This window comes from Lutjanus erythropterus, chromosome 5 (assembly GCF_056507025.1).
Source record: "Lutjanus erythropterus isolate fLutEry1 chromosome 5, fLutEry1.hap2, whole genome shotgun sequence".
NCBI lineage: Eukaryota > Metazoa > Chordata > Actinopteri > Lutjaniformes > Lutjanidae > Lutjanus > Lutjanus erythropterus.
This window is the reverse complement of record NC_139321.1, coordinates 6,111,084-6,183,172: the sequence shown is the minus strand read 5'-3', so window position 1 is coordinate 6,183,172 and position 72,089 is coordinate 6,111,084. Positions and strand designations below refer to the sequence as shown.

At 40.7% G+C, this 72,089-nt stretch overlaps 2 protein-coding genes across 3 annotated transcripts; both read right to left on the bottom strand.

Moving 5' to 3' along the window:
• Positions 1 to 23,475: 23,475 nt before the first annotated feature.
• Positions 23,476 to 43,053, bottom strand: tspan17 (tetraspanin 17). Its single transcript, XM_084718607.1, has 8 exons — positions 42,449 to 43,053; positions 33,041 to 33,091; positions 30,587 to 30,733; positions 28,671 to 28,841; positions 28,032 to 28,157; positions 27,130 to 27,177; positions 25,415 to 25,531; positions 23,476 to 25,141 (listed from the first exon to the last, which is right to left on the bottom strand). The coding sequence occupies exons 1-8, from the start codon at positions 42,533 to 42,535 to the stop codon at positions 25,076 to 25,078; spliced, it is 813 nt and encodes a 270-aa protein (XP_084574733.1). The 5' UTR covers positions 42,536 to 43,053; the 3' UTR covers positions 23,476 to 25,075.
• Positions 43,054 to 48,407: 5,354 nt separating this feature from the next.
• synpo (synaptopodin) lies at positions 48,408 to 69,664 on the bottom strand. Of its 2 annotated transcripts, XM_084718606.1 has the most exons (5): positions 69,604 to 69,664; positions 61,723 to 63,073; positions 53,848 to 55,895; positions 50,572 to 51,141; positions 48,408 to 50,451 (listed from the first exon to the last, which is right to left on the bottom strand). In XM_084718606.1, exons 2-5 carry the CDS (start codon positions 61,889 to 61,891, stop codon positions 49,825 to 49,827), a joined length of 3,414 nt encoding a protein of 1,137 aa, XP_084574732.1. In that variant the 5' UTR covers positions 61,892 to 63,073; positions 69,604 to 69,664; the 3' UTR covers positions 48,408 to 49,824. The 2 variants fall into 2 exon arrangements, with proteins under 2 accessions (XP_084574732.1, XP_084574731.1); XM_084718605.1 differs by having other exon boundaries at positions 48,408 to 51,141.
• Between the last annotated feature and the right edge of the window lie 2,425 nt (positions 69,665 to 72,089).

Sequence of the window (72,089 nt, the reverse complement as noted above, 5' to 3'; positions counted from 1 at the left end):
TAAATGCTGCTTGACCGAAGCTAACTGTTATTATTATCCCCGCCTGGAGGGGACCATGCGATTGCTTCTCTGTGTGTGTGTGTGTGTGTGTGTGTGTGTGTGTGTGTGTGTGTGTGTGTGTGTGTGTGTGTGTTTCTGGAGCTAATCTCCCACGCTACAGAACCAATCAGCCCAAAACTTTGCATGCACATTCATCAGAGTTTGCTGAAGGACCTCTCCGATTCAGAATTCTTGAAAAACCTTGAAACGGGTGACAGCTGTGGCCACGGTCATTTTCAGGTCATAAAATCTAGTGAATGCGGTTTTTCAAGGACATCTTGAGGAAATTTCTTCAAAAACATCCGCTTGGGTTCAAAAAGCTAAAAAAAACAAACAAATTAAAATTACACTTAAACATCTAATAGGATAAACTGAGCTAATTACACGTCAGCTTCACTGTGACATCATAATGTTCAGTTCAGTTTATTCACTGGAATCACTTATGCATAAGGAGAACTTGAGAGTTTGCCAAAAAATACATTTATACATTTACTGTTTTATTATACCAGCTGACGTCTCACTCTTCTTAATCTCGAGTGAGCTTTCGCCAACGCAATATTACAGTCCCATAAACATCCCGATTTCTTCATGACTTTTAGTGCAGCGTAAGAAAACTGCTAACAGTAACTTACTTACTTACTGAAGGAAGTATTTACTGAGCGTATTCAAACTGAGAAACACAAAAACAAAATGGCAAATGAAAATTTAGGAGTGAACAGAAGCAGGAGTTTAAGTGACTAGAATATGACACATCCAACAATATAATGTACTGCCGTGTGTGTTAGAACAGAGCCTTCAGGAAACTCCACAGCACAATTCATGAGAAAAGTTAAGTTGTGTCTTCTCTGTATTTTTCTTAATCAAAGTTAATCCATCCATCCATCCACTGACTAAAGTCAACCACAAACCAACCAGAACAACTAATAGCTAACTGATACATCACATATCTGCCCCCATAAACACACACTGGCACAGCTACCGAGCTACTGAAAATGATTTGTCTCATATCCTGAAGGTGTTGGAAGGATCCTCCTTGATTTGTCACACTGCATCAAAGCCTCCACACCAGAATATCTCCACCTGCTTTTAAACACAGCAGCTAACATGCACTTATTGATGCCACTGAATCTGGTTACTTTCTCTGATTAAGTGGTTCTCAGTCTCAATGAGCGCCGTCTGGCCCCCCAGTCATCGAGCAGCCCTGTGTGGGATGGTAATGTGGGGTGAAATAACTGAGATTGAATATTGATCATGTGCCTGTGTACAGCCCCGAGGCACCTCAATATAATCACTTCCACACTTGTTCTGTCTCCTTCTGAGCGCGGCTGATGGAGTGATGACAGAGGATGCAACCGCGCCACGCGAGGTGCGATTCCTCATAATTCGATGGACACAAACACGCGCACACGCCGACTCAGAGAAACCAGTTACGAGAGCAAGATTAGGTTACACTCGGGCGCTGATCTAGCGGCATCATAACTTAATTGTTTTGATCATCTGTTTTAAGGAAGGTGTGAGATGTAGATTAAATAGTGGGGGAAATGCTTGAGTGTACTGAAATTGAAATGAGTTGGTACCAGTTCCATTCACTGAATCCAGCTTTTCTTTTTTTTTTGCAGCACAAGTTTAATTGAACTGTGTCAGCAGCAGTGTTAAAAAAAAAAAAAAAGTGGTGCTCGGCCTGCAAAAGAGAGTGTCTGAGAGGCATATTGATTAGCTGCTCCTGGAGGAAAGGATCCTCCTCATCACACTTCCTTGCAACACCTCCCACAGGGCATCCATCTTAATGTGATATGACAACCCTCAGCCATATCAAAACTAAATCTGGACATCGATTTCGACATTCAATTTCAGCGCTGAAAAACACTTTTACGCTTTCATACGCACAGCTAGACGCTGGGGTGTTTGTCTTGCTGAGAGGGACTCCCGCTGAGGCCATACACGGTGCGCGCTGGAGGTACTCGGGTCTTTACTGCCAATAAATGCATGTTTCTCAAAGTTTCTTGCTGTTGTTTGTGTGGTATTTTCTGTCACACTTTATTTTACAGTACACCGATAAGATGTAACAAGCTGTACTCTGTATCAAATCAGACCAAAACTGAAAATATGTTATTTATGAGACAGTATTAGACCTGTCATTAGACCCTCATTAAACTTTATTAGAGAATAATTTGGAACATATTATAACAGAACTGTACTGAAAACTAAAATGTATTATTTTCCACTGTTAGACCCTTATTAGACTTCATTAGAGGGTAATGAGGGACATGTTACTATTATGGCAATCAACCATAGACAATATATTCCACTACCTCTATGATTTCACCCTTTACTTGGTAGACTAGGTTCACATATTGCTTTTAAATGGAGAAGCAGCAGATGTGCGATTTTATTTTACAAGATAGTTGTAGTGTCCCTAATTACCCCTGATAAAGTTTAATCAGGGTCTAACAGTAGGAAATAAGATGCTTTAGTTTACAGAACAGTTCAAAGTAAAGCATCCCAAATTAAAATTTAAGAAGGTTTAATAAGGGTCTAACAGGAAACAACACACTTCAGTTTATGGTAAAGTTCTGTTGTAATTTGTCCTTCGGTGGCATCAGCTCCGGGCCCCAAGGCAAGATTATCAGACTGAGCCCTGCACATCACAATCAGAAGAAATTTAACTCAATGTCAGTAGTGAATGGAAGAAGTGAAAGGATGCAGCTTTAAAATGACAAGCAACATCGACAGGCGCCACACAGCTGATGCCGAAATGAAATGATCACTAGAAAAACAGATCAACGTGAAATAAATGAGGGGTCAGCGAGGCCAGGACAGTGATACTGAAATACAGTACAACAGGTGACAGCGCACCTTTACACAAATAAAAAAAACAACAACTGGTGACAACATATTAACACGGGTGAAAATACAGGATGGGATATAACAGGTTTAAGTCTGATAAGGGTCTAACAATACAAAACAATTCACTTTAGTTTCCAGTACAGCTCTGTTGTATCCTTAATTGCCCTACAAGATAGTCAGAAATTTATAATACTGTCTAATAAAGAACATATTATGTCTACTTTTTGTTTAATTTAAGTCCTAAGTGTTGTGTAAAATAAAATGTGAGCCTATTTTCTATTAAATTCTATCTAACCTGTCCACCATACATATACAAACTGTTTGTCCTCAGCAGGCCTAGCAGCTGAAGACGCGTGATCATCATTTTTTTTTTTTTTCATTTCTAATCTTAATAATGTTGACTTAAGACAGCGCATTAATCCGCAGGAAGAGTCAAGAATCATGGCGGTGTCTGCAGTGTAGTTGATTGCCAGAGAACATACTGTTTGGGTCGGGATGCTGAAAAGGGAGAATATGGTTTAAGCTATTGGCTCGGAGCTCAGGAGGCATAAAAGTTCAGAGGACGACAGTTGGCAGCAAAAACCTGTAGACCAGTTTAATAGGTGCAGACGCACAAATCTGCTCTGAGGTTTAAAGAATAAATACGGCCGGCGGTAATGACACGGCCAGGGCTGGTGTGCTCACGGGGAGGGAGTACAGTACATCATTTAGTGTACAGATTGTTAACCACACATCATTCAAACTGTCTTGGTGCGCGGGTGGTCCGCGTGGTTTCAGCTGTGTCGAATATATGCTTGTTTTAATTCAATTTAGGTGTCTGTAGGTGCATTAGTCTTATGATGAGTCTGTGACTGAGAGGAATGAACTTAATATATCTGCGAAAAGTCAATATTTTAAGGAAATACTATAAAACATCCTTGTTTGTAGGCTGGCTGGTGCATTTTTAATGTTATGGATTGGGTTTTAACAAGGTTCAACAAGTTCAGCCAGAGTTTTCTCAGTCAGCCAGAGTCTTCTCAGTCTGCAGAGGAGGTTAAAAAAAAAAACACCAAAACTTGTTGTCATAAGGTTCACACATGACAGTCAGCATAGGTAAAAGGTTCAGGATTATTTGGAGAACACTGTTTTTTGTTTTTTGTTTTTTTTTTTACTGTATACATATTTAATGTTTTGTTTTTGTGCAGTTTGTGGCGTCTGCTTGAGAAGGATGCCATATAAGTCTGGCTGTAATAAAAATGAGAGACACTTAACTAAATAGCAAAGTAATTTATTTACTCCAAAAAACACACAAAGAAGTAGATAGGAGAAATCTGAGTCAGTGGTGTAGGGAGTGGGTGAGTGAAAATGTGCTGCATGGAAGTCGTGCTGTGAAAGCAAAGAAAAAGAAGGAGAAGCAAAGGTGTTGTGAGGAGAAGCTCTGCCACCAGGACTGGCTGCTGCTCCGGCTTTGTATGCGCAGGACGCACCAGGCCCAGGTGTGTCCCACGCTGCTGATTGAGCTCTTAATTAGGTCTGCAGCCCTCAGAACAGAGAGCACAGCGACAGCAGTGAAACCAGCCAGCAGAGAAACAAGCAGACGAATTTTAAGGATTCGCAGATTCAAAGGTTTTATTTGTCACATATACAAAGAATACGTGCAGGTATACTCAAATGACTGTGCTTGAAGACAAGCGTGCAATGAATGATAAACACTGGGATACAAATTAAATAGGAATTAGACAAATTAAGGCTAAAATAATGTACCACTTTACATAGGATTATGCTCATAAATGATTTATAAATGTTTATAATTAGGTTGTAAAGACTATAAAACATTAATAAGCTACAACACATTTGACAAAAAGGCCTTTCTTATCTGTACTGTTAAGCCTCAAATCATATTGCTTAAATGTCTTGTCCATCATCAGACATACATGTCAGATTCATCAGATCTTTGTTAATTTAACCATCGCTGACATATCTTAAGACTCAAAAAGTTTAATTCGGCATAAAATTAGCACATCATCTTGCCAGATTCATAGGCTTTGGTAATATATTTACCGTTTTACGCTTTACAATAAGGTTCTTTTTTGATAGTTATTAATAGCAGTAAGTCATCAAAAAATAGTTGTGTACTTTCACAGCCATTTCCAAATTTAAGAATGCCACGGACCGCTGCGACATTTAAAAATCTAATGTGACCCACCCAAACCTTTAAACACAACTCTGATCAACATTTGTTCAGATTATCTTTTTAAAATCAGTCATCAATATTTTATGGTAATTTCAAATACGCAAATTGAATCAAATTTTATTTTTTGTTAAGTAGTTTTTAGTACGTAGTAAGCAGTAACTGGATCATGTGGGTTAAGTGTTTACAACCTAATTATTAACCTAATTATAAACCATTTATAAATCATAAGAGCGGTCTTTTTTATAATGGGGTACCATTTAGTAGCTGTTCTGATGCTTTCAATCATATCACATGATCTTCATCTGCAGATAGAGTTTCCCTCGTTGACATGATGATGCAGACAGAATATCCATTTTGTTGCTGTGCAGTTTAAAAAACCCTCGTCCATGTTGGCTTAAAAGCCATGAAAACTGGGCGTGCTCAGTCTGCTGATGACAATGTGCGATATGATCAAAATCTCCTTGTGATGACACCATTTTGTCAGATGATGAATGATACTTTAACTGTTCCCAGAACTTTGCAGATAAGTGGTCTAAATTTTGGTGAATTTTCTCCAGCCCCAGTGTGAAGCGAAGCTCAGGGCCGTTGTTGTTGTCTGGATGAGTAGCAGTGCGTCTGCGTGTGTTCATGTGAATGTCTTTGTGCGGTGCTACATGTGCTTCTACATCCCCCTCTCCCATTCCTGATAACTACAAAGGTCCCTTTCAACAAGGTTGCCACAGTGTTTGGGCGTCCTTCCCACACACAAAAAACAGTGACTCAGTTTATGTTGCTCTCAGCTACAGTAGCTATCAGCCCATGACTTCACAAAAAAACCAAACTCAAAAGGAGTGTGATTAAATTTTTTGTAGTAACATATATTAATGTGGGAGATAAACAAATCTGCGGCACTAAAGAGGGTTAGGAAGACGTCGGGGATATTGAAGAACCTGTTCCTCACTAATATGATTAAGTAGGACTTGTTGGCAGCTGCGTATGTTACGTAAGCTTGCCTTGATGATATATAGAGGAATGATGTGATTATGAGCATACGGCTGTGTAGATAGCATTCCATATTTCATGCTAAATAAAGCTTAAACTCTTTGGTACATGAAGTGTGTAAAGAACTCTTATTGCACTTCACTCTTTGCCGTTCTCAGGCTGCCATTAGCTGATCCCTTCATGGTGGAGTTTGACATGATTAATATCCCGGAAAGGCGGCCATTAACTTGTTAATTAACACGATTCAGGGCCTTTAAAAAGCTTTACTTCCACACTTCAATTCTTCAGTGTTTCTGACGAGAAATAAGACTTTTTTTTTTTTTTGGCACTTGGAGAGAACATCTTAATTTGTGTGTTTTTGGAGAATAAGGGCACACTCTGTAGGCCCTGCAGAGACCTACACTAAGAGCTCTGAATGATGAAAGACCGTCTACTATGCAATTATGACTCATTGCATATAGTTATAAATAAGGTGATATTATGTGGCTCTAAAAACTGAGTGGATGACCTGAAGTGACTGACTGAGTAACAGAAACATAAAATGATCTTAATATTGTTTGGATGTGAGTGATACCCAACCTGCTACAAAGGTTAGTATCTTCTGTTATTTTTAAAGGAATAATAATAATAATTTGACTTTTGGGGAAATACATTTACTTGTTTTCTTGCAGAGGGTTATATGAGAAGATTAATGCTACTTTCATGTCTGTAATAGGGATTAATATAATAGTATAATAAAATTAGACATTTTCCATTCCAGGAACAGAAGCAGACTGTCCCGGGAATCCTGTTAACTGCATTTGTTATTAAGGTATGACTTCAGCTACAGCCAAAACACACTGGTCATATTTCAAGCAACACCAAATGCACGAAGGAGGAATATGCATAAAACTATTGGTTCCAAGCCCGACCACTTTATCATATTATTTGGCGGTATTAATAGTTATTAATCTAAAAGAACAGCATTTATGTTGCTGCTGCTGTAACTGTGAGGATGAAATGCGTTCAAAGTTCATTGCCTGTCTGCTGAGATCAGCCTTGTGGAAGTGATATTTGACAATTCTTCAGTGTATAAACAAACAAAATTAAATAAAGAAGCAATTTGGCCCTTTATAAGTTGTTCCATCAAGCTGAGATGGATTTCATATTCTGTCAGCGTTCAGACACTGCTGTTGTAAGACTTCTGTAAGAGCCAAACAATGTTTGATGTAGTAATAAAGGGTGACTCAAAGTTAAAAAGCAAAGCTCTCAAAAAGCTCCCACTCACAGGGTGTGAGATTTCGGATTGACTGGGAGGCAACAGCTGTCTCTTCTCAGTGCTGCTCAAAGATTTTGCCAAACTCCTGAACATAAATCCATCATACTGACACATTCATGTTATGTTTTTTTTTTTCAGTTTAAACTTTCAGGGACAGTTCGCACATATAAACATTTCTGTAAATGTGCCAGTTTAGCACACTTGGCTAATTTTCAAGCTGTCGTCCGTGGGCAGGTGTAATGACAGCTGACGTCTCTGCCAACATTTCGCCCAGAGTTGTTTTGGATGAAGTATGAATCCAGTGTTCTCGTCCACTTCGGTGGCTTCCACTTGAGATTTCAAAGCAAACCGCTTGTTGAACCTCCGGCACATTTGATCACTTGTTCACAGATCTTCATTGTTTAGTCTTTTGAAGTATTTTCTCACAACGCTGGTGGCAGACATCGTGTTAGCCTAATTTAGATGGTAGACCAGAAACTACAACGGATAAATTTGGCCAAAAGGAAGTCACTGTTCTAACTGCACTGGCACAATCCCATGAGGTCAGAAGTGTCTGGTGAAGTATACAAGGTGCTTTGTGATTATTAATTACAATAAAATTTCAGTGAGTTCCACTGTTGCACACACACAGTTGTTGTTTTTGCTTTAAGAAGCTAAAGCTAAAGCTTTTCTAAAATACATCTCAATTTGTTTAAACATTAAAAATTAGTATTTCTTAGGAAATGTTTTGAATGGGTATTACTGGGAATCCCGTTCCCGGGCATGAAACCTGATTCAGTAAATAAGAGGATAGACTCATTATACAGTTAGCTTAGCTTAGCATAAAGACTGGAACAGAGGAAACAGCCTGGCTCTGTTAAAAGTTAAAACAAAGTTAAACAACACTAACTCTGCAGACACGCTTGCAGCTCTTTGAGGCCAGTTAGGCACAGCATTTATAATGTTTACTGTGTTCACTGTCTTCATTTAGCATGTTGGCAAGCTAAAATTTGCAACTGAGGAGAAAGTAGGCAACAACACGCAAAAATACTGATAGAAATATCGCTAGTTTTAAACCAAAGTGAACCTGTTGGATCAATCTTACATGTTGGTGATTCTGTGTGACACATCAGGAGAGAAAGTTTACCCTGATGGGAACATGTTTGCACAAGATTTCATGGCAGTAGTTTTTGAGATATTTCAAACTGGTCTAAAGTGGTGGAATGACAGACAGACTAATATTGCCAACCACAGAGCTGTGCCACCAGTGTAGCTAAGATCAACCTTAACCTTCACCTCTAAAGCTCACTAATTAACATGTGATTTCTAAGTTGTTTCATTCATACATAAAAGTGCAAAAAGTACAAATTGTGGCATGTGGAATTATGTACCAAAACATCTACAGTACACTGTAGGACCTATGTTGAAGAAATACTGACTGATTTTATATAATATATAGTCAGTAATCAGTACGTAATACAGATGAGCAACATGTGTATAGTCAGTAGAACATGAGTGAAACCTGTCAGCAGCAACTTATTTTAAGTTCAAGGAAGAAAAAAGCAAAACAGCCGAGTGCAATTTATGTATTCATTACATTTATTTAAAATTCATTTTGAGTGTTTGGATGGTGCTAACTGGAAAAAAAAGTTCAGTAGTTTAAATAAAAAAGCAGCAGTGTTGCATAACTGAGTCTCATTGTGGGCTGTGTATGAATATTAGTTTCAAAGTTTGAGAGTTGTGTTTTTTAGATGGTTATGTCAAGCAATATAGTAGCCATACAAATGTGTTATAACAACTTTAAGAGAGGAAAAAAAAGACATTGCAGTGGTGTTGGTGACCAGTCCCCAAACCTTAACCAAGCTCTAATGAAAACAGATGCCAGTTTAAATTGTAATAAATGACACTGCAGTGTAACCAATTTGGGAACAAAGATTTGTCCCTGGTTAGACACAAAAACCCTTGTTAACTTGTTAAAGTTCAGGCTCTCTCTCTCTCTCTCTCTCTCTCTCTCTCTCTCTCTCTCTCTCTCTCTCTCTCTCTCACACACACACACACACACACACACACACACACACACACACACACACACACACACACACACACCCCCTGCTCTTCTTGTCGAGCACCTTGAAAGCACTATAAATATATAGCACAGATAAATATTCCAGCTAAAAATGGGTGACATGCAATTAGCTCTTGTGTGATTCTGTCTTTAAAAGCGGAGCCACTCGGGTGAATTATGGCCGGCCTCAGAAGCTCTTTCCTTCACTTGAGCCACACGCTCCTGTGACTGAGGTGCGGGCAGATTAAGAGCAGGGCCGTGAGTTTTGTGCTTCGGCCATAATCCCTCTTACCATTAATTAAATTGCGGTCTGATTCAATCACTGTTTTGCAGGTAATTACAGAAACTCATTCGATTACACCATCAACCAATCAGGTCTGTTGGACCACAACAGGCGGCGCAAAGCTCATCATCATGACATCATCTGATGTGTGCGTCTATCTGTCTTGTCCAAGAGGAGGACGGTGCCTGCTAATGTGGAGTGGTGGGAGCACAAACTCGAGGATAAGAGATAAAAAATCATATAATTCTCTTTTTCAGACAAGATGAGGAGACGAGCAAGACGCACCTCTTCTCATTTAATAACAAACAGGAAGGAGCAGCACTTCAAAGATCAAGCGCATTCATGTTTTTCCAAATGCCTCAAAGATTTATATTTCTAGGAACATCTGTACGTGTCAATAACTCCCTCGTAGCTCTCCATCTCTGCCCTAGTTGCTCTCAAAGAGTGCCTTTAACACACCACATGAAAAGATGAGGAGCTGAGTGCCGTCATGTGATGTCCAAGTTATCCAAGTTAGCTGACGCAGATGTGACGTCATCTGCTACTGAAAGGGCGCCTTTGACAGTTTGGTAGGGATAGTTCACAACGCAGAGTACATCAATAAAATCAATTGCAGTCCACGCCAGCGGGACTAAAAGCCCTGTCTGCAGGCCGACACGGTCCTTCCCCTCGTGAAGAACCACAGGAACTTTTCTCACTGCTGCTTAACGATTTGGTGTTCCTGGATGACTGCTGCTTCTTTAGTTCAATCAGTACTGGGTTTTTATCACGGTGTCATGGATAGGAAGTAGTTTACATGCTTGCTAAGACACCGTAACCATATTTGTGTTTTGATTTGTCTGATCAATTTGTGTTTTGCTTAGAAACGGAAGGGGAGGGGTTTAACACCAGAGGCCAAGGTGGTCAAGCTTTAATTAAATGTTTAATAACCTTGTTGAATTAAAATACTATTCTGCTTGTGCAGGTCTTTCCCTTAAAGTGTCTGTCTTTTCATTTAAAATGATTTTTAATATAAATTACACAAAAGGCAAAGAAAATGCAATTGTTTTTACCTATTTTGGCCACAGCTGATCATATTGATAGTACTTCTGGATTAAACTAAAGTTTAAATTAGATCATTGATGGTTATCATCCTGCTGAAACATACTTCTGTGAACCCATATAATCATTGCAGTTTACTACACACGACTGACATGCATATTGATAAATATATAAATACATTTTTCAATACTTACATTTTGGTGTCATTTCATTTTAGAAAAGATAAACTAACAAATGCATTAATCCGTTGGTCTGGTATTTACAATGAGAGATAATAAAGTTCGGAAGTCAAATGTCAAAATTATCACTTATGGCCGTTGTAGTAGTAGTTGAATTCTGGTACTTGTAGTGTTAAACGCTGCACATGAGATTATTTCTGCCATGGACTGTTATTACAGGACATAAACTTTAATTATGATGCTCAACCTGTACTATAAAAATTACAAAAATGTCATTCGTCCTCTCAATTTGAACTCAGAATTCAGTGTTTTGAAACTGATAATGATTGAATTTATCTCGACTATTCACACTTCAAACATCAGTGAATCCAGGCTGAGCTCACAGTGACACCCCTTCAGGAACAAGAGGCTTTTCTTCTCCGAGTGTCAAACGAAGGCCAGGCGTCTCCTCTGCCATTCTCTTTAACAGGCTAATTACAAACTGCGTGGATCTAACTCAGCTGCTCAGGAAGAGATTAAAACAACTTGGTGAAATCCTGAATGTATGGGCTCCAGGGCAGCTGACTGAGTCACACACTGCAGGGCTGCATGGATATACAGCTGAGGCCTATCCCCTGCTGTCATTCACATGATCATATCCATAGTGCAATGAAGTGCATGAAATCAACTCTGCAGAGTGGAAAAACTCAACAGACTTTATGAATGTTGAAAGGTCTGAGCACTCCTTGGCAGAGCAACATAAACTCTGCAGGTTAGTAAAAGCCCAGACTCACAAGAAGAAGAAGAAGAAGGGTCATAATTCTATCAGACAGCAAATTAAAGTCTGCTTCTATTTCACTCATCAGTGTCTAATATTAATACAGAAGCTGACATTTAAAATGCAAAGCATAGGGTTGTAACTCATTCAATTATTCACATTCAAAAGGCTGAAGATTCTCCACCAGAGGGAGCGTAAAGAAAGTAAAACCTGCAGACGTGGGGCTCTGTTCCTTCCCATGAGCTGCTCTTTTTTTTCCAAAATAATCACTCAGATAAAGCTGAGATTTAGCTCTGATTCAAACTTAGACATCCCACCGATATAATTCCATGTTGCATGTGTGGACAAGGTCTCGCAGCAGTAAATTACTTGCGTTGTTTGACTACTTACAGTGATAACATCAGCCCACGTCCTCCTCCTCAACCCCCCACAGAACAAATGCAGACGCAGTGGTGTCTAACAAGTTTGACTGGAGGTTACTGCAGCTAGTAAGCTAGCGTTAGTTAGCCGGACATGCTAATATTTGAGTATTGCTCCTATCTGAGCCTCCTGCACACCTTCATCATGTAGAGAAACACGGATGGACAGTTGCTGTTGGAGGTGGGGCTTAGTGAATGGTCAATTATCTGATCCACCTTCTCAGTACATAGTCTATGACGTGGTTGTTGTTTGCCGCTCTGTAATGTACGTGCAAAGCCTGATTCGGTGACATTACCAGGTCAGCAGCTCTGAATTATGGTTTGCAGACCTCTGATTTTAGGCTATTTTGATTTACTTCAGCCTGACTTGTAGCTGCTAACTAGCTTTTCACAACCCCAGCGCCTCATTGTGTAAATTCAGTATTAAAAGTAAAATAACATAAAATTGTATACGTGCTCCTTTCAAATGCCTGTTGAATTTATTTGTCTATGATGATTTGTCAACTATATTTTTTTCCTGCTTTTAGAGGGGCACAGACCCCCGAGATAGATGCACCAGTGCCTACACATATTAATGTCTCCACATAATGTACAGGCAAAGAAAGCAACAGCTGCTCCGTTTATGACCTTTGTACCACCTGCAGGTAATGTCTGTCACAGTCTGTCTTTTTTATAGCCCTTATTTTTTGTTTTTCTGCAGTGTGCCACATGTTTGCTAAAATGGAGCCAGTCATAAAATGTGGATTAAAAAAAAAAAAAAAATCAATAACTGTAAAGCAAAGCAAAAAGTATTATTTATTTCCCTATGAACCAGGCTTGCTTTATAACTACGCATTCATATACACACCCCTACGCATCCAAACGCTGCCTCACAATAACCTGTGTAAATTTGAACATGTTCCCAGTAAGTGAGAATTTTTTTCATCATTCTTTCCTCAAACTTGATTGGTTCAAAACAAAGCGGACTGATTCAGGAAATAAAATGAAATTCCGATTGAGTCATGTCACACTTTTTGATTAACTTTTCAATATTTGGTCCTGGGGGAAGGCATCAATTATTTGTAATTCAAAAGGCTCACGTTCAAGTGAAGTCACGAGTCACTGAAGTTGAACTGCAGCCTTTTGATTTTGTCAAGTCGAGTTTAAAGTCATTAAATTGGTGACTTGAGTGTGACTTGAATCCAAGTCATGTGTGTCCTCACCTCTGTTTTAGTGCCACAGAGAAAACCAGGAGAGGACACACAAAGACACCTCAAACTGAGGAAAAAAAAAAAAAAAAAAACAAGCAAAGAAAAAAAAAAAACTTATTCTTCCCATCATTGAGCAGAAGCTGTGTACCAATTTGCAAAACTTATTTGGGTAGCTTAAGATTGAAACTGTTACACAGAAACAGCGGCTTTAAAAAGAAAACTACTGCTTCTTTTACTTTCTTTCTCTGTTGGTGGTCCAGGTTGGACGACTACAAAAGATCCTGAAGTGCAGGTGAAAGCAGCTATGAAATTGGATTATACTGGCTGGTACTGATTTTCGGTGCTTTGTACTGCGTAAATGAATGTGCATGTGTATGTGTGTGTGTGTGTGTGTGTGTGTGTGTGTGTGTGTGTGTGTGTGTGTGTGTGTGTGTGTGTCCTTTTTTCAAACATAAAAATGAAGAATGATTCACTACCACCTAGCCTCCAGTTAGAAGCAGCTGAGAAGACCATTTCTTAATATATGCAATTTTCTCATCCACTAACACAAAACAAAGAACGATTTACAATCTTTCCACTAAATGGAGAAAAGTCTTGATCACTGCCGCAGGAGATCAGCCAGGACATGGCGTCACGTGGTTTGGGGGGCTTGGCAATAAAATATGACCTATATCTATATAGATTCCTGCTTTTATTTCATTCTAATTTTAAGATTCTTAGAAAAGACAGAGCCTTGTCTCACAGCATCTCGTGGGAACACTTACCCCAACGGTGGAGATCAGACGGAGGAAAATATTTGAGTAGTATTTTGTTCTGAAGAAGCACAAGGAGGTGTCTGCCTTCTAGTTGACAATAAAGGAATGAAAACCTGCAGTTTTGGAGTAATGGGAGGTATTTGTATTACACATACAGCATTTTTCCATGACATATCTTTAGCTATTATTTTATATTTTAGTATAGTACATAACAAATACAGTGTTTCCCAAACATTTTACAGTCCTATACCCCTTCAGACATTCAACACCCAGTTACACACCTCCATGTTTGTGAGCTCCCTCCACACATACACACACACAGACACACACACAGCCTATATACTGTACATATAATCCACAACACAGGTTAATGACAGTTGAAGGTTTCACAGGAACATAGTGTTACAGACTCTCCCAGACAGTGTAAGTGAACGGTGACCATGGTGATGTCGTTTGCACACCGCCGCACCACAATCACTGAGTTCAGACAGTTCAGACAGCGTGGCTCAGATCTACATGAAGATGATGTTAAACAATGGATTTTTTTTAGTCAACTTGGCATGTCGGGGCTCTATTGAACAGTGCGGAGGCATTTTATGTTTTTATTTTGTTGTTTTTTTTCACGTCTGAAAACTGGTCAACATTCACTTCCATTGTTTGTTCCATTGGACTAAAAAACTAAACCCGACCGAAGTGAGGATGAGTAGATAACTTTTCATTTTTGAGTTAACCTTCCCTTTAATACTATAAATGTTTTCTACACAAAAGTCCTCTTGACCACTTTTCATACTCTGTTACGCTCAAAGGTTTTCAGGTTTGGACCCAAATGCAGACAACAGAGACAGAACAGAGCAGTTCTGTGAAATTTTATGAGAAACCAAAAGATACAAAAGCTTACATCAATGTAAGGCAGCAAATTTCAAACAAGGCAGGGAAAAAACAAACACAAAAAAACTTACTGAGGAAGCAGGTAAATAAAGGCAACTAAAATACCAGGAGATGCAAGAATCAAAGTCCAGGGAAGAAAAAACACGTGCAACCAGAATACAACAAGAAACACTGACAAAAGACAAGTACGAACCAACAACTAAGGAGGACAAGACACAGGATTAAATACACTAAGGAGGGGGAGGATAACAAGACACAGGTGAGGGCAGTCGATGACAGGTGAAAATGATTACTGATCAAAAAGAGCAGGAAAACAGACAAAGACAGGAAGTAAAAACGAAACACACGAAGGAGAACCAAGACAACAAAATAAAACAGAAGTGACCAACAAAATTTCCAAACCGTAACATTATCTCAACTTTGCTTTACCTCCATGATTAGTTATTTGACAAGTTAGATCTTTTGCTTGTTTTCTTGCTGCATTGCAGGCATTTATTCTGACTCATCTCTTATAAAATGTATCTGTTTGTCCAGCGGGGTTGGGGTCAGGGGTTGGGGTCAGGGGTTGGGGTCATGTGGATGGGCATCGGACGGAGGAGGATAACAAGAACACTGTACTGTATGGTTTATGTATTATTGATCCTTTGCGCTATTTATGTTGAATAGTCTCAAGAGAAAGATAGAAATTTTAAAAAGGAGAGAGCAGAATCGACTAGTTTAAATTTACACATAAATTTATTGCGCTCAAGATCAATAGTTTTAAAGGCAAATGTCTAAAAATACATATTTTTCCTCTCACCCACAGTGCTGTTTATCCATCTAGATGGTGTTGGTTTGAGCTCGGCCATAGAGATGTCTGCCTTCACTCAAATATAATGGAACTAGATGACACTTGGTTTGTAGTGCTCAAAGTGGCAAAAACATTTTAAAAAATTCAACAGCAGTGTCTCTTTCCAGAAATCATGACTGGGTTCCTCAAGATAATCCACAGACCTTGTTGTGAGCAGTTTCATGCAAGGACTATTTTCTTTCTGCAGTAGAATTTACTGGAACTACTTTCTTTCTACAGGAAAATAATCTATATTTTTGATTTTGCAGTGAACTGCACCTTTATAGAAAAACGCAGTCAGCTTGGTTCATACATCAGTGCGTCCAGTCCACCACAGTGTAGATCATCAACTGATGACATTAAACCATGATTTAACTGAGATTACACCCTCAAGAGAGAAATTTTCTCATTCCACTCAAATCTGTCTCTGACTTCACCGCAGTCTCATAGATCAACAAACCTCAGACACGTGGAGGCTTGAATTATAACTCTGACTGCGAGTAAACAAGGTACCAGTGTAACATGTGGAACGATGTCTGCAGCGTCTACTGTTGGTGTGATGTGCTGAGTTTTGGAGTTAAACCAACGGCTTCAGCACACGGGGAGCGCGCTCTGCCGGCTGAGCTGCCGGAGGGCCCTGCAAGTGAGAATTTAAAACTGATTTGCCTGCATGCGTGTCAATCAATCACGCGTCGTTGTCAAGGCCGTTGCCGGCCTATGAGTCATAAGCAAGCTGACATATCCTGTCGGTTAGCTGTCATGCAGAAGAGAAAGTCTGTCTTTTCTAAAGAGCTCCTGGAGGCTTACTCCTTCCTTCATAAGGTCTGGAAACACGATGAATGGTGAAATTCCGGAGGGACGTTGGGTCAAATTTCAAGCTAAAGCATATTCGATGCAGCTAATGTTACAGCATTCAACATTAATTCTTACCATTTGAGTGTAACATAATACAGCGCTACTTTAGAATGAATTTACGCTTTTCCTATTGTATTGTTTTACACTATTGAACATCGTACTTTTAACTAGAGAGTGAATGCTAATGTTAGCTGTTGTGTCTTGAAATATGGTCAGATGTCCCTCCAGATTTTCATCACGATTTGTCAGATTCTCTATGTTTTTATGACTTGCTGTATGACAATTGAGCCTCCCGCGCTGAGTATGACGTCAGACAAAAATTGCTGCCATCCAAATAGCTCACTGACATTACAGCTCAGCTGAGAAGGACGCCATTAATGTTTAAATCCGTCTGTAAAAGCCAAAGTCATCATGTTCTATATTATCATTGTATTGTACTATTGAGGTTAATTGTTCACACATTATTCATGTTTTACTGTTATTCTCTGCATTTGAGCAGACTCGTATTGGGAAAGTGCGCCTCCTACTGTTGCAATTGAGAAGTCAGACAAAAAAGGCTGATTAGTCAGCAGCAGTGAAGGAAGGAGGCTGCCTACGGCTCTTTTGACCATTAATTTGTAATTTTGGATGATCTTTTTTGTGGAATATTGTTTTTTGGACACTTCTGTGGATCCTAGTTTTGTTCTGCAAAAGGATTTTATTTTGCTTTGTAAAAGGAGGATTATTCGTCTGCTTGGAGAGAAAAGTCAACTATTCTTCTGACTCTGTGTGGATTTGTGAAGTGCGAGATGGATGCACAGTGAAATATTCCAAAAACAGAATGTGTCGAGGCAAAAAACAAACTAGATTGGCAGCCAAGTGTCTCAAGTTGAAGTGAAAGAATTCGCCATCAAACCGGCGCTGTCATGAGCACATGTGCACGCTTCCTTCTGCACCGTGATACGGTTGGCAGGAACAGTTCTGTAAAAAGACAATAGTTCCTACATGAAACAGTGTATATTTTGTGGCGCTTTGAGAACCACAAGCCAAGCATCATCTCTTTCCATTATATGCGAGAGAAGGCAGACATCTCGACAGCAGATATCTCCAAAACTCAGCCACTCGCAGCACAGCGTACTAGCTGGATAAATAGCTCTACAGGTAAGAAGGAAAATATATACTTTTGACTTGAGGTGAACTGCCCCTTTAAGGTCAGGAGGTCAGATGCATTATCGTGGTTTGTGCTACAACTTGAAGCAGAATACAATAAGAAAGCAGCAGCAGCTCAGAGTAGAGAGGCAGCAGAGTGTGCTGTGACGTTGTAGATCTGTGATACAATGTAGTGAATAAATTTTTAATCTTCACTTACAAAGGGATGGGACTCTGTATCTGGCAGTGATATCACAGAACTGCGTTCTTTAAATAATATTAAAGAGTCTGCTTTGAATGATGAGTTACTGCGCAGGTGAATGGAAGCTGATTGTCGCTGCCTACTGTACATGATGTTTCCTGTGCAGATAAAAAACGCGAGGCCAGTCATATTTATTGGACAGATAATGCTCATGGTAGCAGCTGCTTTAAATCAAATCAAAAAGGAGGAACCTCGGTTGCAGCATCTGTCCTTGCAGCCATGAAGCCCCATGCTTTATGTAAACAGGTATGACACTAAATTCATAAATTTTCAAGGCTGGCTAGGTTTACAAATGATCATTCGCTGCTGATCCCCTGTGGCCAGAAACTGTAACACAAAGGCCATAAGAGCACTGAGGCTTGTGTCCATTAAGTCATTCGTTCATTGTCGGGGAAACGGGTCCACTTTGTTAACCCTGCCCGAGTGGACTGTTTCATCTTTGAGATGCATAGTAAAAGAAAACGTCAATAGTCTCTGAAGTTGATGGATTAATTTTGCTGAATTATTCTCTTTGATCTCAACATCTTAAGGCAGGGCTGTAATAGCAGGTAACTGAATGGATTTGTATAGCTTCTAGCTGCTCTCCACAAGCCACTAATAGCAGAAATATAAGACATGTACACGCTGTTGCTGTCTGCCTGCTTTGTTGTATCTTTATTTATTTTCCAGCAGTTTTTGCATTGCATTTTTTTTTGCTGCCTTACAGGATTAAAAGATGAAGTGTGTCAGTGTCTGAACACACAGTCACTATTTGTCTCCCTCTATTGGCTGACTCATCCATCATAAATTAACGCATTTATTAATCACAGAAAAAACAGCATCCTAGTGTATTTGGGATAATTATTGTCAGTGTCAAACAGTGCAGAGCTGCTCGACCCCTCGTCTCAGACGTATTCAGATCCTTCGAGTAAAACTCAAAATTAAAGCGTAAAAATAAAGTCCTGCACACAAAATGTAAAAGGACAGAACTATTATCAGCAAAATGTAAAATGTAAAAGTAGTCATTCTGACACATCATTATACATGTAGTAATTGTATTATTATTAATGATGCATTAATATGCACACAGCATTTGCAGGTTGAGATAGTGCTCATTTTAATTACTAGTGCCACTTTACAATAAGACTACCATTATAAAGGAGTTATAAATAATTAGGTTATAACCACTAAGTTAATAATTAATTAATAAGCAAGTTATAGCAGCTGTCAGACATCAATGAGGGCTCCCTATTTGGCAAGATCCAGTAACTAATTAATCCTGCCAAAGTCTTGGTGCATGAATCTGGTAATTTGATGTGATGCCAAATGAAACTTTTTGATGATTAAGATATGCTGACACTGGTTTAATGCTAGTAACTTAAAAAAAAAAATGCTGTTGATGGAGAAGACAAATCAAGCAAATTAAGCGATGAGAGGCTTAACAGTACAGATAAAAGTGGGCTCACTATTTGGCAAACAACAGATCACTGTTGCCCTTTTTATCTAATGTGTTGTAACAGCTTTGTGATGATTTCTAGTCTTCACAACCTAATTTATAAACTATTTATATGTGTAGACTTACCGTGAAGAATATATCTTCATCTAGAGTTCATCAGTACCCTCTGATGTCAAGTACAGTAAATGTAGTGGAGTAAAAAGTACAATATATCCTCTGAAATGTGGTGAAATAGAGCTATAAACTAGTGGAAAATATTCAAGTTAAAACCGAAAAGAAAGCACTTGAGTAAATAAAGAAAACACTCCTCTGTTATCATAAATCCTTTAATATATGAAAGAGGCATATTTTAATACAATATACAGTGTAACAGACCATGTCCCACAGTTTTCATATACAACATTTCTTTACAAGGCTACCCATCTGTGTAGACAGGTCCAAACCAAAAGAACACATAGATAAAATGGTTGGTTTGTTGTATTCTGCTGCTGCGACTGACACACAACTAATGAACCGACAAACTGTAAGTAAAACTAAGAAAAAAAATGCCTGCTGAACACAGAGATATTAATAGTGGTTTCTGTTTGGATGAAAGATCACCAACTTCTGTATCCATGCTCTTCAACTGGCAGCTTATCTTTAAAAACCATCTTCAACTTAAAATGCTTTTTTCGTTCCAGTCTGATCACGCTCGAGTCTTGATCAAATGTCACGATGTGTTTTGGAAATGTCAGTCCTAACAACTGTGATATTGTTGTCAATATGCTAATAAACAAGTCAATTATGCTGCTTTTCTGTGCCCTGATGTGACCAGCGTCTGCACAGGATGAGGCGAGAATTTTGGATGTCTGATGAACTGCTCACCTTTGCTATAATAATCAACAGAGATGCCTTGAGACAATAGCAGACTTCAAAGCAAGAAAAAGTATCACAGGAGAGATTATCAGAGTCACGATGACAGACACTTTGTATTATACACATAGAGGAAAAACGTTCAGTCAAGTCATTCATATATGCATATGTAGCAAAACATGTTTTATATCAATAAAGGATTATCAAAACCTGGTGATTTTAATGATGTTTAAGCTGTGTTTCCACCACATGAACTTTTCCTGGGGACCTGGAACCTTTGGAGGAACTCTGTGTTTCCACCAAAGGGAGCAGGAAATTTCAGCCGCTGAAATTTCTGATTGGTCGAGTTACTTGCGGCGTTTTATTTCAACCACCAGTTTGTTTGTTTTTTTGTTCAATAAGCTTCAACACATCAACATGCATCAACATCAACAGCAGCACAACTTAAATCTCCTCTGTGCTTCCTGTTGAATTCGGTCCGTCACTCTATATACCGTCATCGTTGTTGTATTGTCGCCTGCAAAAATGACGTGTAAAAACAGGCGCCACTTTTTCATATGACAGCAGACTAATTTGCCTAAACGCAGACAATAATAGAACCTGTTGAGCCTAGTTTCCACAGCAGGAACCTTCTGCGGGGACTTTGAAGCTTTGGAGGAATTCAGTGTGTTTCCACCAGAGGGTCCGGGGTCTAAATTACACAAATGACGACGACTGTCTGTCACTTTATATGGCGTCATTGTCGCTGTGTATAGTTGTGTGTAGAATGGCGTGTAAAAACAGCCGTGGCTTTTCTGAAGGAACCTTTTAGTTCCTTTAAAAGTTGTTCCTGGGACTAAAAGATTTGGGTACTTTGGGTGGAAACATGGCTTTAGTTCCTTGATAAGTCATTCAAAGTTATGGGGAATTTTAGAAACGCGGATGTAGAAATCTTCTATCTTGTTTACCGTTGCTGAAGAGAGATAAAGAACCAAGACATTGTTTAACTGGTTGTTTCTGATGATTGCATATAAAAGTTCCCATGTAGGTCTGCACACACACACACACACACACACACACACACACACACACACACACACACACACACACACACACACACACACACACACACACACATGCATGCCTGAAAACAGAAAGAAATGGAATGCTCTTTTGCTTTCATGCTCACCAAAACAAATGTAAAAACCACAATAACGTCTAAAAACAACTCTTCATTTTCACATTTCTGAACTTCACTTGTCTTGTGCATTGAGCTGCATAAAGAGTTTCTAAGTTGAGCGTGGAGCAGTAGGTCCATGCTGGTACAGACTTATACATTCATGGTATGCATATGGCTCCTCCTCTGGAATGATTTAACTGCCCACGGGGAAAGCAGAGAAATTAGGAGGGTGTTTCACGATGAAAGGCCATTATGATAAAGGACAAAGCATAATTAGCATGTTTTTCTCCCTGCCCCCTTTCTCCCCGACATTAAAGGAATACAAAACCAGAATTACCTAAAGCTGTTAAAACAAACACAGTCCAGTGAGTCATCTTTGTAGAGCCTGCACATCAAAGTCCTGCCACGCTGCTACGACCGATTATTATGGCATTACTGTCCTTATTACCAAGGTGACTGTCTGATTATTGGCATATCCATCCCAACACGGCGGTGGCTGCAGAGAGAGGGAGCGGGAGTGCTTTTTGTTTAAGAGCTGCAGCTCTGTACTGCAGCAGAACTGACACCCGTGGCCTCAGTCTGCCTTCAGCCAGCGTCAGCGTCACTCAAAAGGCTGCGGCCCCTCCATTTTTTTTAATCACAGAATCTCCTTGCGTGCATGAGCAGATGTTTTTTTTTTTTTTATATGAGGTGAAGGGTTGTTTAAGACCTTGAGCAAACACTTCCAATTAAGGGTGATTTGAGGGAAAAAAAAAAAAGAAAACACTTCAAAGATTTGTTGAACTAATTAATCTGACATTATCTGTTTCAACCCACTTTTGGAAAAGATTAAACTAGAAAGGTGTGGAGGAGGGTTTCATCCTGATCTTCCAAACTCGAGTGGGACAGATTGATTCACATCAGTTAGTGAAATCAAAGAGACCCACACACATTTAGAATAACAGGATGGAGGAAAAAAAAAAAAAAGAAATCACGTAGCATCAGGCGAACGCTGCAACTTTAGGCGAGAATTTGCAAGAGCTGTGAGCTGTGTTTTATCCCGTAAAATGTCTGTTCTGTGCTCTCAGATTGCTTGAGGCTCTTTACTCACTGATTACACCTAAAGCGATGAAATGAATGAGCTTCTCCTATACAAACTCATCCATTTCGACTGAGAGAAGTTATTAAGACTCCGTCACTCCGGTGCCGATGCGTTGTGCTCTACTGGATCTATTCTGTTCACGACGCTTAAATCAAACGACTGTTGTTTTGTCTGCATTTGGTTCTTTTTCAAACGAGCCCAGTGCTTAAAAATACATCAAAATGACAGGCTGTGAAGCAGGTGCAGTCAGATCAGGTAGTGTTTTGAGGAGGGAGCGTGTGGGTGAAAGCAACATGTGACATGTACGCGCAGCAGGCGATCATAAGGTGCTAGTACTGAATGAGCTCCTATATACGTATATATATTCTACAGACAGGCTCTTTGAAGCAGGAAAAGTTTTGGTGTTGCTCACAGAATATTAATGCTACTCATCTTTCAACTTGTGTGTGCTGCAATTCAAAGCATGTGTGCTGCAATTCAAAGCATTTTTCTTTTTTTGGCTGAGTGTGTGTGTGTGTGGCCGAGCAAATCCCACCCAAATCCTGCCTGTGCTTTGTATCTGAATGATGCTGCTACAACCAGAAACAACTGCAACGGTTAATGCAAACAGAAATATTATCAAGTGAATCCAGTCGGTATCAGAAACTACATTCTGTGAGGATGATGGACAAGATGAACAGCTGCGAGGGCAACTTATAAATGTAAAATTTTATATATATATATATATAATGAACAACAAAGGGCAACATAAGCTGAGTACAAAGTGTAAACTTAAAAAAAAAAGAACAAATAATTTGAATATTCTCTCAGCTTGGAAACAATAACAAAATGGCAAATTATTCAGATGCCATCATGTGAGACTTGTTGTTAGCTCGGTTACTGTTCTACATATTGATAATCTAGTCAAAGTTAAAGCAGCATTCATGTTATATTGAGGCTGTCGCTAATATCAAAGGTAACAGCATGTATTTTACTATTCTATTTTAAAAACCAGTCCAAACAAAAGACACAACATTGAAGTAAAGATAAAAGCGATACTGTGACATGTTTAATTTCTGTTTGATTTCTCATTTCAACTGGCACTTCCCCACATAAAAGGGACAATAAATTCACATTTTGGCTATCTAGAAATGCTGTGTTTGTTATTCTTGGCATTCCTAACAAAAATCAGAATTGTAGCCAGACAAAACCTTGGCAATTAGCTTGTTGTGGCCAGCTGATATGATTTGGTCTCCATTCGGACTGCTAACAACATCAACAACAAGAAGCTATTTCGCTGTCGACTGAAGGGTCAGAGGTAAAACAGGTGCCTGGTGAAGTCAAACAATGAATCCAAAACACAAGTCTAAAGGAGGACAGGACAAGGAGATAAAAGACATCTTTAAACAGACAATTACTCTCATTTTGCTATGCAGAGGACAAAATGTAAGACAAATGCGGTAACATAAGTCAAGTAAAAAAGGCCCCAAACCAGCAATCCCATGTGCCTGAGGGATGCTCAGAGATAAACAACAATCGTAACTATCTTTAAAACCCTTTTCCCTTTATAGCATAGACCTACAATCCTTACTACACCAGGCCGTTTCCGTGTAATACGATATGATATCCTTCGGTAAATCAACAGATAATACAATCACTGTAGGGCAAACGGTGACTTTCGAGGAACTGTCAGTGTTTCTCTGCATTAAGTTAGTTCATTTAATTCAACAGACATGGATGGAAAAAAAATATATATAGATATGCTTTTAAGCGGTGGCAGAAAGCATATATTTTCGGCCAGGCCCTGAGGTATTGTGGGGCGGGGTGCAGAAATTCCACGTTAAGAACAGGGAGGAAACAAAAATATCACTGGAAATTAATGGCACTTTTTTTTTAAACATTTGAATTTAAATCTAAAGTTGCAGACTTGACCAGCCAGTGTTCAGAGTCTTTTCAGTGGTCATAAAAAAAAAAAGAAAAAAAAAAGGTCACGATGGAGAAGGATGACGCACAGAGGAATCCATGTGTTTGTTGTGGCCAGCCACGCTCCCCTGCAGCAGGATGTGGGGATGAGCACGTTAAAAACAGGCTGTTTGTAGGAGGAGACTTCAACCCCTCGCTGAGTGGAAAGAGGCTCTGTGACAATGTAGCGCTTGGCCTAAAAAAGGAGACTTGTTGTCCCCCTCTCCATTGTTTTTTTTTTTTATTGTCTCTGCTTTCATCCATGGCTTCCAATCTCCCAGTTGACAGACGTCCTTGTGCAACTGCGCCTCATAAATACACTTGTCCAAATAACAAAATCAGAGAAACAGAAAAAAAAAAGAGTCCAAGTAGGCAGGACCGTCTTCTGTATATTTGGGTTAAAATCCCAGCTGAGTGGTAAACAAAGTGTTGACTTGTTTGGTTTGTGTGGGATATTTTTCTCTCCCTTCAAGTGTCGCTGATAAACAGGGAAGTAAACTCTCTGAGTCTGCACGTATACATGTGTTGAGAGTGTGTATGTGCTGTTTAGCTTGGTGGCAAGAGTAGACAGAGCTGAATGTTCTCCGCTTTGTCCGCCCTCAGCTGGACGGGACCGTTTGTGTGCTGTGTTGACCTGGCTGGGCCTGAGGGGCGGGGCTCCCTCTGGTCACCTTTCCTGTCACCAGTTGGCTTTGACAGCTTTGACGTCACTCACCAGGTTCTGAGCAAGGCAGATACCAAAAATCTGAAAAGGGAAACCATACAGGTCAGGACATGTTTACTGAAAACAGGCCAGAATGCAGCATGCCACAGTTATGAAAAAAAAAAAAAACTAGAGCAGACTGCTGTACTGCAGAGGCTTGCTCGATGTTACATGTTGCCACCACTAGATGGCAGTGATGACACAAAATCAGAGCCCAGACATATTGTTAGGTTTAGGTAAACATCTAATTCCAAATGCAAGAAGCTTCCTCGTGTAGATGTTTGCAATAAAAATAATCTACAAACAAAGACTTACCTGTAAAAGTGCAATACCAACAAAGATTCCAGCTACAATAATCAAGTTGTCCTGAAGCCACTTCTCAAACTGTCCCACGCAGCCCTTGGTATAGATATATTTCTGCCTGTCCAGCTCCTGTTTCAAAAACAAAACCAGATTAGAAGTAAATTAAATGAAGACTAATTAAACTGCTTTTGAAAAAGATCACATTAAGATGATCAGCTCTCAGAGAAGACGCTGACCTCTTTAAACGAACAGTGAACCCTGATCTATGACTAATGTGGGACAAAACAAACAACACAGATAGCAGTTTGCCTGGTGACTTCTTTGCCGCTGAGGAGGGCATGAGGAGTGAGAGATATCTGAGTCACTCTTGGATTACAACGTGTCAGTGTGTGGATATTATGGTGGATATCAGGGCAGTGTATTGAGAGGAGGGACCCTGAACAAACAGGCAGAGGCTGTTTCCTGACGCCGGACAGACGGCTGTTTGTCTTGTCAGATTCAGAGGATGATGTTCACAGACATTAAAAGGTGTAATTTAGCGCTGCAAAGACATTAGAATGAGGGGTGAGAATGGGTGTGAACGGGACTCTTTACAATGCTCTCTTTGTTGCTCTTCAAAACGAGTCAACCAGACGAACCCTTTGTTCTCTTGTGAAACCTGAAAGCTAGCTTTCAACCAATGGGAGGTAAAGCGAGCCCCTTGGCAGCCAATAAAAAAGCAGGAAACACTATGTTGTTCTGGCTGTGAACTTCCTCTGAAGCTATTTCAGCCCTGTGCCTTTGTTGCCCTGCTGTCCTCCACATGTCTCCTGCTCTTCCTCTTCCCCAGCCTGCGCTCCATAAACAAGCTGCACAGGAAACTTGCTGCACATCACCGATAGTCTCAATGACCGGGGTGTTAGAAGAGGAGCGCGCACGGAAAATGAATTCATACCAACTCAGTGGCAGGTGGTTCACTGTATTGCAGTGCGCCTAGCAACAGCAATCTTTCTGACTGCAGTGCAGTGAGTTGTAACCACCACACCCACACACAGAGGAGAAGGGAACGGACTGGCATAACCCACTGAGTCGCCAATTACAGAGTGTAGTAAGGCTGCTCTCTGGGCTATAACTGGAGCCTAATTATCCCTGTTAGAAGAACAATCTGTTATTAAGGCAAGAAGCACGCAGAGGAGCCTGTGTTCTATTTAACCCTATACATCCACTGTGTCTGCTGTGCTTTGTGTGTTTTTTAAAAAATTTTCTACATCTTTCTTATCAAGAATGCCGAGTAAAGACTCTATAAAATCTAAATTTTATTGGCTTTTCATTTAAAGTCATTTTATTTTAACCATGAATCCATTTTAAGAGAGGTTTGGGACTCAATCAAACCCAGTTCCAGTAAATCTTATTGCAACTCCACCTTCAACAACTGCTTAGATCGTTTCAATCAAACAGGTTTGCAGCTTGTCAATCAACTTGCCCTCAGGAGTAATTCCACTGAGCAGCTTTGCGTCATTTTAACTAGAAAGGCTGGCATCAGCTGCCAATCATGCTTCACTGCTGCCAGTGTCTGCACTGTGAATGAGAACTGTTTCCGTTTACAGCTATCATTTTATTAGACTTTTTAGATTCATTTGGTAAAGTATGATAAAGCATAATATTGGTTTTCAGAGAGCCGTTTCATGAGGACAGTAAAGTGAAACAAATATAGGGTTAAGTGTGCAGACGTGTTTGCAGATACAAACCCCTTGAAGCCGAACATCATAACCACACTGCGTGTTGATGACATCCTCCTGCAAAAACAACACAACGGTGTCAATTCCTCTCCACCTCACAGTGTTTTAAGTGTTAAACGACAGAAGGAGAAATAAATGAAGAGGTGGCTGCTATTGACAGTAACTTTACAGCAAGCTATTGATAGACAAAGGGTCAACTGAGCGTGCCTTCAGAATAATTGTTTCAAGAATAAGTCATTACTATTCATCCTCAGCGCTCCATCTTGTTCATTTTCAGTTACTTTCCTGATCAATTTTCAAATGCTTTCAAAAGTAATTTAAATGCTAAAAGAAACATTGCAATTTCAAAACCAGATTAGGGCTGCAACTAAAAATTATTTTCATTTTCAGTTGATCACTTTGTCTATTAATCATTTTGTGTGTAAAATGTCACAAAAACATGGAAAAATGACTCTCACTTCTATTGATTTTTAATTGTATTTGTCAAACTTTGCATATCTATGTGTTCCCTGTCAAAAACGGCAGGCCAAAGGAAATAAATGAGTGAATCGTGTGATATTATGTTCAACCAGCAGATGGAAAACTTCCCCATACACGCCTCACACCAGACCCAACCCTCCCCCCACCCACAGGTTATACACCCCCAAGTGTATAACCTGTAATAACAACTAGGAATGACCTCGGTAAATAATCTTGTAATAAGCTATACTTTATCTTTGCTTTATGAACCAATTTAGGTCATGATCGCCATGATAAGAAGCAAGCAAATATTTATCATTTTTGTTTATGATTAATAAGTATAATTATCAAAATAGTTGGTGTGAATTTCATGTTAATCAACTAATTGTTATAGCTCTATGCTAGAGAATTATGCATGATTAATGAGGTACTCTTATTGCTGAATGACTTACTGCAGGGTCTTTGACACAGCAGGAGAAGGGCACTCCACAGCGCTCCCTACTGGGGTTGTGGTCAGAGCAGTTGAAGTACATGTTCAGGTTCCAGTCGTCGGGCCCGTGAGCTCCACAGCATGACCACTGAGACAGCAGTGACAACAGGCAGAGATTAGACAGCCAGCTCTGGTTAATGGACGGACTTATTTTCTCTGATCTGGTCTTGAAGCAGCTCTTTAGAGTCGTACTCGGGTCAGCTTGGGTGGTTAGCCAGCTTACGGTGGCGGGTAGTGACTACAGATAGTGAGACACAAATAGCGAGACAACAGCGGATCTAATCGCTTTTACAGAACGTCGTGACAGAGCCTGGCGTTTACACGCGGGAGCCAATTATCTAAACTGTTTCATTCATGTAATTGGATAATCATTTGAGGGAAATAATATCACATTTACTCCACAATTGCTGTGGCTGACTCAGTCTCCTCTCTGCCCAGAACCGAGCTGACTCAAGACTAGTGTTGAAATTCATGTAAACAACTACACTTCCAGGGAAGGGAGTGCCTTCCTCGAGCCAAGAAACATGAACCTTAACAAGGAAAGATTTTTTTTTTTGATTGTAAGTGAGACGTGAGTTTCAGAGAGTAGTTGTAAACTCACATAGTCCTGAGCAAAATCAATGAGATTCTGCAAGTCGATGTCATCGCGGTAGGCCTTGACATTATTGTTGATGAAAAAGTTGAGCTGGTCTTTGATCCAGTCCTTAAAGACAAAGGCAAGGATCCCCGCAGTCAGCTCCAGGAAGAAGATCAAACCCAGGAACACAGAAAACTAGAAAGTAATGACGCACACAGAAGAGAAAACACACAAACAGAAAACAATGTATTAGCCACTTCAATTGGAGAGTCTGGCTGCAAACATGAAATCCTGTTTTGTGAAGCAGCAGAACACCAACAACAGTTTTTTTTCTAGCATATCTTGTAAAAGAATTAAAAAGAACAACCACTCTGATGTAATGTCCCAGTACAGGTTGTCTGGTTGCAGGGCCTTTTCTGATTTGCTGAGTGTGGCAACAAAAACTGCAGTCCCAGAGGTACCGTTATATCATCCCTTTACAGTAAATGTAGGAGGAGAGGAGACAGGGCTAATGATAAATGCACAAAAGCCACATTACCTCCTCACTCTGACGCCTGACTTACTGCTGCTAATGGACATCGGCTGGAGTTAATAGCTACTCAGAATCGCAGCCAGCAACAAGGCAAGTTTGTCTACATCAGTCACATGTTGGTATCAATACAGCCGAGCCTGAATACAGGGTTCCTTTACCTTTTCAAGTCAAACCTTCAAGGTGTATTTTCAAGCTTTTCCAGCACCTCACAGCTGTGGTTAATAATTATTATTTCACCTCTGTATCACATCAAATCAGATGTTATTGTGCTACGAAATAACCAAAAACACAACAAAGTTTCGTGGTTCAAAATGTGCCACTTGTTAGCCAATATCTGACTTATTTTGATTTCTTTATCGAAAAAGTAGGGCTGCAACTAACAACTATTTTATCAATTATTCTGTCGATCATTTTCTTAGTCGATCGATTAGTTGTTTGATCCATAAAATGTCAAGAAAATATTCACATTTGAGAATCTGAAAACAGAGAATTTTGACATTTTTTCTTGAAAAATGACTCAAAACGATTAGTGATTATCAAAATATTTGGCGATAAATTTAATAGTTGACAACTCATCGATTAATCAACTAAACCATGCAACTCTATAAAAACTATATTTACTATTCTGTCAGGTAGCAAGTGATTATGAGAGTGATGCCATTACAATTTCAAGCAGTTTCAAGCACTTTATTCAAAATCAAAGTACTTTTCAAACCTTGAAAGCATCATGTTAAAATTCAAGTGTTTTCAAGGATTTCCAGCACCTGCATGAAGGGCTGCATGATATGGGCAAAAATCTTTTTACTGCAATTACTTTGACAGATACTGTGATGGCGATATTGGAATGATATTTTTTACATTACAATTTACATTTCCACTATAAAAAACAAGACACATTTGTCAGAGTTTGTACCAAATAAATATATTTTCTTATGTCAGGAGAAAAGATTTGCAGGCCAGGGCTACTCTGCAGCACTACAGTGCTTTATTATGATGCTGTTTGTCACTCATCTCCTCTATCAAATTTACTGATTGAGACTTCAATTATAATTCAATTAATTGTGCAGCCCTAGAATAAATGCCAGTTTTTTTATAGATCAGAAGACAAAAGCAAAAAGTGCAGATGAAGAAAATGTTGCTTGACACAGACAAAAAGTTTTTGTGACTAATGAGTCACGATTAAGTGTTTCTGATCATTGCTTTCTGATGAAACAGGACTTGCTTTAAGTGGTGAGATAACACTTATTCTTGCCATGCAGCCGCCCCTAGCATTTGGCTCGGCTGAGTCACCCAAGTCCAACGACACCTGCTACTCTGACAGCCTCGGCTTGGTGTGAACTGCAGCTCTAAGGGGGCGTGAAGTGGTTGAAATGGTGTCTGCGCTCTGAAAAGTCAGGAGCTGGCTTACAAATTTAAGCAGGAAGGTGTTCTCTCTGAGTGCTCCGATGCAGCCAGCAAAGCCCAGGATGAACATGACCCCTCCAACTACGATGAAGAGCCACACGGGGTCGAAGCCCCCGAGGTCTGTGATGGATGACAGGTTGGACAGCACGCCCTGAGGGAAAGGAGCAAGTTGAAAGGATAGTGGTTAAAATTCTGACTGTAATACTTCCTAAATCAGTCCTTAGTAGCTCTATTACAAGGTCCCAGCAAAATTTCTCACTCAACAGAAACTCAGTTAACCTTGAAAAGAGCTTGTGATGTCAAAGAGAAATAGTGAGAACTTATGACACAGCCGAGAGGCCAACTGGGGTTTCCCTGTTCAGGGATGGAGAAATACGGCATAAAAAATCTGTTAAAGGGCAATACTGGTTGTTGCTTTCTAAATAAAACAACAAATCCTGAGATGTTTTTTTATTTGATCCATTTAAATATATTTTCACTATCTCTATCCAGCCGATAAAACAAGTAACTTTTATCAGAAGCAGCACAGTTCAGCAAACAGACATCTGCCCTTCCTGCCACAACAGCCCTGAGGCCAACATGTTTCCTGTCAGCCTCTGGTCTGCATTTCTCAAACAGAAATTACACCTTCACACCAAAAAGTGGGTACAGTGGAACATGACACAGCAGGGAGGACCAGTCTGTGAGTACAAACCTGTTCAAATATAATGTGTGTCTGGTTCATGCATGATCTCTCACCATTTCTCTCTGTTATTCTCACCATCTTGAAATATATCTCACCAGTGTTACCATCTGTAAATGTGGGCAACTGCTGTCAGCTCTGTTTGCTTGTCACATATAGTGCACATGTCAAACACTTGCAGCTAAAGCCCACAATGCTGAAGTCTCACACTGCTTTAGTTAAGCTCCTACTGCACTGAGCTGATGGACAACTACAGGACGGAGGCATAGCTACATTCTTGTGTTTTTATGGCACCCGTGGAGAGTAAAGTACCTTCATTTGAATTTAAGCATGAGGCCCTGAAACAATAAACTAGTCTGGCTGAAGGCAGTGAGCTAGAAACTAATCATCTTAGCCACTGAGACCCAAACTCACCATTACGCCCTTCCAGTACCAGCTATTCATCATTCGGCCTAATCCCTTTAAATTATTCACGCTGTTCCACCAAGGTACTCCGGAGCAGGCCTATTTGCTCAGAGTTCATGACCAGACGTTACTAATCAGTACATGCTTCCACGCTGGTGCAGCATTTACTGAACCGACCGGTACAACTTGGAGATAATTAATGAACAAATTGACTGTTAACTTGATAGGAGGGAGTTTTAAAATGTGGCCATAGTCCACTGCATATGAGAAGTTAAGACACTGAATTCCTGTTGGCTACAAGTCAAATGAGGATTTTGTGTTTGACCCCTTATTGGGTGTTGGTGTGTACATTTCTAGCCTCTGTTAATCTCTGTGACTTTTGGAAGAACAAAACTTTAAACGGATAGTTCAAATTCTTTGAAGTGGGGTTGTATGAGGTACTTACTGATAGTCGGTGTATTGCCTACAGTAGATGGTTGCAGACACATCCCCACTTTGGAGAAAAAAGGGGTACCAGCATGTAGGCTAAACAATGTACTGGTGTGTCAGGAGTCAGCAGCAAAAAATGTATTTTAGCCAATATCAGTTTAAGTTTATGCTATATTTAGAATAATTTCACTGCTTATCCTTGCCGTCAGACAGCCTTTTCCAACAGGAAACAGCTGTTATATGAGCCAAATATCATTCTCTCCGGCTCAACCAGACTCCTTTGGCAAAAAGTAACTTTACCTCACAGAACACAGGAGTTGCCGGTCTACTGCTGCCCCAATCTGTCAGTTTGTGATATTGTGTGATTTTGCTTTTATAACAGTGGCTTCTCACCAGAAAACCGCTGTCTGTCTGTGAAGTAAAGCTGTGAAATTATTCAAAATATATCACACACTTAAACTGATACAGATTTTTTTCAGGTTTTTTTGTAGGGGGTTGACTCTGTCCTCAGCAACACAATGCTTAGCTTCTACACTTGAACTTGTGACTTGGCATCTCAAACGCCTTCTACTGCAGGCAAAACACTATCTGTAACTACCTCATACAGCTCCACTTCAAAAACCCTGAATTATCCCTTTAACAGTCACATATTACACTTAAGCTGTATCAACACACTTCTCAGATGACTAAGGCGTGTTTACCATTGTCAGCTAATCTGCTTCTGAGTGCAACAAAGCATTACTGGAATGGTGCCATTAGTTTCCCACACACTCCGTTTTCATCTGAACTTTTTCCTCCTCATCTTATTCCGCTCCGTTTTCATCTGAACTTTTTCCTCCTCATCTTATTCCTGCCCAAACAGAGAAGAACTTCAGCTATGCTGGTGAGGCAATCCTGTTGTACTTCAACAGTGCCTGTCTGTGTGAATGTGTTTACACTTACCTTCTCCGCCCATGCCCACAGGCCTATGCCCAAGAATGCTGCTCCTAGTAACTGTAAAACAAAGCAAAGAGAAGAGGCTTCACTGACTGAAAGCAACCGTGAAATAATGAAGACATGATACTTTATGTGCATCAATCAAAGTGAAAGAGAGCAAACAACTTTCACAGTGACAAATTAATGAGAAGTTTAACACTCAAAAACATCTTCTATCAGGACTGTGTGGGTGTGGTTTGATTTATGGCGGGGTCTCCTTGGCAACATACAAACAACCCACCAACTGTCTTCAGATTCCTGTGATGTTCAACTCTGATTGATCCACAATAAACCATGACATCACCTTTTCCCGACACAGCCTCACCCACGTCAAATATGTGAGGAGAACACAGTCAAAACACAAATCTCCTACAGGCAGATAATTGTGCATTCATGCAGAAAGAATCTAATTGAGGAAATTAGCTTTTACAGCCTATAAACAAAACCAAATTCTAAGACGATGCCTGTGACTTCTTGTGGACAGAATCATTACATCTGCAGGCTATTGAAGGTTAGAGTCATTGCACTGGGCCACTTAAGAGGCTGGAGGATCTGATATCCAGAGAGTTAAAGAAAATCCCTCGGGTATTAGCCTCTCATCTCACGAAGGATGAATGCAGGGCTCAGAGTTTAAAACATGCCCCCCTCCTAAAAAAGGAGAACTTCGAAAAGCACTGGGTGACTCCTAGAGACAGCCATGGTACTGGACCACCTGATGTAAAGATACAAAATCTTACAAAACAAGAAGATTATACTAATCAGGCTGCATTTCAGGAAAAAAATCACCCATTCTAGGTAGCGTGGTATTACTCCCATAATGTTATTGTCTAATCAACTGCTTAGCTGCCACAAAATGGCATTGCCAAGAGATTTGGGATGGTAATGAACTTAACTGAGACACACTATAACGGCACAGCCTGAAATATAATAGCGCCATTGAAATTGGGATAAATCATATTGTTGGGAGGCTGATTAAATCGGGGAGGCAGCAGGTAAACCGATGGCAATCCATCAGCAGACGTAACGAGACCAACAATGTCACAGTATGCCAGGACAACGACAGCAACTGTGAGACTGCTGCAGGGATGGCCTGGTGGTGGTTACATAAGCGACCGTAGTGAAGGGTGTGGCGGCTTCAGCTGGAACGTGACACGCAGGAAGAGTCGAGGTAAGCAGCCTGAGATCAGGTAGAAGAGATTAGACTGACAGAGGGAGTATTAAACCATTTAGCCTCTGACTCAAAATAATCCACGCAGATAGAAGAGAGAGCACAAACAAACGTGAGAGAGAAAACAACTCTCACCACACGGCACTGAAACTACTTTTACACTAGGGCTTAAAAATCAGTCAAAAATGACACTTTAAATTAAATATTGTCATGCTGCAGAGATGTCCTGGCATACACACCATACTCTACAGACTTAAAACATCTTTTGTTGGTGACGATTACAGCAAAAATCACACCATAATCAATGTAAATAAAAAAAATAATCATTCCTATTAATGGAGCAAATCATATCACAGTTGCAATATCATTAAAAATAATTGCAATTAGACACTTTTTTTCAAAATCATTTAGCCCAATTTTACACATGCACACCAGATAAAGTATACCCTAATGTTAGAGGGGTTAAATAGATATTGTGGATAATAACTAATTGCAAACACTTAATCACTTCTAATTGTAAGAGAAACTCTTTAAATGTTGCCAATATTCTTTGATTCTTAACTGTGAAAATTAGAAATGGGATATTATTTAAGCAGCGCTATCAAGATTAGATTCAGAGAGAAATCATTTTTGCAGTTATCTGTTATCTATGCAGGATAACTAATTCCATTCTCCACTGCGAAAATGTAAATAAAAACTTCAATTTGTAAATGACAGAGACTCATATTAGTATTCTGGTAAGGCTACGGACAAAGATTTTTCAGCATTTGTATTAGAGCTGCAACGATTATTTTCAATGTTAATTAATCTGTCAGTTATTGTCTTGATTAAGTGATTACTTGTTTGGTCTAAAAAAAGTCAGAAAATGTAGTTCAGAGATTCCCAAAGCCCATGATGGGGTCCTCAAATGTCTTATTTTGTTCAGATCCCAATGATATTCAGTTTACTGACATAGAGGAGTAAAAGATACCAGATAATATTCACATTTAAGAGCTAGGATATGAGATTTTTGACTTTTTCCTTGAAACAATAATCCAACTGTTTAATCAAATCTCAAAATTATTTATCTAAAAGTTGACAACTAATGGATTAATCGTTGCAGCACTAATTTGGATTTGAAAAAGCACTTCCTCATGCTGATCTTTGTGGTATTGTTTTGTTTCTGTTGTTGCCACTGCTCAATGCTCACACTGTTGTGTTTACTGAGAGCTAAATTAAGCACAGCTCACACCCCTATAATAGTGTTCTGCAAAATAATTCTAGACATGACATGGTGGTTCAACCTGGAGCACTGCTCTAGAGAATTAAAACCCAATATGCATTTTTTCTGTATGAAAATCCTCTCATACAAGACTTGTCTACAATATACCAGGAAATAAAGGTTCAGCTGGCAGTATTAGGTAGCACACACACAACAATTTTACTTCAATACATGAAAAATGAACTCTGTCAGATGTCATTGGCTGCCAATCCTTGTGGGACAACACAACACCTGTGTGTGTTGTATAACACCGTGCCACATTTTGGCCACAATGTCCGAGTCTTGCTCATTTTCAGTAAAGGTCCTGGAGGTTTCTCAGGACACAGTCCATGAAGGAGTGTCCTAGAGTGAACCTGAAGGCTAAACAGAACTTGTGCCTTCCTTCAAAACGAGACAAGCAGCTGCACAGAGCCCAAAATAAATGTTGCATTGAAGAAATAGTGTTTACATCCCCAGGAGGCATCACCAGGACACTGCCCTCAACCAGCCAACAAAGTAGCTTGAATTTGAAACACTTGGTGCCAAGTAATCACTCAAGATGACTGTTATGACCTGCATAATAATTACCATTCCCAACATCACTAAATGCTAAAATGGATGTTCTACACTGACACTAATGTTGCTTAGTGTAGCCTAAAAGGGGGGAAAAAACTTAAGAACAGATCTATTTTACCAATAAATTATTTTGTATCTTTTGAAGGTAGACATTTTCTAGGATGTGCTTCCTGTCTCATTTCCTTTGCTCTGTCCTCATCAGGAAACCATGAAGAGTTGATGACACGTGGATGGATAACATCCTGCACAAACCAAAGCTTGTATTTCCTTAACTAGAGTGAATCCATACCATTGCTACACTTGGGAATGATTTACAATTGTCATAATTACCCAAAAAATTATTAAGAATGTCTTGGATTTGAGTGGGAATGTTACTAGAATCTAGTGTTGCCTTCAAGTACTTCAAGAAGCATCCATACATTGTGGAGAAAGCAGGCATGTCTTGTCATGTCAGAGATGCAACCTTCAGTCGACGAAGAGCACAGAATCCATACTGACTGGTGTCATGTAAATTACAGGCACTTAAAATAAAAATACAACTACTTCTGGCTCACAAATCATCAATTACAGGATGCCCTCGTGGTTCAGTACAGACACATTCCCATTCCCGCCCCATCTCTCCTGTTTCCTCTCTGCTGTGAACTATCTAATAAAGCAGAAAGAAAAAAAAAGCCTCTTCACTCTGGTGCTTCTAAAATAAAAACACCAGCCAGACACCAGAAAAGTACTTCTTGCTATATGGCCAATTTTGTTATTATTTCCGGTCAAAAGTACTTCAATGCATGTCAGGTTGCATTTCCCCCCGCCACAGCTTGAGGCTACCTCGAAGTCAGCATTAAGTGAGACAGCTGAGGTATCCATGCCTGCAACCCTGTCATTCTGGCTCATTATTTCTGAATCTCTTTCTCAGTAAGTGGATACTTCCATTAACCTAATTTATAAAATGCAAAAAAAACAAAAACAAAAACAAAACTATAATCAATTATAACTAAAATCAAAATTAAAATCTTTAAGCATGAATTTCTTTCTTCTTGATCACAGAATTTAAAATATTTCACCTACCATTACCACTTCACATAACTTAGCTGTTGTGTGGAGTGTCTGTTACTGTATAAGTGTAAGTAACGCGCAATCCAACATGCAAGCTTGTAAGCATATTCTGTGCCCGTATTATGTGCCTTTTTAAAGCCCTATTTGCAAACCAAACTTCCCCTCATGGGACAATGAGGTTTGGATTGAAGTGAATTTGACTGAATGAGTGCAGTGAAACCAAACTGCCTTTGTGCAGTGCTTGCGTTACCTCCTTTTATCTAACTTTTCCCACAGTGTAATATGGGCTGCCAGAGTTAAATTCAGGTCAGTTTGTGGCATTGAAACACACTACCTGTGTCAAACTCTGTCAGTGCCACACTGAGACAAAAATGTTCTCCTGATAATTATTGCTCTTTACCAAGCAGATGACAGAAAGTGAACATTAAACATAAGATGATAATTTTATAAAGTCAAGAAAAGCACTGTACTGAGTCCTTGTTTGTTCTTGAGTTTATCCCTCATTGCTTCTGTTTGTTTGGTTTTTAAAAGCCCCTCTGGATTTGTCCCTTTAAATCTCACCTGCTCAAGTAAGTAGTTTGTTTCTCTTTCTTCTGTACATTTTTTATCATTCTATCTAATCCCTGTGCTTTTATCTTTGTACTTCTATGTTTTATCACTGTGCAAATAAACAGAGTCTGGAACTACATGTCCTTGTAACCGTCCAGGTTATTTCTCAGTCGAGAGCAGACGTGAGATTTGTGTGTCCCAGAGCGCGGGGTTCCTCTCCATGTGGACAGAGAGATTATCAACACTTGAGAAGATGCCTCCCTAAGCCAGCTGATCCCATTAACCTCAACTAACTAGCAGACAAACCAAGCTCCACGCTGCTTGGACACACACATACACACACAAATGCACAGGGTATAGACTTACTCAAGTGTGACTGACCTTTCACTGACTCCCTAAAAAGCTAAATTTCTAATGTTGCCGCGGCCGGCCGTGTGAACGCAACCACTCTTGATGATATGTTATCAGTGGCACTACTCTGATTCTGCAGCAAGGAAACACTTCTTTATATTTTGCATTCACACTTCTCTTCACTTTATACTGCAAAATCAATGAATCAATTTGGCTCAAACAGTATGTACCTACAACAAGTTTCAGGGCCAAAATGTGTCTGACTGGAATGGACAATGAACTCTTGGAGCTGAGGCTGTAATCAAGAGAAGGTTAGGTCCTGTTCAACACCGTTATCTTGTATCCAGATATATCAGGATATTGTGTAGCAGAACCAACTGAGACAGACTGTAGTTGACAGAGTATCAGAACAGAAATCAGAACGAATAAGAAAAGAAGAATCCCCCTGTGAGTAGTCTTTGCCTCTCTGTTCACATTTGATTTTATCTGTGGGAAACAGCAAATACCACCAAAACTGAAAAACATACGTATCTGTCCTCAGACACAAGACTTGAAAACAGGAAAACAGCTGTTATTTCACCTTCACTGTGTTTAGGTGGTTTATCGAGCTGTACACTATCAGTGCAAGTATCAGTTTTTACAGGATGTCTATTTGCACCTGTGTGATAAAAGTCACATGGCAGCTATTTGGTGATTTTACACCCAGTTTAGCAATAAAGAGCGAAGAGCAAAGACAATTGGAGGTTGTGATGAATGACGGGGTTAAATACAAATCCTAAACTTTAGCGAGCATCACAGAAGGGCGAGGGGCAGGCTAATTATGGGTGACAGGGTTACGGTGAATCCGCCCTGAGCGGAGGGAAAGGTGAGCAATGAAGCTGTCATCCTGGAAGAACACGTACGGGACCACGCTATGAATTTACAGTTCAGGTTCGACTTTGTCAGTAAAAAAGGACTGCATCTTCTCAAGACTGAAGTGGAGCTCTGGCGTGTGTGTGTTGTTTCCCAGCTGTGGGAATTGTGCTGCTATGACGATCAGCTCCAGCTATGTTGTGGAGTATAAAGTACAGTGCTGAACAGTCTTTTTAACACGAATACTGCCTAATACCATATACCCTGGTAAAATGTCAGGAAGGTATGAAGGTATGGAAAAATTTATTCGCCCAAGCCTAGCGTGACAGTGGCCAGTTCAAAAATTTTAACATATTGCCCAACCCTAACAGACACCTGGGTATGAATAACCACATTGGTTATTCCATCCCAGGTGCAAATAACATAGATGGTTATTGACACCTGGGTGCTAATAGCATCTGCCTTGTTTTTAGTATTGAATAACCTGACTGTTTTTTTTCTTGATTGATCAGTTTGTCAAGACATTATCTGCAAACTGTGAAAATTTTCCAGAGCCGTTGGTAACACATGCAAATTTCTCTGTTTCAACTCATCATGCTTAAGATATTCAGATAACCATCCTACATGCCAAAGAAAAGTATCAAATGCTCAGATTTTAAAAGCTTGAACCAGGAAACATTTGGCACTTTATCCATTAATCTGTCTATTGACTAATCAACCAATTATTTCAGCTCTACTCTACACTCGTGCTAAAGTCTACTGTGCCTTCTAACAGTATGTGGAGACATGAATCCCTGCGTACATCTAGGCTAAAAGCAGCTTTAGCGATACATTCACGCCTGTTTTTTTACAGCTGTCGACCTGTGATGTAATCGCACATTATTGTGCTAAATGTGAACAGACACTTAGAGCTGTAGCTGGCTAATAACACACAGCCCGCATCCCACCAACTCAGCAACTTGGTTACAGCTTAACAAGCTCTTAATTACAGCATGCAGAGCTTCCAAACATTTCAGCAGCTCAGGCAGAAAATATGATTAATTAAGTGGATGTGAGGAATGTGTCTATTGTTAGGACGAGAGAAGGTGTGTTGTTCTCGGGTGAGAACGTCTGGCTGTCAACAGCGAGCTCGGGCGCTGGAAGAATTCACACAGAAAAGAAGGCACTGGGTTTTTATTGCTCCATTTTGTTCACAATATTTAGGGCCTTACAAGCATTCTGTCTCAATTTAGGCAGCATTTTCAAGCCTGACAAGATCACTATAGGAAAGACAAATGGGTTGATTTGTGGAGAATAAACCCCATCTCTCTCTATTTCGGCAATGCACCGGCTTGTCTGTCAAATCCAGTTTCGCAGCACACAGACAAGAGGAGAACATCTTCTAGTGATTATTAACGGAAACAGCCAGCGAGCTGGAACTTGTTCCACGGTTTCACTAAGAGCTCAGACACAGGACTGTTAGCTTGACCTGAGTGTCAAACAGTCTGAAAGAACACAATATGAATCAGACACAACACTACAGCCCTATGACTCAATATTTCCTGGTTGATTGCGCACTCCCAATGAATAAGAGCACTTTTCATTTGTGAGGCCATTTGTAAAATGTATTTGTACACTGTTCTTTAAAAAATAGCACTCTGACTGTTCAGAAAAACACAAGACATAGAGTAATACTCCTTCATTTTGAAGAGGAGTGTTGAGGAATGAAGAGGTGGTGATGAAAGAAGGAGGGATAGGAAGAGATCCAGTTGCATGTGGATCCCATATGCCTGGTGAGTCTGTCAGAAAGAGCATATGAGGGGAGAAAACACAGAATCACACCCGGTCCTCCTCCCCCTAGTCTTTGTTATTACCATCGCTCTTTGTGCGTTTGTGGGTGTGTGAGGGAGAGAAACAATGCTGTCCCGCAGAGCCCGAGCACTATAGTAGTGGTGGGGGAGAATAGGGTGCTTGAAAAGAGGAGGACTGGGTGGTATTCAGGCCCGTGTGGCCTTTTCCTTCCAACAGTGTGTGGGAAGACCCTCTGGGGCACACAGACACGCCATTCCTTCACCCACAGACATTATATTACACCAGCCGCTCAGAGGCAACGCAGACGGGCGAGGAGGGAGGGGTGAAGCTGTGTGAACAGAGGAACTTTTCAGACTGAGGGGGGATAAAGATGGAGGGGGGCGGTTGTAAGGGAGATGTGGGCTCACTTGCCACTGGCCTAACAATACAGATGAGACGGCCATTTCTCAAACTCAAACACAATGGTTCCAATCCTTACTGCCAAGGCAGAGCAGGGGGACAAGCTGACATCAGGCGCTTTTGTATCTCCACCAGCTACACGAAGAGACAACCAAACCACCATCAGTGGTCCATTTACTGTTCCCAAAACTAAAGTTAGCCAGTGAAGGAGTTCAAATAAATTGCCGACTTCCTCACCAGTATTAACCAACAGTTCATTTATACACTTAGATGAAAGGAAAAGTCGCAGCTGCCCACAGACCAATAAAGAAAAACACTTAGTAGAAACCCGCTAATGGAAGTGAAATTTAATATTTTATGCCATGACGAGAATAACTTTTTTGCTAATTTTAAAGTCTAATTCAGGGACCAAAATTAGCACCAGCCCCTAGTCAAATGCTGGTAAAATATGCAAGATGAAAAACAATGGCAATCTATTGAGTAACTTGTGAAGTTTTAACATTCACTTGCAATTTGGCTGATGTAGAAAAAAGTGCATTTTGCAGCCTTTTTATACTTCACCTAAAGCCTGTCCTATGCTAAAAATTACTCAACTGGCTGGATATATATTTCAATATACGCAATTTCTCTAATTTAATATATCATCAGGGCTGGATGAGACAAAATCAAATACCTCCATATCGATATGTATCCATATTTTGACAAAGTTACAGGGATGACTATGGTTGCTTTCACAAAGTATTAACACATTGAGATTTTTTCATACATAATCATCAGTACTGTTGACATAATCACAAAGTTTACCCACTTGATCATTATGTCAACATTACTGATGATTAGGCTATATATGAAAAAATCTCAATGTGTATATACTTTGTGAAAGCAACCATATAAGAGCAGGAAGAGGTAAGTTCAGAAAATTACATTGCTGCAGCCTTAAAGAACCAGGAAAAGTCAAGACTTATGCCAGATCAAGATAACAGGATTTCAAAAATCTAAGATCATGTCTAGTCTTATACTGATATAATAAGAATATTTAGCCTAGCACTACTTGTTATTATTATTTAGCCTACTTGTATATAACTTTTAATAGGACAAACAAGTAAACAAGCTAATCTGTTACGTAAGATGCCACATATAAACAACAACAATCAAACCAGAACAACAACAACATATGGCAGGAGTAAAACTAATTTAATACTGTTATATTTAGCTCAACTAACTTGAACGATCATATTACTGAGACGTCTGGGATCATTTAAGTTCACCCAACGTTAATATTCGCCAACAACAACGGTGCTAACGTTAAGCTAACTTCAGAATATTTAATGAGACTTTAAGTTAGCAACATTAGCGCTGTTTTTCTCATGATATCTACAGGAAAACGGCGTGTACTTACCCAGAATAAAATGTTGAATCCAAATAAGAAGTATTTCACGCAGCAGCTGACTTCTGCCCCTTTAAAATGATGGTGTTTTCTGCTCATTCTTCCAATGATAGTAGTGGCTAACTGGCAGGCTAACCTTGGTGACTAACGTTAGTTACTACGGTTGGTACTTGAAAAGCTTAGCCAAAGCTGCTGCAGTTGTTGAACTACTGAAGCCGAGATTAGCTGGCTCCATCAGCCACACAACACCGAGTTTACTCGCCGGACAGCGTTGAGTAAATCAAACATATGCGGCTAATTGTCTTTGCCTCGCTTTAACCATTAGCTTGCTAGGCCAGCTAGCTCCCAACTTCTATGGTTAGCATTAGCAGCTAACAACAACAAATCCAGGGACACTTTAAGGCACAGGCATTCATCTGCAGTTCAGTCGATATATTCAAGTTGCCTGGCGTTGGTTTCGTAGCGCACACCGGGAGGCAGAAGTAAAGCTGGTGGCCTTTCAGCTAAACGTCTCCTCGATTATCTCTGTTGCCGCATCGCCGCTTGAAATCTTCATCCTTGTTGTTTTGTGCTGTATAACAAGCCCCTGCTGTCAAACGAGGAAATCACTGCTGCCTTTCGCCCTTTTCACCTCAAGAGCGGCCTCTTGTGTCTCAAACAAGGTTTTCACTTCACTGGCTGGACGGCAAAAAGACAAAATTAGCTGGAAATGTCCTGAATCCAACGCAGAGACAGCAAGTGCCGTGTTTCAGGTGAGCAGATGCACAAGGTTATAATTTAATTTATGAAAAAACGAGGGAAAGGATCAACAGCAAACAACTCAACTAAATTATTTATGAATGGTTATAAATCATTAATAAAAATTATAAACAAGTTATAACACAGTTTTCATGCATGATGTATACTAATTAATCATTTATAACTGGCAAAAGGGAGCATTACTGTAAAGTGTACAATGGTGCAAGCTGAAAATGTTAAAGGGATAGTTCACCCAAAATGAAAACTGAGGATCGGGTTTATTTTGTTGGTCCACAAAACACTGCTGAAGTTTCACAGGGGGAAAAAAGCCTCCATACTGCTCATCTGGTGTAATTCAAGTCTCCTAAAGTCCCAACATGCTGTCTGCACACCGTCACAACACACACACCCAGTTCAGACAGTGTGCATGTGCTTGTGAACAAGGATGATTACACCAGATGAGCAGTATGGAGGATTTTATGTTTATATCTTCTTGTTTTTTATGATTGACAACTGGTCACCATTCACTTACATTGTTTGGGAGATTCTGCGATGCTGCTTTCATGTGAAACTCCAGCAGTGTTAGTGTATGAATCTGGTGATTTGATGTGTTAATTTGATGCCAAATTAACCATGTTGACTATTAAGATATGCTCATGGTGGGTAATTGCTAGTAAATTATTCACAAATATCTGATGAAGCTGACATGTATAAATACTGCTGATGGAGAAGACAAAGTAAAATCAGTAAACAATGAGATTTGAGGCTTAACAGTACAGATAAATGTGGACTCACTATTTGAAAAGCAGCAAGTCACTGTTGCCTTTTTATCTAATGTGTTGTAACAGCTTTAATGATTATCATAATTAACATAAAGTGTTTACAACCTAATTAATAACTAATTCCAAACATTGAGAAATCATTTATAAAGGTAGACTTATAGTAAAGTGTTACTGTGTTTTATTTACATGGTTGATAGACATAATCTTCCCAGGGCTTAACTGATACTGGATTTTTGGGGCTGATGATGATACCAATATTAGAGAGTTTAAAAAAATCCAGTGTTCTGTTTATCATACATAATATATTAAGAGTTAAGAGGTTTGACAAAAGTATGTCATGGAATAAATAACTAGAAATTTAAAAGAACCCCACACAAATAGAGCAAAATATACACATTAAATCTGAATTAAGAAAAAGGATCAAATATAATAAAATGATGCCTATGAAGCTCATTCATTGTCCATAACCGCTTATCCTTGAAGGGTCGCAGGGGGGCTGGAGCGTCTCCCAGCTGACATTGGGTGAGAGGTGGGGTTCACCCTGGACAAGTCACCAGTTCATCACAGGGCTGACACATCGAGACAGACAACCGTTCACACTCACATTCACACCTATGGACAATTTAGAATGACCAATTAACCTATTATGCTGCATGTCTTTGGACCGTGGGAGGAAGCCGGAGTACCCCGAGAAAAAAAAATATTTCTGTAAAAAATAATAAAATGAGAAGAGTTGTTGAAGTTTGTGAATATGGGCTCCGAAACCTAATGTACACCTGCTTTTTTGAACTGAGTGATTTGTGTGATATCTAATGCGTTAACACCTTTTTTCCTCATGAAAGTGTCAGAATCACATGACCTGTAAGTAATCATGAGAGATAATAAGTAGGCATCCTGAAGTAGGGTGGTACAGGGGTCACTGCACACTGCTCACCGTTTTGTGACCGAAAATGAAAAATTACTGCAAGTATAATTTACGTCATGACACCCACACTGGGAGAGTATTCATCTGTTTCGCACAGCACACGTTTGACTCCCCTGCAGTGCCAGCGAGCAAGCATGCATGCAATAACTGAGTGCAGTCATCATTCATTTTATTAATTACACTTGTGCTTTTCCTGCACTGGCATGTTAAAATGTCTGCAGTGAAAAATGTCTGTGTGGAAAAGCATTCATTCTTACTTTCTTTTACCTACTTTCATTCAGGAGAAAATGCCTCATTTCAATACTGTGGTAAATTATTGAAAACAAAACATGAGAGAATATAGTATATATATATAATACATACATGGAATGTTTATTTTGAGAAATAGTTCCACGGATACTATCAGACTGAACTTGTGTTTCTTCATTTGAACTTCTGTCTGGAGTCCTACAGATGGCAGTCTATGAGCCTGTGATAAATGTGGCCTTGGCTTTCTTTTCACCCTGAGGGGTTGCTGTTGGGGACATTTCAGTCCCCTAACTATCACCACAAATATGAAGTATGTTGCACTGACAGTGAAACATAACACAAGACTGAAAAGCCAAAGAAATAAGTCTAAAAATGTGGTGGTTGATACCCTCACATGTCAGTACTTCGGGTGAATATTCAGAGGGTGAGCAGCATAAAAAACAAGGGCAGAGATACTTTTGTAGGGCGTGCATGTTAATCTAATCAGCTAGTTATTATGTTCTAATTACAGAAATCTTAGTTCTTATTAGCTTTTTGCTAATAAGACTTAATTGACAATCCATAACATTTCATTCCAACAATCAAAATGCATCGACTATACTAACTCAACAGACATACATTTTTAATGTCTGGGCTGCTGAAGCACTTTAAGGGGTTATGTAAGGATCAGATGAAATAAGAATCTTTATTTAGGTGGCACTGTGCAGGATTATTCTCCACACAGTTAATTTTTTATGAACAACAATCAGATATTTCGGTTCACCCGAAAATGGAAATTCAGCCGTTAGGTCAGGTTTAGTTGTTTTTAGTCCACAAAACACTGCTGGAGTTTCACAGGAAATCAGTGTTGCAGAATCTCCCAAAAAACTGAAGTAAATGGCCACCAGTTTTCAATTGTAAAACAGAATAAAAACATAAAATGCCTCCATACTGCTTGTCTGGTGTAATCCAAGTCTTCTAAAGCCCCAACATGCCAAGTTGACTAAAAGAATGTTATTTACACCATGTCTTTAGTTTAAGTCTTTACTGCAGATCCTCAGCTTGGAGCCACGTTCACATGCACACTGTCTGAACTGGGTGTGTGTGTTGTGACGGTGTGCAAACAGCATGGACTTTAGGAGACTTGGATTACACAAGACAAGCAGTATAGAGGCATTTTATGTTGTTTTTCAATTGTTTTTCAGTTTTCAAAACAAGTCAACATTCACTTGCACTGTTTGGGAGATTCTGCAACACTGTTTCCCTGTGAAACTCCAGCAGTGTTTTGCCGATTAACAAAAATAAACCCGACCCTCAATCGATGTGAGGGTGAGTAGATAATGACTAAATTTTCATTTTTGGGTGAACTATCCCTTTAAGATTTGTGTTCTTGTAAACAGAGACGAACCTAGTACAAATCGCAGGAGACAGGAAAGGACAAAGTTGGCCGAGATTTCAAAATGAAGGGTCAAGAACTGGATGTCCAAACATTTCTTACAATGGAATAACGCCAACTCATGTGGTCGTTCAGGACTAACAGCACTGACAGTCTGTCCTCTAGTCTCGGCGTCTCCACCAGTAATGTTAAAAAAGACCTAACCTGGGTTTACTTTTGACTCAGAGTTGTCTTTTGATGCTCAGGTGACTAAAGTGGTGCAGTCCTGCCTCCTTTCCCCTGCAGATGTAGAAAAGGTCATCCACCTTTATACAAACCCAGACTTGACTATTGCTATACTTCTGCCAGGCCTTTAACACATATTAAGAGAAGCAACCAGTTTGCACCAGTCCTTGCTGCCCTTCCTTGGTAACCTGTCAGTTTTAGAATTGATTCTACGACTTCACTGCTCCTAAGCCTTGAATGGTCAGGCCCCTGGCTGTATCTGTGATCCGCTAACTCCCTCTAAGCCTGATCGCTGCTCAATTTCCTCTGGCAGGGCTCTGTTAATGGTTCCAAAATCTCAACTTGTCACTGAAGGTGATCCGGCCTTTGCCTGAAATCCTCTACCAAACTCAGTGCTGTCTTTTTAATCTCTTAAACTCACTTTTATCTTTTGGCATTTTCTTAACTGATGGTATTTGTTGTAATTGTTGAAATTACTTCATCTTGTTCCGTATTTTGAATGTCAAACTTACTTATTCTTCGCTTTTACTGAACTGTAAAGCATTTTATTTTAAAAGGTGCTATATAAATTCATTTATTCTTCTTATTAGTATTGTAATCCTAAACTTGTCAAATAGTTTTACCTCCGAGACCTTTTTCACAGCAGCCATTTTGACATGAAATAGTGGGGTAAACACAGGTGTTACTAATGATACTAATCAAATTCAAGTTGTTCCATTCAGACAGAGTCAGGGTGATGCTGTCGGGGCACGTTGGCTCACTGGAACGGCTCTGCAGTTTCATTGGTCGCACCTGTGTTTACCCTGCTATTTCCTATCAATGTGGCTGCTGTGAAAAAGTCTAAAAGACTAATTCATTAAATAAAGAAAAGACCAATTCAAAAGCATAAATGTGTGGATAAATCTGTTGTATATTAATCCATGCAGATCCCATGACTCACCCACTTAATATTCCATTTTGGTATATTAAAAAAAAGGAAAATAATTACTGCAGCTTACCTTATTTTCCCGTTATACTACTATTTTCAGATCAGGGTGTTATGAGGAATTATAATAAAACAGGTGACAAACCACATTATTTAAATTGGTGTGACATCACTTTTTTATTTTGAATTTTCAGACATCATACAATTATGAAAAATTAGTTGTATGGTAAAAAAAATGCAGGCATGCAATCACAGAACCACCTTAAAAATGTAAATGTGCTTGCAAAAGTCAAAATTGCAATGATTATTATTCTTATTATTGTTCTGTGTTTGAGGATGTCAACAGTGTTTGGTTTGTCCAGAGGTGACCCAGGTTGAAACCAATCCATGACAGGTTTAGTCCTGCTGAAGGAGCCGGGTCACCATGCAGCAGGCGTCCCCGTCACTCAAAAGACACACAGAAGTCAGTATTTAGAAATGTGCTGATGCTTTTGGCCTACATGTCAGGTAGTGAAGGAATGATCTGTTGTGTGTGTGCTGGTACAGGAGCGGGGAAGATGGGAATGGCGTAAAACGGCTTTCAGTGACCCAAACACATGAAACAGAAAGCCAGTGGTGTTTGAAGGCAGCAGTGAAGGTTTACGGCTAATTGCCTAAAATTGAGCAGGAATGTTTTGATTTTTACAGTACAATATTTATTTGCTGGCTTGGTTGCAAATTACAGAAAATCAAGTTTTAAACTATGTCAACTGAAATGGAATGAACAGAAGTGCAAATCAAGTATAAAAAGAAACTTTAGAAGTTAAAGAGAATGTACATTAGAGTTATGTATGTATTTAAAATACAATCCATTCCTCTGATCCTTTTCTCACAAACACTTTCACAACATACAACATTCGTCTAACCTTTTTCCCCATGAAAGTTTGACAACATTTCGTTGTACCTTCTCTACTTGTGTCACATACACATTTGCTTCTAAACCTCATTCAAACAGCCACTTTGTGCAATAAACACAGGCACACAATCTGTTAATGTGCTCCTCATGAAAGACATTACTGATATAAAACAGATGTTTGTGGTTAGCAAAAGCGACAAAACTTAGGCATACACACATCCATCGCCAATGTGAATATTACAATCAATGTGCCATTACATTTGCATGTTAACAGCTAATATTTGTCAATTAAATTGCTCATCATTAAACGTTTTGAAACCTTTGAAATCTGTTTTTCCTGAAACGTTGAATCAGTGTTTGATTGAACGGGTGCATCAATGCTCCATCGACCCTCCGCAGAACTCTTCGTACTCAACACTCCCTTTTTCTCTGCCGTTCTCTGTCAGTCTGTCTGTAAAGCTTACATTCATTTTAGCAAATGCAGTACACGAAGCAACATATATACACTGTGATTATTGCACTGCGATAATTATGCATATGATTTATTTTCCATTGATTAAAATGCATAATAAACTGTGGTGAATACTTTGACCAAGTATGATAATGTGAATAGCATGTGTAGCATTTACCTCTGTGTTTTTCTCACGGAAAAATGATGGAAACTCATTTTACCCAGTATAATGTAAATCAGTTTTCACTGTATGGTTCCTTTACTAATACAGTACAATGAGAATATTTTAACCAAAGTACTATACAGTCCAAAGAGCTAAATATTTACACACTACTCATTCCATGTGTCCCTTCTGTGCCTTAAAATGTTTAAATCTCTTCCCATATTGACTTGCATCAGACCAGCAAACATAATGACAATTCATTAATAACACTTAAAAATAATGATACCCCTTTACTTAAACACTACTTAACTAAAAGAGTGGCTGTGAAGGTACGTTTGTTGTGAAGGTGTAAAAAGTATAAGTAACATTCATTGAAGTGAATTCTTTGGTTATTTTGAGTCTTTGCACTTTTTGGTATGTAAGAAGCGTACAAGCCACAGCAACTGCGTTATGTAAAAAGCTTGTTCTTGTCAGTCCATACTATGCAGTGAATCATATAAAATACTAATACTACCTTAATACAGCATTTATTACTGTCCAGGGTCTGTATTCAAAGTCACAGAAAGGTAACATATCTAATATTAGTCTGATGAAATGCCATCAGAAACTTTTTTACTGATTCATTCAATGCCACAAAAGTCTATCTGTCCAGCGACAGCCTCACAGGTCAGTGGAGACGCTGGTTCTCTTCACCCTCAGGCTGCCGCCCCAGCCGCGGGGACAGGTGTTGTAGGAGTGCAGACCAGGCGATCGAAGGCCCGAGTCTTCAGACTCAACAGAGGCATCAGAGTCGGTGAGGGAGCGAGTGTTGTAGAGCCTCACAGGGGAGCAGATCCTCTGTGTTGGGGTGGGAGGAGGGCTGGTGAAGGTAGGGGACTGAGCTCCCAATGCCCGTGACTGGAAAGGGCTCATGGGTGGTTTGTGACAGTCGTAGCCATGGTGGGAATTCCCCACAGGTGTGATGGGGAGGCTGTGACCGCTCAGTGCTCCAGGGGAGGGGCTGTTTTTACGTTTGGCTGCATTTATGATGTTCTTGGCCAGGAGGCGATGGTTGGTCTTAGAGTCTAGGTTATTAGCAATGGGGGACATGCAGCGACTGTCTCTGGATGGGGGAGAGGTGGCAGAGGATGTGTACACAGGCTTAGTGTTGGATAAACTGGTCTGAGAGAGTGCAGGAGACTGGGAACGTGACCCCCAAGGAGGAGAGACTGGAGATGTGACTGTCGATGGATGAGTTGGTTTGGGAGTGGAAACAACAGTGGAAGTACTCTGGCTCACCATTGGGGACTGGCATCTTGATCCCCACGGAGGAGAGCGTGGCGTTGTGGCTGTGGAGGTTTGGGCAGGTCTGGGTGTGCACGTGGAGGTGACAGTGGAAGATTGGGTCTGCTGACCTACCATTGGGGATTGGCATCTTGACCCCCAAGGAGATGGTACAGGGGATGTAACTGAGCGGCTAGAGATGGTGGTAGAGGGGCGATTAGTCCAGGTTCCAGTGGCGGGGCCTTCTGGGCTGCTGAAACGTCTGGTTAGGCTGGGTGTCCTGGTTGTCGTGGGAGTCCCACTGGGGGTAGTCATAGAAGTAGTTGTAGAGGTTTGGGTAGGTCTGAAACCAGTGGTGGACGAGGTTCCAGAGGACTGAGTATTCTGGCTGACCATTGGGGACTGACATCTTGAACCCCAGGGAGGAGAGAACGGAGAGGTGGCTGTAGATGTTTGGGAGGGTCTAGATGTTGTAGTGGAGGTAACAGTGGAAAATGGGACATTCTGAGTCGCCATCGGGGACTGACATCTCGTACCCATGGGAGAGGATACAGGGGATGTAACTGAGCGGCTAGAGATGGTGGAGGGGCGATTAGGAGTCCAGGTTCCAGTGGCGGGGCCTTCTGGGCTGCTGAAACGTCTGGTGAGGCTGGGCGTCCTGGTTGGCGTGGGCGTCTGACAGGGTGTTTCAACTGGGGAGGAGTCCTTTGGTGTCTGTTGGACCATGACAAACAATGTTTTTTAGACTCTTGGAAACATACATACAAAAACACAACTAGGGTTAGGCTCTGAAAAACAATTCCAAATAAGAATCCATTCAAAAATCACGATTCCAAAAGAATTGTTAAGAAAATGTAATTTTGATTTTGCTCATCAATTCTAGCTAATGTCACTAGCGCTAGTTTCAAGTTATAGGAGGGAAAGGTGATTCTAGAGGAAGATAGTATTGTTGAGTTTCATTCACAGGCAGTCTCAGTGTCTTCCTGAGCAACTCAGCAAAACAATGTGACTCAAAAATCAACTTAATTCAAAGGACCAGTATTTTACTATGTGGGAGTGAGACTCAACAATCAACTAACTTTCTCCAGAATAGCCTTGAACTGCCTTTAAACCCTGTACTGCAAACACCTACCGTATCTCAACCTGACTATCTGTCTGCGCCTGTAGAGTTGACTTCATACATGTCTTCCCATCTTCTAGAACATTCGTCATGAGTCTAGCATTATTCCCAATTAACCTACTCAGCTTTTCCTAACTTGCTTGACTAGCAATCACTTAAATTGAGCAAAAACTCTGCTACAAAACACTTCACAAGGATGTTGTTGTTACAGCATAGTAACAGCATAGTAGCTGAACCCCGAAATATTCAAGAAACCAGAAAAGAGACCACCGGCATTTCAGTTATCTAGCTTAAGGTTAGCTTAGGTCAGAGTTTAAGCTTGTAACATTTATCAGTGCAGGAGGGCAGTCAAAGAACTGGAACTGAGAATCTTTAAGAACAGAAATTGATAAGCAGTATCAGAAAAACTGAAACTATGCCCAACTCTTAATATAACATAAAAGATGGTGGTATAATTATTCTACAACTTTTGGAAAAATTAAATGTCTTTATAATCTTAGTTTTACCCGATTGATTTGACCATGACCACAAGGTGTTTTGTTTTCTATAAACTGACAAAAGACCAGTATTATACTGTGAAAGAAGAAGAATTTTAATTTAACTATGCAAATCTGTTTTGATAATATAGTATTTATATGTTCAGTCTGAGCGAAGTGGCATTCAGGTCATCTCTGTGTATTTATTTTCTTCTGCTGTGTGTGTGTTTCTTCAATAAGCCTAGGCACCAGTACACATAGGCCCGGTCTTTAGTGTCTCTCTCAGGTTTCTGTCATCTGGCTCTCCTGAGGTGGTTAACCTTTACAGGGATATGAAGTTACTCGACTGAAGCAAGGGTAGCATTCCACCTTATGCACACACTAATTAAGAACAAACTACCTCCACTCTATAGACTCAGCTGCTATGATCAGTGTCCTGAGAAGTTATGGTCTTCTGAGATTAATCTTACTGGTCATATTTCCAAAGTTCAGGGCATCTGTGAAAAAAACAAGGCCCAGGTCAAGGGTCATATTCCATCTGTCTGCATGTCTGAACCCCTGAAGGCCAACAGGACCAAGGGTCGGGTCTTAACACGATCACACATAACTCAAATTCTTAAGTGTAAAATATCTTGCAATGGCAAGCTGTAATAATTACTTCTGGGCTTTAAATGTCACCTACGGTGTTCCAAATTAGATATGTCTCCTGTGGCAAATTATCTGTGTACTTAACAGAGGCATGCCTTTGCAAAGGAAGCAGGAAAGTGAAATAACAAACGCTTAACAGTGAAATTAATGGTTGAAAGGAGCCGGTGAAGTGAGGAAGTGAGAAAAAGGAGAAAGAGGTCACAGGAGAGTGTTAGCATAAAGCTTTAATCAGAGAAGGAAAGATTCACTTTAACACACCCCAGAAAATCAATCATAAGAGACAGGATAACAGCAGAAAAAAGCAGTGAATCAAAGGTTATGAAATGAAACATACATAAACCCTGTAGTCCAAAACAACAGTGACTGATGGTGTCCTGTGAAAAATACTCTTGGAATTACTGCTTTAAGTCACAAAAACAATGTATATGTAGGTCCGTGATGCAAATTAGTATGCAGCCTGCAGATCTGAAACATCAAAGCATCCAAGTACACACCATATATTTTAGGTAGAAAATGCTGGAAAGCAGAGTAAATTACCCTGAAGACATAAAGACATAAAAGGAGTTCTCTCGCTCTCGTCAGTGAGCAGCATTAAATTGCAAATCATAGATCATAAAGCAGATGCCAGACCATCTGTTAAAGTGCTTTGTGAAGCAGCATCACCCCGGTGCCCACAGAATTGGGAAACAAAGTGGAAAAAGTGTGAGGTTGTTTCTCATCGTATTTTAAAACGTCCTGAAAATTGAAGTTTTTTGGTGCTGACGTGCTTTTGAGGCTTTGGGTATGGAACTTATCTGATTACATCAAGGCACATTTTATTTTAACTGATGGTAATTACTGCTGTTTGTTGCAGTGGAAAAAATACAATTATGTATTCACTTAACAATTAAGATGTATTCACTTAGATAGTTTCATTAAATAGAGGAGAGGTCTAGCTGTAACTGCACGTATTATTGTGCTCCTGTGAGGTTTAAAACATTTCACACGTAAAAAGATTCCACTCTGTTATGTAACTACAATGCAAGATAGTGTTAGAAGAAGGCACAAATCTGTCAAAAAAAGTGCAGTCAATTGTAGATATTAGCACTACTAAAATCAGTTTCAGTTTTCCAACCACACAAGACCCCCCTGAGGTGAACAAATTCTCTAATAATAGTACAGAGAAGGTCTCCACACCTGTGGGGCAATTCCTGCCTTCTTGGCAGAAAACGTGGGCCTTGGTGCCTGGACCCCTGACCGAGGAGAGGCCACTCGCTCTGGAGAAAAGGCAGGAGAGCTGATCCTCGGCTGTCCAGAGGCTGGATTTGATGGATATTCTGCTGCTGCTCTTGTGGGGCTGAGAGGCAGCTGTGGAGACATACACTGGGCACTGAAGTGAGGAGGAGGGTTATTAGGTAAGGAAGTCTGTCTGGAGAAAGGCTGGGTAGACATCTTGGACTGTGGTGCTCCTCTGGGTAGGGTACTAAGGGGGTCCTTGGTTGGGTTAAAGATAAAGAGGGAAGAGTTAAGCTGGTAAGGCCGGTGCCTTGACAGGTCCATCTCTATCTTGGAGCAACCGTTTTCTAAAGGAGGCGGCTCTGGAATTGGCTCCGGCGCTGGAGCTTTTGGCCTCGGTTTTTGCTTGACCACTTGTTGGGCCTTTAGGTTTTGTGAAAGCTGAGCGCTCATGTCAGAGTTTTTAGCGATGGCCTTGACCCTGCCGGGCATGTTTGACGGGTACACCCAAGATGGAGGCAGAGACATTGTGGGGGAAGGAGACCTAGTTTGTCCTGTGTTTTGATTCTCAATGACATATTTCTCCATCCTGGACTGACGCTTGGCGAACAGTTCAGCCCCCTTTCCTGACACGTTGGTGAGGGTCTGCTCCGGCCTGTGCTCTGCCCTCGGTCGGGTCCTGGAGCTCTTGAGGCAGGAAGCCCACTCCGGAGCTCTTGCCTCCTCGACCCTGACGTCTTCCTTGGCGAGGAAGTTGGAGGCTTCTGCACCCAGTGCCAGCAACTCTTCCTCGGGCGCTGGCTCAGGCACAGACCTATGCCCCTGTTTCTTCTTTTCATCGGCCCCCTGCACCAGAGAGAGCAGCTCAGGGTTCGGCGCAACCACTGGCTTCTCTTTGAACGTGAACATTGACTTCCTATTTGCCCTTCTAGCTGCGCCCTCCTCAAGTATTCCTGTTTTGATTGGTGTTATTGCCTTCCTCTCTCCGGCAGTCTGAGGAACAAAGGCAGAGGGCTTTGGGGCAGTAGGAGGGCCATAATGGGGCATTGGTGGAAACTGAGATACAGAGGAAATAGGGAACTGGGCTGGTGGAGGAGAGGAGGGGGACATGACAGGAGACATTGGAGGTGGACTAGAGTAGTAGCTCTGCGGGGGTTGGTTTGTAAAGGCCGGTAGAGGTGGAGTGGGATATGCTGGAGGTGGTGGAGGTGAGAACGCCACAGGTTGAGGAGCAGTGAAAGCAGGAAGAGGAGGAGTGGCGTAAGAAGGAGCAGGGGGAATGTCCATGATGGGGCTGCCAGTGTCTGAAGACTGCACCGTCAGAGGCGAGAAAAAGGGCCTGGCAGTTCGATTGAGGATGGTGCTCGTCTGCTTGGATGAGGGCGCAGACACCCTCTCAGGTCCGGATGTGCTGTGGCAGCCATTAAGAAGCTTTCCAGGGGGAGCTGGCCCTGTGTGGCCCCCATTTATTTCCGCTTCCCCTTCAGCAATCAGAACTGGATCAGTATTATTACTTCCAGGCATAATCTCATCCTTGACTTTGTCCTCGAGGTCCTGGATTGTATCTCTTGCCTCTTCCTCTTCCTCCTGCTCTTCCTTGACAGGGAGGAAATGTCTCTCTTGTGTAACGCAGTCCTCCATTTCCCCTTCCTTACCTGGGTCCTCCACGATATCACCTACCGAATGTACCCTCCCAGGTGGCGACAAGAGTGGCTTGGTAGTGCTATTTTTAAAGTTCAGGTCTCTATCCTTCTCCTCACTGCTTCTCTCTGCCCATGTTAGCTTGTTAGATGAGAGGTCGGTTTTCACATTCTCAGCTCTGCCCTCCTCTGACCCCTCTCCACAGCTTTCAAGCGTGAAGGCGTTGACCCTCTGCTTGCGCCGGTTGAAGAGCTGCACACCTCTGGAGCTTGAGTTGGATGGGACGGTGAGCTGAGCAGCAATGATCTGACTTCTGACACGAGCCTCCTTTAGCTCCTTCTCTGATAGACTGGCGCTGCGGGTTAGATCTGGAGTGAAAAACACAGGGAGAGAAAACGGACAGCCTGATCAATAAGAGAAACAAGGGATTTTGTCTTTCCAGAGATGTTTGATTAACGATGAAAGGGACCAAACTTTAGGAGACTTGTGTACTACATCGACTGTTCAAACAGACAACTCCCTCAACATCTAATTAAAGCTCACCACACTGCTTTCATGTACAAATAGAGAGAACCAGCACGGACAAATTTTTAACAAGTCTGGGATTTAATATTCTCTTTAAAACCCACATAATTGTTTCTGCGCCATATGGTTTTGATTATTCTGTGCAGGACTTTTTATTCCAACCAAGCTTTGCGGACACTTGACTCAGCATATTGCAGCTGTAGACAAAGAACTAACAGACGCAGGCGGAGAAACGTTTCAAATAAACTTTTTAATAAGGAAGGCATAAAAGCTGGTTGACTAAAGTTAATAAAAAGGTCTGGGTCAGTGTCTCCTACAGAGTCAAAAGGAAGGGTTGTCAATCAGCTGTTGCAGTTTCGCTGATTACCTTGAAATCATGAGATGAGGCACGTCTATGTTAAAATTTAAGTTTGTTTTCTGAGCTTAAGAGCTCCATTCCAGGCAGCGGAGCTATTTCCTCTGCCATCTGCAGTAGTCCCTCCCTGAGCATTCCTCCACCGCTGAGAAAACTCCCCGCCTGAGCTTCCAACATGCCTTTGGTTTCTCTCTGTAGTTAATTTGTGCAATACTGCAGCTCGAACCCTTAATAGACCATTTTTTACAATCTATGGCTTCCAAAAATGACATCTTTCGCCTGCTGTCTATAAACATACTATACAATCAAATGTTCCCATCTCAAATATAGCGACTACATCATGCTTCAGAGTTCGTGAGAGGAAAATCAAAGCTGCATCCTTAGCAGAATGAGAACTTTAAGTCATAGACTGTCTGATGGACACTTTAAAGGAGAATAACTTTCTGTGGTGACACATCTGGAAGATTATTCATCTAATTCATGTAACTCTGACTAGCGGAAGATATTTAACGTCCCTCCAGGAGGTTTACTCAGACAGCTGGCACAGCCGTGACTCTTTCTTCATTTAATAAGGTGATGGATCCAGGCAGCTACATTATTTGATGTAATCATGTGCCAATCACAATAATTATGCGTAAATCAATCACTTCTAAAGCTCTCCTATAGAGCTCATTCTGCATGCAGTTTTTTCCTGGCACAGAGTATAAAGCTAGCATGATCACTCCCCCAGTAAAAGGAATAATATCCATCTGTCATTGATTTTACAGACTTAAAGTCTGCCCTCACAGTAATTGAATTAACTCTTTGTAGGGTACCCTTGAGTTCCTTTTACATAAATGCATTTAAAGTTCAATAGCATATGTTTATCATCTATTATTCTCATATGCACAAAATTATATCCTTTGATGAAGGTGGTGGTTGTCTGCGAGAAAATACATCAGCACCAGCGCTGACTATGGTAAATAAATCAACCTGACACTGACAGAGGGAAGACTGGAAGTGACACTGTGAGAGGCTGATATAACAACCACCTTACATATTTGTGACAACAATATAACAAGGATGAAAGCGTTATCACACGGACCTTTAAACAAGCAGTCCTCTCAGCACTATTGGCATGAGCATAATTCATCGTCCTTTATAGGCTGCTGCAGAGAAATGAACCAACCTAACCCACAGGTACTTACTGTATATTCAGAACCTTTCATCAAGGTTGTCAATTTGGGCGGGAATACCGGCACACGCAGGTCCCGATGACATTTTTATTAGCTATTTAATTTTTTATAATTCAGGCTGGATGAATACGCTGGAGCCAGGGCAGTGAGGCTTGAAATGAAGTGTCCTTCCTCACCGTAAACATCACTGTAAACATCTCACCTCTAGTGGGAGCCACACCGGTTATCAAGTTAACACAGACGCAGGTGCAAACCCCATCAGCAATGGAGGAAAGTAACTAAGGTCTGTGAGTACAATTTGAAGTACTTTACTTGGTATCATGTAGTACTACACTACTTAATCTTATGGATTAGTTAGTGATTAAAACAGAATAATATAATATTCTATGATAACATAACTCTGTGAGTCTGTTACTTTTGAGATTTTGTTGATAATATTTTATTTAAGTAACATATCGAATTCAGGACTTAAAACTTTCAGAGCATGGCAATTCTACTTTTACTTAAGTAAAGGAATTAGGAAAGGAACTTCTTTCCACCAGTTACCAAGTAAGAAAAATATCACACTGCTACAAAAAATGTTGATGTACTTGTACTTTCCAATCTATGCTACTTTACTTCATTTCAGTTTTAAGTACATTTGTTTATAATGTAATAGTTACTTAAGTAACATTTAGAATTCAGTATTTTTAGTTGTAACAGATTACTTTTAGAACACGATATTTCCACTTTTACTAGGCTGCTTCTTCAACTACTTATTTGGTTACAAAAACACTCGTACCTCAGGTTAGTATGTCAATTCTGTGCTACTTTATGCTTCTGCTGCACTACATTTCAGAGGGAGATACTGTACTTTGTAACTTCACTACATTTAGTTGACACTTGATGAGCTTCTATATAATATGATGCAGTATTTGTTTATAAAAACTACTTCTGCTCTTTTACTTCAGTAACATTTAGAATCCAGGATTTTCACTTGTTACTTGTGCCCGTCAGTGATTAATATCATGACCAAAAAACAAATGGTACTTGTGTTTACTATTCTTAAGTTTTCCAGTTAATTGTATGGTAATAATATGCAAAAACTGATAATCTGATTAAATGACACAACCACTTACTCATCACATTCCTAGTAATAAGTAAACTAATGGAAAATCTTAATCAACAACCAACAAACAGAAATAACTCTGTTAATCCATGTTCTTTCTTACTTAAAGCCCATATTACAGATCTCATAAGGAACTGATTATACAGCAAGCCTGAAAAGTTCATTGACTTTGCTTCCAACTTTTTCCAAAAACAAAACTTCTACTAACAAGTTGTATTCCTTTATAAAAACAGGCAAGCACAAGTTCTTCCTCACTTTTAATTCAAGTCTATAAACTACCCTAATGACTGACGCGCTAACTGAAAGTTGAAGTTATCTTCCTGGCTCCACTTTAGTGCCTAATTCCTTACCTTTCTCATGTCAAATTCAGAGCTCCGCTGTTTTGTAGTACTTCCACAAGAGTTTTCAATTTAACTGCGTCTGATCGCTTCACACCCCCTTTCTGCAGCGAGACACGGGATCGGATTTCTTTTCCTCTGCAGCCCAGCACACAGACAGGCAGACAGGGAGGGAAAGTGGGAGGAATGGAGGGAGGGAGGGAGGGAGAGGGTCTGTAGCTGGAGGCTGAATGACAGACAGCACAGCCTCCAGCTCTGTTTCACTTTTCCAAATCTGCAACCACCACCTCCTCCACCTCCACAGGGTTTCCACCAATTATAAAAAACCGAGACATGCCTCCGAGAGAAGTGCTCAGGGCTTCTGTTGCGAAAAGTATTGATGTTTGAGCAGTTGCACACAGACTACACTTTGTTTTGACACTTCTGGAGAGGTGTCCAATCAATGGCGAGTATCGAGCGGCTTATCTCTGTCTAATGTCCTGTGATGGCGGGGAAGTGTCTGACCCTTGTTGCGGTCTTTGAAGCGGAAAAGGGAGACAAGAGATAGTCCAGATTATGTGTGTATGGATTAGAGACCCCAGAGATGCAGCACTGACCCCTGCTGCCCTCCGTGTCTGTCTGGATATCACCATGGAAGTGTGTGTGTGTGTGTGTGTGTGTGTGTGTTTTATGGTGCGAGCCCCCCAACCAAGTCTCTGCCCTCTATGAACCTCTCTGGGCCCTGAGCTCCAACCTGCGAGGGCAGGAGAGGAATTTCCTGTCCTCCAGCAGAGACAAAACTCAGCCCTCGGCAATGATGCAAGATCGTCTATCCCCCCTCTAACTTTCTCTACCTCATCCCTCTTCCCTCCGTCCCATCGTCTCATCCCTGCGTGGGTGAGAGCAGACAGCGAACTCCCCCACAGCGGGAGGATTTAAGTCAGGGGGCCAACCCTGCATTTGTGTATCAAAGGTCAGATTACCCTGTCGGATGTTATCTTTCTCCGGGCGATGGCTGTCGGGTGAGCGGGATGACAGCGGCGGCCCCCGTGGGTGATGTGTGAAGCGGTATGGAAAGACAAGGATTAACAGAGGTCCTGGGATCTTACCGGACTGAATGTGACCTAAACTCTCAGTGGATCCCCATGGGGGAAATAAAAGACCACAGCTAAGAGGTGGAAACCAAGCCCTGCTGCTCATATTGTTACGTTGGTGTGGTATGAAAGGTCTCCGCAGAGGTGTAGGCGACTCTTTGCTCCCTTTGAGGAAACCAATTAGTGGGTAATGAGTGATGGGAACAGTGTTGGAGCTACACAGGCTATAGATCCGTATCAGAGACATTTATCTGATGGTCGTGACCTTTCTGTTATGTTTCCTCAAAGCACAATGTCTTTTCACTCTCTTTGAATACTGTGTCTGACAGACTTGTCGCAGCCCAGAGGTAATTATCTTTCCAGTTGAGTATTGTTGCAGTGTTTTTCCATATTGCCATTTAACTGCATATTGTTTTGGTGTTGTTATGAAGTGTGAACTCCTCTTTTCCATATGCTGACAGCTGTGAAAGTAAAAAGACTTCTGAAGAACTTTCCAAACAGCTTTTGCCTCAAGTTAGCCCATTACTGTCTGTGGCTGTGTCGCATATTAAAGGGATAGTTCGGATTATTTGATGTGGGGTTGTATTAATAGCCACTGTATTAGCTATAGTAGATGCCAGTTGACACGACTCCAGTTTGGAGATGCAGAGAGGGGCACCAGCATGGAAGCTAAGCAATAACCTGCTGTGGACAGCGTCAGCAACAAAAGGTATTTTAGCTACTTAAAAAAAGTCAGTTCAAGTGCTGTGCTGTGTGTGCAGCCTTTTCTTTCTCTTTTCAAAGCAGCCAAACTCCTTAGGTGAAATCAGTAATTTTACCTTGCAGAAAACGGGAGTTGCTAGTTTACCACTGCCTCAATCGGATAATTTGTTTGTGTTACCGTGTGACTCAAACAAACTAACGGATCAAGGCAGCTGTAGACCAACAACTCCTGTGTTCTATGAGGTAAAACTGCTGATTTCGTGAATGGAGTTTGGTTGGATTGATGAGGGCGATATTTGATCTACATAGCAACCGTTTCCTATCAGAAAAGCGGTGAAAATATTCTGAATGTAGTATACACTTAAACTTGTATTGATTTTTCTTAGGTGGACTTTTTAAAGTAGCTAAAACAGATGTTAACATCAGTGCTGTTTTCCCTCTCTGCTTCTCCAAACTGGGGGCATGTTGACCTCCATCTACTGTAGGTAATACACTGAATATCTATAAGTACCTCATACAATCCCACATGAAATAATCCTAACTATCCCTTTAAGACTGACCTTTAGCAGTGATGCATGATTGCATTTCCATTGCTGCTGGGGCGGCCTGTGTTTTTACGGCATGGAAACAGATGTTTCATGGAGAACTTCTGTGTGTCAAGTTGCACTGATGAGGCAGGGTTGCCTGTTTTCTCTATTTGCTGTCTGCTCCTCTCAGTTATAGGTTTTCTGATATGATAATATACTGCAGTTCAAGCTATACTGTAGCATTAATGGCAGTACTATAAACAAACCACTGGAAATGTATTTACAACTATGTTTCTGTGTTATGAAGCAGCATCGTAATAATAACCTTCTTGCTGCAGCTTGGGCTTCCCGAATAAGGACAAAAAAAAAAAGCCAGATAAACAAACACTTACTTGTTTTCCGGCTCATCTGTTCTTTGTTGAATCCTGTATTCTCCCATGATGCATTGCACTCTGTCCCAGGAGTGTGCATGTTTTGCGTTGCCTGGAGAGGTTTTCTCAGTCCTCCTGGACTCCAGCTCACCCCTCTCCTGATAGGCATATGTCCCTTCTCCATCTCCATCGCTACCCACGGTGAAATGCAGCAGAAACAAAAGCCCTCAGCAGGGGGATACGTGAGTGTTTCGTTCCAGTCAGCTCAATCTTCCCTCCTGATAAGATGAAACTGTCGCTCCAGTTGGAAGATGGAAGATTTAGTCCTTACTGGCAAGCGTTGAATACGTTTGGAAATACAAGAAAACACACAAAAAGGGACAAGGAAAGGAGTAGCTCAGCTTTCCAGGTTGCTGCTTCCGGTCATGGCTCCCCTTTCAGCAGTAATCCTTCCAAGTGTTGTCCTGTAAGCAGCCGAAATTTGACGGAAGAAGTGCTGCCCTTACTTTGGTCTCATGAAGTATTATTCTCTATCTAACAGGACCTCCCAGGAGGGTCAGCTCCAATGTGCCTTGGATGCGATCCCATGGACGACTGCCACGAAAATTGCACAAGTTTGTTGTGCTCTCCTAAAAATCTGGCAACAAGGGCTGAGAAACAGTCCAGTCTTCTCTATTTGCATCTCTCTAATACTCCTCTTTTTCTTTCCCAGACGTCGCTCTTCCCTCCTCTGCTATTTTGGTCACCAAAACATGCTTTTCGTCTGCATCCCAATCTCCAGCCCGCAGATTATTTTTCTTTCGGAGAAAAGGATCTGCCCTTTATCTTGGAGATCATAACTCTACAGTGACGTACAGGGGAACTGTGTATATGGCAGCTTCCTGCTGTTAGGTGCATATGAAAAATAACATTTCAGTGTGGAAAGGTCAGTCCAGAGACCGGCTTGCTTTCAGAACTCCAATGTATTCAATTAGTTGCTTTATTCTTGTGCCTTGTGTTATTTCTTATACATTAAAGCCAGATACAGCCTCTGCAGGCGGGATAATCAATTTCTTTCTTTTGTTTATTCACAAAACCACAATTGAGGAGGAAAGTTCTTACTTCTTCTGGTGGTACTTTTGACTAAAGCTTATATGCATAAAAAATTAGTCAGTGATTCTGCGGTCTGCAGCTCCACCATTCAGATTTTCAGTTTGTTTGTTTTGCTCCTTGTAGAAAAGATTTGATGTCTGTGTTCGGATTGTTCATCCAGTCTGGAACCGTTTTAGTTTGGTGGACCGAGCTTAAGCTGTAGATAAGGACTTCTTGGGGGATGAAAGGTCGCTGTACTTTGTTTAATCCCTCTCCAAGTCCATTTTCTATCCAGAACCACCTGCAAAAAAAAGAGAAATATGAAGGTTAAAATATCAGTTATGCAAAACCGTTTCAATCAGACCTTTCTTCGATTATGTTATTTAAATGTGACCTTTGCAAAGACAAAAGCTGGATGTTACATCTACCCACAACTTTGGCAAACCGCAGCTTTGGCAAACAGCTGGTACAAGAATCCTACTCGATTTTCCATCGTCGCCCTTTGTGTAATGGCACGAGTTTCAGCCCACTACTTTGTACAGGATTTAAAGTATTACGCATGATGGTTTTTAAGAAATCAGTCCAAAAGACCTGACCTCTGCGCCGACAGTGAGTCTGCACGGTTTTACAAATTAGAAAAGGTTTTTAAGAAAGTGGCTGAAAGAACATTTTAATACACTCTGCCTGGCCCCTTTAATACTTGTAATGAACATTGGTTTACTTCCAAAAAAGTATAAATCTCAACCTGTTTCAATCTTTGAGACAATGAAAGTCCAATTCTCTGTCTTCAAAGATGAAGATCAGTCTTTGCTCTTTGAACTGTAGTCAAACTAAAAGGGTGGAAAAGGAAATGAGGAGACGCCTTCACGAAAGTCTGAACTTGATAAACTCAGTGTTGTCTCCAAAGATGGAAGGAAGGTCACAATTCATTAAGGCTTTAAGGTTGGAAATCTGTATTAAACCTGCCAAAAAACTTTATCTCTGCCTCTGTCTCTGTGGTGTGATGCAGAACTCTGAGAAGGTGGATGTGGATTAAAGATTTCCAAGAAGCGTGAAGTTAAAGGACCAGTGTGGTGGACTGTGGAAGAGGATCTGCACCCTCTGTAGATCTAAACGTCTCATTCTAGGGCAGTGGTTTTTAAAGTTTCTGTGGCCAAGGCACACCAACGGTAAAGCCAAATGCTCCAGGCACACCTTTATTTAGCCTCTATAACCAAACCTAACCATGGTAACAACAAATACTAGACAAGCAGAGGCAGAGTTCCTGGAGTACGGGCTGGGAAAAAAGTAAGGCGCCAAGTAGGATCTTTGAAGTGTCACACTTTAGAAATTGACCCCTCCTAAGTCCCGTCCCTATTCACTTTGTGCTCCAGTAACAGTTGGGCAAGCATGGTACTTCAATCAACTCTTCAGTCAACTCCCTGTTTTCTGTACTTTGTTATGCAATGTGCCCGGATCATCTGTGTTGAAAAGAAAAACAAATTTTGAAGAGAGTTTAGAGATGATGCTGGGGGATCTGTATTGAGAAATGAGTGAGCACAAGGTATTGATATAGTATTTTTTTCATAGCTGTATATTCCAAAATCATGTATGGTTGTCACAAAATCCAAACAGCGTGTTGTGATACGCCGTTTGGGACCCACTGTCCTCAGGTAACAAAAACACAGCTATTCTTATTTTCAGGTGATGATACACTAATGAAAACATACTTAGATCCGATTTCTGCCATATTCGGCCAACAAATCCCCATAAATCTTACACTCTGGACCCTTAAGAGACAACGATTTCAGTGTCCTACAGTGACATCTATGGCATCCCCCCTGTCTTATCCGATAAAGCATTTCATTAGATCAGCAGTGTCATATTCCCCCTTCAAAGCCACTAAGAGCCACTGGCAAAGTTTGTAATAATAAACCAGTGTTTTCATGTCCTTGTCCTTGATCAGACTTGCCTCTCCTTGAATCACAGTTGCATTTGTTTTTACTGGAGAGTCACCACTGTAACGCTCAGGAGTGGGAGGGCTGTACAAAGAACTACAGACATAGTCATTATTTTTTAAATGTATTTTCAGTGCTTCCTTACAGGCATAGCAACCAGGCTCACACTCATCTTTCCCGAAGGTGTGCGAGCACCGTGAACTTGTTTGCATGCCTTGAACGCTGTGTTTTTTGGAGACGCTCTCCGACATGACAGCTGAGTCATGACAGTCTGTAGGAGGACTGCTGATTGGCCCCCGAACACAATCGGCCCAAACAAAACACTTCCCCATCTCCCTGCAAAAAAAGCAACAAAAGTCCTCCACAGTTTAGCTTACTGGCGTGATCGTGTCAAGCGAGAGGAGATGAAGGCCTGATTGTGTAGACACTCTGACAACAACAGCTCTTTGATTTCCCCAGATGTGTTTGGACTGACACTGTCTTTTTAGATTAGTACCTCATCTTGCTGCATTTTCTTTCTTCACAGTTATCTTAAGATTTCATGTTTACCGAACACATGTCGAGGGCGCGTCCCACTCAATTGATAAAAAATATGACTTGATTACTGTCTTTGATCCGGTCTGCAAACATTTATTAAGTGCTGGACAAAGAACAGATGTAGCATACTCAAAATTGACATGAACAGAGATGCAGACTTAACTGTAATTCAGAAGACTAAACACAGACATATGGACTCTTGAAATTCTCGTCTGCCACAATCTTTTTTTCTTCCTGTTCATTGGCCCCAGCTTGTTCATTTCCAGCTTGAGTATTTCATCCAAAGTAACCCACTCCAACAGATCATATCTGTACTCAACAACAATATAAATGCAACATTTTGTTTGCTCCCATTTCTCACGAGTTGAAGTAAAAATTCCAGGATTTCTTGTATCCACATAAAGGGCTTATTTCTCTCATATTTTGTTCACAGATATGTTAAAATTAGTGTTGGTGAGCACTTCAGCTCAGCCGAGATAATCCATCCACCTGACAGGTGTGGCAGCAGGATTATTACACAGGTGTGCCTTGGATTGGTCACAAAAAAGGTCACTCTAAAATGTGCAATTTTATCTTGAAAAAGACATTTATTAGGCACTCGACTATGGCGATTATAGTGCATTTGTCGGTCAAATGATTTCCAGACTGTGGTAATTTACATGAACGCCTCCTCAAATCAGAACAACAATTTGGAAGGTCAGAGAAAATGTTATTACAGAGAGTTGTTGTCTGTTGATGTCATGAGTAAATGTTTAGTTGCTATTGCACATATTTTTTGGTCACAATCTGGTAATAGGATGCAGCCGTTCGAGCAATTCATGTCCATATAGACTGACTTAGATTAGACACATTAATTAGAAACAACATATTTATTAGCATTAACGCTAATAAAAAGTCAGGTAACAAATTCAGCATATAACACGCTACGCTACCTGTTGTAACATCCGTGGTGTTTCTGCTTTACGACTTAAAAGCACATGAACAGACTGAAGTCGGAAAATAATGTCTTCCCATCTTAGAAACTTGGACCATCCAAGGAGCATGGGAAAGCACAAATATTACCAAATTCCCCAGGAGGTCAAAGTCATGACCTGCCCTACTCTGCCTCTGATTGGCTTGCCCAGATATCCTCACCCTAACCCCAACCAATCACTCTTCATGTCTAAACCACACCAACTCAACCAACTGAGCCAAAGAGTACTGGCCGATCAGAGGCAGAGGGGGGGCGGTCAGGTATTTGTACTCCAGGGGAAAAAAAAAATCTGTATCTCTATGTGAAGTGACCATAGTTCAGAGCCTAATAAATGTCTTTTTTTTTCCAAGATGAAACTGCACATTTCAGAATGGTCTATCATTGTGACCAATCCAGCATCTCTATATGTCACACCTGTCAGGTGGATGGATTATCTTGGCAAAGAAGAAGTACTCACTAACACAGATTTTAATAAATTTGAGAACAAAATGAGAGGTATGAACCTTTTGTGTGCACAGAGGAAGTCTTAGATCTTCTACTTCGACTCAAAGGCAAAAACAGAAGTGTTGCCTTTTTATTTTTGTTGATTATACTTGCCATATCTAAGATCTGATGTCATCTCTCCTCTTTCCTCCCCTCTACCCTCCAATTACCGTGAAGTTCAAGAGGTATTTTACAGTGCCCACCTGTCCAGCTCAGCTCCCACCCCCACACAGTTTTCCTGTGCCACCCTTTGACCTCCATGATTAGAGCCAAGGGTATCATTTACAGTCTGGCCCGTAGGCCACTTTTAGTGTGTAATCACAGAGTTCCTGTATATCGTCAACATATGATGGATTCGTGCGCGGAAAGCAAATCTATCCCACAGCTTTCTGCAGCATGTCCCGCATAGTGATGACGCACAAAAAGAAATGTCTTTGGCAGCCGCACAAACTGTAATCATTCATTTGTCCCTCATGGCTGTTGTCTTGTACATTTATTAGACATCTGCATCAGTAGACGACTTGTAGAAAGCATGTCAGCCACCTAATAACTCATATACTGCATGCATTTTCACCTCAGGTACGGCATCTGTATATCATCAGTCGCCCTGGGCGCACATGTGTCGAGGTATGCGAGATGTGTGGATGTCAGGTGAGCGTGCATTCCACCTATTGTAAAAGTGTATCAGTTACTGAGGTTATAATGAGGCATCTGGTCCCGACATTGACTGGCAAGCCTTTATGATTGAATACCGGAGGGGCAGAGCTGTTACAGTGTGTGCAGTCTCTTGCCTTTTGCCTAGATCTTTACAGATTGGCAAGCAAAAATCATTCAGCAGTGAATGCTAAAGGCTTTAGCAAGGCCCTTTGGTCTCTTGCTCAGACAAAGAACCATTCAAGGGCCCTTGCAGCCCCACAAAATAATTTCGGGTAGTGCTCCAAAATTGGCATTCCAGGTTCATAATTCCTCAGGAGGCTGTGATAGTCAACATGCCTCGGCTTGTGCTGGCTGATGACTGACATCTAAAACATTGCAAGGCACAGACTCCTAATAAAAGTAACAAATGTCTCCTTCTCTTCTACTCTCTATTTCTCGTTTCACTTTTAGGAATCGTGCAAGCGTACTCTCATAAATCATGCAGAAGGAAAACCTTGTAATGAGGAGTCTGCTCCGGGTGCAGCTCATCCTACTAGAGTCACAGGTGGAGAAGTTCAAGAGGAAAAGATAAATACTTGAAGTAGGTGTGTATGATCCGGTGCCAAGAAGGAGGAACCGTCGAAAACAATCAGAGTCATACTCTGAAAACTGTTAGACATCAAAGGCAGAAAGTATGAGCACTTTTTAAAAAATGTAAAAAGCATGCATATAAAATCAATACTGCAGGAAATATTTGTTGACTTTTAGCATTGTTATTTTTTACTCATTAAGGCATTTGACAAAACAGTTCTCTACAAGAAAACTCAAGGAGTATCATTAGTGGATGTAAAGAGGTGGCAGTCTGCACTCTAGTAGAAGTACACACACTTGTGTAAAAAAGTAGAAGCACTGATTCAACTTGTTCACTCACATAAAAGTGAAAAAGTACAGGATCTGAAATGAACTTAAAGCTACTACAAGGAACTTTCATATTGTGTTGACTTTAAAGGGCCATTTGGACAAAAGTGGTAGCATTTCCACTGTAATAACCACAAAATATGATGTCAAAAGTAAAATTATCTATCTCTTTTAACTGTCTAACTTACTGCTCACGATAATATTGCATGGGAAAATGTAAACACAGGCTTGCTTCATGTGGTTTCAAGGAGAATTCAACCCAGTGGCAGACATTAAGAATAACTAAATAGAAATAAACAATCTTCTCATGGATGTTTTTTTTTGTTTGCTAATGCAGGTCATATAGAGGCATCAGTATTAAATTCAGACAGTTTCATAACCACTTAAAACTCCCTGTAATAGCTTTAAAGTACTTAAGTAGCACTCTGAAGGACTTTTCTACCATTTGCTTCTGTGCAAAGCTAACTGACCCTCACCTTTTCCCTGCATTCGAGTCTCCATCTCTGTTTTGTCTCGTTATGTCATTTTTGTTTGGTTGAGTCTGTTGTAACAATGGATGAAAGCACCACATACTCCATCCATATAAGTTGCAACTGGTCTTGATGTTGGAAAGACGGCATGCATAGATGCAAAATAAAAAATAAAACCAAAGCCTAATCATAAATTTGTGGCAGTAGAAAGTACAGATATTTGTGTTAAAATGTAGGAAGCAAAAGTAAAGACTTGTCAGTAAAGTACAGTGATGAAGTATTTATACTTAGTTATTTCCCACCTCTGTGAGTATATTTCTAACAACATATGGCTGAACAAAACCTACAGTTGCCCCCCTGTAAAGCAGTTAATGGGCCTCACCTGTTGTGTTAACAGGAAGCAATTACTTATATATGTAAGTCAATACACAACCCCAGCCAGGTCTTTAATTGGATACACTTTCTAATGTTACACAGTGCAGTTCAAGTCTATAACCTGGCTACACAGCAGGCTCCACACAGTCAGGACAATAGGCTCGGGTATCAGTGACCACAGTGCTAATGTAGCCAGCAGCCAACCCCCTCTGCAAGCCTGCAGCCCGCACCGAGGGGGAAAAACCAGCGGCCACAGATGTTTGTCATCTTCTCAAACAAAGACTTTCAAAGTTTCCCTCCTCTTCTGCTTCACTTCTCTGCATTCCCACCGCTCTCTCTCCAAACAAAGATAGCGTCTTACCCCGTCAAGATAAACATAATGGGCTGCAGGTGACAAACTCTGCAGCAATCACAGTTTCACAGCGACAGATAAAAAAAAAATCCCAGCATTCAGTACTCCTCCTTCCTGTTGGGTGTGTGTCGGCGTAGTCATGCTGCTCACCTGTGCTCCGGTGGGTCTGGCTGTGTGAGGCGGCGAGCGTGTGTACTGCCCCTTTTCAGTTTCTACGACTCTTGCACACACACCTCCCCCTTTTTACCTCTCCTCTCTCTCCTCTCTCTCTCAGTTGAGGCAGACGAAGGATGGGGGCGGGAGGGGGGTCAGTTGGAACACAGTAGGCTCTTTGTCTGGGATCTTTTCATATGGTTTCCTTCAAGCTTGCATACTGAACACATTATGCTATAATATATTTTCATATTCAACACAGGGATGTTGGGGGACCAGTGGGCCCCTACTCTGTTCTCTGCCCCCCTCCTCTCTTTTCCTTTTTCTTGACCCATTTTCCCGCCATGCACACTGGGCAGAGAAATCCAAATAAAGACTGAAAGCTATTCAAGAAAAATGTTCCTGCTTAAACCCGCAGAATTTGTTGATGCAGACCCTGGGTTTTTTTTTTTGGAATAATAAAATTTAAACACAGAAAATTATTTCCTCTCTAGACTCCAAACATCAAACATGAAGACCCTGCAGAGCTTTTCACCATGTGTGCAGACTGCTCAGGATGTTCATCTTAAGATTATGATCCTCACTAATATCACTTCATATCTCCAAACACTGATTTATCAAAAGTTCCCACAAGTGCAATAAAATGTCTGCAACATCTGGTTCACTGTATAGTGTCAGAGGCTTAGAAATGATTAGATCTTTAGATTTATAGATGCACAGTCTTCTGCACAGAAACATTTGGATATATTTCACTAATCTTTAAACTGAATCCTGAAGGCCCTCAGTGAGACGAGGACTGGCTGTGGGCACTGTTGGATCTACAGCGGAGACCGAATCATATGGTGGAAAAAATGTATTTTGAATGGCTGCCAGACTTTAGGAGTAACATCTTAATCTCCCTTCAGCCATAGGATAAACTAACCTTACTTGATGGTGCAGTTACTCTGCTTGTGGTTCACCACTCTTTCACACAGCAGGTCATACAAAGTTTAACAAAAGGCAAACCTAGACTTTCATGAAGAATTTTCAGCATCCTTCCTAAGTCCCGCCCCTTTTCTCTGTGCTCTAATAACAAGTTTAGCAAACTTCCTCATTCAACTTTTTCCTTTTCCTGTAAAAGCAACCGAGGGTCACATCTTAAATTAGTTATGCTAGCAAAACTCTACCCAACTATCTGGCTAATTGATGTAGATTAGCTAGTAGTTAGCTTGCATTTTGCTAACATGAGCTAACTAAGGACTTTTCTTCAGAATTTGGTTTTCTTTTCAACAGAGATGAGCCTAGCAAACCAAATTACAGGACACAAGATAGGAAAAAGTTGATCAATGTTCTAAGCATGCAATGTTGCAAGCACAGAGTGACTGCATAAAGGTCGACTGACTCTTTGCTAACTTCCACTGTCCTCTGTCAAAGTTTCTATTCTTGCTCTGCAGTTTACAGTGAGAGCGGCAATAAATTTAACATCAAGTTTGGCAGTAAATTTTGAAACACAAAGACTTTGACCTCTGCAGAAAGAAAGACTGGTTAAGAGCAAAGTTAACCCAAATTAGGACAAACTGACTTTACATGATAGTGCAGTTATTCAGCTTGTGGGTCACTGCTTTAAAGTATGTTTAGTATTTTCAGCGTAATTTGTGATTGACCCCACCCTTGTTAGTTACTGTTGCTACGCGTGTCAAGCTTTCCATTGTTGCACTGCAACATATTCAGTTTGCAATACAAGTGGTGGCAGATTTAAGATGAAATTTGGGAGTAATTTTTGTATTTTCTACAAAAAGAGGCCGCCATCCAAACACTCCTCTTATCGTGTACAGAAATGCAAAGCTTGGTAGGACTGCAGTGCCTAGTTATTGTTGCTAATCGTTGTTTTGGGGAGGGGCATAGCAAAGGGTGAATTCTGGCAGTGTTATTGTCGGTGATTTCAGTGCCATGTGTTATCTCAACTTTTCTTTTCACCACCTCTCCTCCTCGACTGATGGATGGTCCTGCCAAACTGCTCAGACAATCCATCACCTCGAGGCTACTTTAAGTAACGTCTCAGCCCGGCCTCCTCTCCTCCTTCAACACCCCCTTTTCCTCCTGCTCCCACTCTCCCTCTCTGCTTTCTCCTATCATTTTCTCCTCACACATCTGTCTGCTCATATCGATTTTCCCTCTCCTTATCTCAGTATTTCCTTTCTTTATTGTCTCACTTTAGGCTACTTATTCCTATTTTCCCCTTCGATCTACCTCTCTTCATCACCGTTCCTGTGTGCGCTCTCCTTTGACCCAGCCTCTCCTGACATGTTTATATGTGTGAGACCCCATGCAGCTGGGAGAGCAGCCATTAGACGCTCTGTCTATCTCTCTTTCTTTTCCCTCTCTGACTCTTCTGCGGCCAGCTCGGCTATGCTCTTCTGGCGTGACTCTCTGAAGGGCAGCTGTGTGTGTGGGAGACCAGGGAGCTGAGGGGAAATGTTAGCGCACATTCCTTCAGAAGAGGG

Coding starts and splice junctions, on each gene's coding strand:
- tspan17 (XM_084718607.1), bottom strand. CDS start 42,535: ATGAGCAGAAAACACCATCATTTTAAAGGGGCAGAAGTCAGCTGCTGC. Junction 30,734..33,040: donor TGTGGGCATGGGCGGAGAAG/GTAAGTGTAAAC, acceptor CCTTTCCCTCAG/GGCGTGCTGTCCAACCTGTC. Junction 28,158..28,670: donor TTGATTTTGCTCAGGACTAT/GTGAGTTTACAA, acceptor CTGCTGTCTCAG/TGGTCATGCTGTGGAGCTCA.
- synpo (XM_084718605.1), bottom strand. CDS start 61,891: ATGGAGATGGAGAAGGGACATATGCCTATCAGGAGAGGGGTGAGCTGG. Junction 55,896..61,722: donor ACAGATGAGCCGGAAAACAA/GTAAGTGTTTGT, acceptor TTTTCACTCCAG/ATCTAACCCGCAGCGCCAGT. Junction 51,142..53,847: donor AGGCAGGAATTGCCCCACAG/GTGTGGAGACCT, acceptor ATGGTCCAACAG/ACACCAAAGGACTCCTCCCC.